Source organism: Rosa chinensis, chromosome 4 (assembly GCF_002994745.2).
Source record: "Rosa chinensis cultivar Old Blush chromosome 4, RchiOBHm-V2, whole genome shotgun sequence".
NCBI lineage: Eukaryota > Viridiplantae > Streptophyta > Magnoliopsida > Rosales > Rosaceae > Rosa > Rosa chinensis.
The window spans coordinates 17,110,008-17,182,096 of NC_037091.1; the positions used below are offsets into that span (position 1 = coordinate 17,110,008).

Below are 72,089 nucleotides of genomic sequence, written 5' to 3' on the forward strand. Positions count from 1 at the left end.
TTGATATTCTGCGCAGATGTCCAAGTATCTGTAGTTAAACACACTATGTGACCACTTAAATGCATCCTAAGCTCCTCTTTCTTCCTCTCATACATCTCCAAGAAGCATCTTACTATTTTTCTCCTGGAACGCACCTCAAATCGAGGAATAGCTACCTTGCAGAACCACCTAAACCCTTTATTCTCAATATGGCTAAATGGTAGTTCATCTATAACTATCATTTCACAAGCAGCTTAGACACAAGCTTCTTGTGACCAGCCTTTGCTAACATTTAAGGTAGGTTCAGTTTGTCCATCACTAATCAACACATGTTGAGTTTCTTCTAAATTTTCCCTACCAGGATACTTCTTACACACTTTTTCTACATGTCTACGCAACATATTGGTACCATTAAAAGAAGAATCAGCAGCAAGGTCAGTGCCACAATACCTGCACTTTGCCCGTTTCTCAAATCCTACTTGCTCTTTCTTCCCATCAACATTTTTGAGGAGTGGACTGTCATACTTGTCGTAATGCTCCCACACCCACGACCTCTGGACCTTCTTCGTTTGCCTCTCTCTTTTTCTCTTTTTCAGCTCACCTCGAGATGAATGAGTTGGTGTTGCATCACCTGCATGAGCGGGAGTTGGTTCCTTATTCTCACCTTGCTGGCAGACAACAACAATCTCGTTCCCATTTCCTTTCTCAACTTCAGCTTCTAGATTGACCGAACATTGAGAATTCGATGGAGCTTCAGAACTTACAGGTGAATGAGGTGATGATGGAGCCGAGTGGCTCGAATTCGATGATGTTGCCATCGAAGAGGAAGAGAGGTAGAGTCGGAGTCTCGGAGAGGTGGACTTGGGAGTCGGGGACTCAGGGTTGGAGGCTGATATTTGGTCGGAGATGAAGAGAGGTAGAGTCGGGGTCGAGGGGCTGCAAGCCTGCAATTGGGATGCTATTAGGGTAAAATCTGATTTGGGATTGACTTAGGACTAGCTGCGGTCATGCCTATTATAAGAGTATAGCTCTGAAAATTGACCAATAATGGAGAAACACGTGTATTGCTCGGTCTTTCCAGTCCAAGAAGTCTTCGCAATTCATGAACCGGGACCGACCCGACAGATATACATCCTAGGACCGAACCGGTCTGAAAGCAGTGATATAATGAGAAAAGCCCGGACCAAACCGGCCGGTCCGGACCGGATCGGTCCTGTTTTCCGAGTTTTCGGTCATGTGTGCCGAGGCCCTCTAAGAATCTAAGATGGTAGTCCACATCACTGCTATGAATAAGGTGAATGAGCACGGTAGAATCGGATTAAAAAAAAATTCTATATTTCATTCGCAAAAGCTGGGTTTTATTTGTAATTAGAACCAGAAGAACAACGTTCCCCAAATTCAAAAAATCCACAAACAATGCCTAAGCTTTCCTCTACACTCTTCTACACCAAACCCAGCCGAGCCTTGTCTTCATCTTCTTCTTCTCCTCGTAGCAGTCTTCCAAAACTCCCACCTCTTCAAACTTTACTCAAACGTGGCTTCACTCCCACTCTCAATTCCATCATCCAATTCCTTCTCTTTCTTTCACATACCCACAGATTCAACACAGTCATCCACTTCTTCTCTCAAATGGAGTCGAACCAAATCAAAGGCAACTCCCAAACTCGCTCAATTCTCACATGGGCTCTCCTTAAACTGCACAAATATGAAGATGCAGAGCATTTCATGAGGACCCAGATGGCCAAAGCTTCAAATTTTCCGAGGAATCGCATGTGGGACACTCTCATTCAAGGTCTCTGTATCAACCAGAAAGACCCAGATAAGGCTTTGCTGGTATTACGGGATTGCTTGAGAAAATATGGTACCTTTCCTTCTTCTTTCACTTTTTGCTCGTTAATTTATAGATTTAGCTCTATGGGGGATATGAGTAAGGCAATTGAGGTTGTGGAGTTGATGACAGATGAGAAAATCAACTACCCATTTAACAATTTTGTTTGTAGTTCAGTGATTTCTGGGTTTTGTAAAATTGGAAAGCCAGAAATTGCTGCTGAGTTTTTTGAGAATGCCCTAAAGTCTGGAGCTTTGCAGCCTAATGTTGTGGTATACACAGCACTTGTAGGTGCTCTTTGTAAATTAGGAAGAGTTAGTGAGGTTTGTGATTTAGTTTGTAAAATGGCGAAGGAAGGATTGGCATTCGATGTTGTTTTCTATAGTAGTTGGATTTGTGGTTATATTTCAGAAGGGAGTCTAATGGAGGTGTTTCGGAAGAAGAGACAGATGGTAGATAAAGGCATAAGACCAGATACAGTTAGCTATACTATACTTGTAGATGGGTTTTCGAAGCTTGGAGATGTGGAAAAGGCAATTGGCTTTTTGAAAAAGATGAGGAAAGGTGGGCTAGAACCCAGTTTGATTACTTATACCACCATCATGTTGGGATTCTGCGAGAAAGGAAAACTGGAGGAGGCATTTGCTATTTACAAGATGGTCAAAGATTTGGAAATTGAAGTTGATGAATTTATGTATGCTACTTTAATTCACGGGTTTTGTATGAGAGGGGATCTTGATGGTGTTTTTCGTCTGCTAGATGAAATGGAAAAGAAGGGGATTAATCCAAGCATTGTTACATATAATACGGTAATTAATGGATTATGCAAATTTGGGAGGACTGCGGAGGCTGAGAAGATCTCAAAGGGCATATCTGGAGATACCATTACATATAGTACATTGCTACATGGGTATATTGAGGAAGAAAATACCTCTGGGATTTTGGAAACCAAGAGGAGATTGGAGGAAGCTGGAGTCTTTATGGATGTTGTTATGTGTAATATACTTATTAAAGCACTATTCATGGTGGGGGCATTTGAGGATGCTTACATACTGTACAAGGGAATGCCAGAGAAGGGTTTGACTGCAAATTCCATTACATACTGTACAATGATTGATGGGTACTGTAAAGTTGGTAGAATTGATGAGGCACTTGAGATATTTGATGAGTTCAGAAGGACACCACTTTCCTCAGTTGCATGTTATAATTGTATAATAAATTGGCTCTGTAAGCAGGGCATGGTAGATATGGCCACAGAGGTGTTTATTGAACTTAATCAGAAAAGCTTAACTTTGGATGATGGTATCTGCAAAATGCTTTTGAAGGCAACTTTTAAACAAAAAAGTGCAACTGGAGTTTTAAATTTGGTTCACAGAGTGGAAAATTTGAGGCCAGGTATGTATGATGTTATGAGCAATGTTGCGATCAGTTTCTTGTGCAAGAGAGGGTTTCATGAGTCTGCATTTGAAGTGTATGCAGTGATGAGGAGGGAAGGGTCGGTTGCAACGAGAAAAACTTATTATTCAATTTTAGATGGTCTAATTAATGATGGAAAAGAGTGGCTAACTCTGCCTCTTTTAAACATCTTTCTAAAAGAATATGGACTAGTTGAACCAAAAGTAAGCCAGATTCTTGCTTACCACATGTGCCTGAAGGATGTCAATGATGCTTTCTGCTTTTTAGAAAAGATCAAGGACAGACCTACAGCCATTACCTTGCCTATTTCTCTTTTCAAGACACTTATGAAGAAGGGTAAAGTTTTGGTTGCGTATCAGCTTTTCATGGAGGCTGAAGATAGTGTACCCGTTCTGGATGCATTTGATTATTCGCACATGGTTGATGGCCTTTGCAAGGGTGGATATATCAGTGAGGCACTAGATCTCTGTGGTTTTGCTAAATCTAAGGGAATCACCCTGAATATTATTGCTTATAATTCAGTTATAAATGGATTGTGCCGCCAAGGTCATCTTGTTGATGCATTTCGGCTATTTGATTCATTAGAGAGAATTAATTTGGTACCCTCAGAAATCACTTATGCTACATTGATTGATTCCCTACGTAGAGAGGGGTTTCTACTTGATGCAAAGCAATTATTTGAAAGCATGGTCCTCAAGGGGTTTAAACCGAATACACATGTATATAACTCTATTATTGATGGTTTTTGCAAAATTGGACATATGGAGGATGCCTTGAAGCTTCTTTGTGAATTGGACATGAAATCTCTTAGGCCTGATGAATTCACTGTTACTATTGTTATCAATGGCTTTTGCCAAAAGGGTGATATGGAAGGGGCTCTAAATTTCTTCACTGAGTTCAAAAGAAATGGTACATCACCTGATTTTTTGGGTTTCTTAAATTTGATAAGAGGTTTATGTGCCAAGGGAAGGATGGAAGAAGCCAGAAGTATCTTGAGAGAAATGCTTCAGTCTCAGTCTGTCCTGGAGCTAATAAATAGAGTTGATGTTGAGCTGGAAACAGAGTCATTGGAAAGCTTGCTTGTTTCACTGTGCGAGCAAGGAAGTATCCAAGAAGCAGTGACTGTCCTTAATGAAATCGCGTCCATGTTTTTCCCTGTTCGGAGTTCATCTATTGATCGCCATCAATCTCATAAACTACAGAAGCCTTGTGACAGCGAGGATCCTAAAACAGTTGCTTCAAAATCTGTAACTTCCATCAATGCAGATTCGGGTATTCAGTTTTCTGGTCGGAAGAAAGTAGAGAAGGTGGCAAAAACTTGTGATGTTATAGGGAGTAGGTCTCAGTTTCATGACTTTGATTATTACTATAAGCAAATTGCTTCACTGTGTTCGATAGGGGAGCTACAAAAGGCTAGTGAATTAGTAAAGGAAATAGTTTCTAATTTGGGCAAGAGTTGAGTCTGGCTACCTGACCTACGTTGGTGCTTCCTCTACCTTCAGCGAGGCACCAGATATCGTGCATGCAACTGCAGGTATTTACTCTTTCATTTCTTTTGAAGATTTTCTTAACCTTTCAAGTTAGACTATTAGATATCACTTATCACTGTGTTGTAGGTGTGCACTGTTTATTTATCTATGTTGTATGCCATTTGATTTGCATGTTGGAAAGGCTGGTATTCCTGATCAGCAATCTTTATTTGAGTACATCCAAATATCTAATTGATAACAGGAATACTGACACGCACGCTCGCGCTTGCGCACACACACACACACACACCGTGTGTGACGTGCATAACATAGACGTATGACATCAATCTTCTTATATCTCTTCTCTACATATCCTTTGTAGACCTAGTTTATTATGTGATCTTGACATTTTCTGTAGCTGATAGAAGTGCCTTTCTCCATACTGTAATATTTTTTTTCTGTTTTAAATATGCGGAATTGCAACCTTAAAGGGCTAGTAGTTTTGCCACTTTCTGAATCCTGGGTTATTTACTTTTTTTTTATTTCATAAAAATAATTTGTTTGCTTGTACTTTTGTCTCTAACTCACCTGATTGTTGATATAAGAGCATCTCCAACAATGGAGTCAAAAGCCATAGTCATTTGTAAAATTTGACTCTCATAGTGTCATCCCTATTCATTCATATTTTGCATCTCCAATCATCTTTAGTCAAAAGCCAAAGTCATTTCATAAATTCATCACATGCTGCTGGGGCCCACCTCAATTCATGCCTCACCATATATGGCTTTCGTTCTACAATGTGTAGTCATTTTGACTCCCCTTTTGGCTCAAAAGCCAAAATGACTCTATCTTGGCTATTGTTGGAGATGGTAGATTTTGATTGGAGGAGTTATTTTGGCTTTTGACTCCATGGTTGGAGTTGCTCTAACATGTCAAAGGTTCTAGCAGTTCTTTAAGTTTAGTATAGCAATTGAAAACATGTTAAGGGTCTTAAAGAGAAATAACTAAATTTGGACAAATGATGCTTCATTCAGCTAGTCAGACTATATCAGAATATGTTTGGTGTGTCTATATTGTGTTTCCTTGAAATTATTCTTTCTTTTAGGCTATCGCACAAACTGTTGCCTCAGCTGCAAAGCTTTAGTCAGATAAGGAAATGCAAAACAGAATAAAGTTCTCAATGAGTCTTGTAGAAATAGAAAATAATGAAATGTAGAACTGTATATGTTTCTCACTTTATCTTAAAATTAGTTAGATTAGCAGTTGCTTGACTAGCAACTATTCATGATATTTTTTTTTCTTTGAAGCTGGAGTCTGGACAATCAAGTAATGGCTTGCAACAGAATACTGTCGAGCTAAAAGGGTTCAGCTAATTGAACTTCAAGCCTGACAACTGCAAACAGTGTTAATGATCGTTTTGGACCAGTTAGGCTCTTGAATTGCTGTAGCATTATGAAGATGAAACGGTAACCCTTTTTATGCTTTATTTTTTTTATGCAAGTATTTGAGTTTGTTGCTTAACTACAAAACTGCTGTGAAGTATGGTGTTGAACCATTATAATGCTTCTGGTGAAGGTCTGAAGGATATGTTGGCAACAGTGAAAGGATATCAGCGGCTCAGGTAATTCAGCATTTTATTATGCTTCTAAATTAATACTCAACTCTTCTCCAGTTTGGAACTTGTGACAGGAAATTGCATATTCTTTTGTATCTCTTTCACTGGATTATGATTTAACTAGTATAGGATTTCACTTGGTTGTTGATACTTGCTATTCAAGTTTTGTTTCGAATTCATATTTCCATTTTACTAGTCACTTCATTATTAAGATGTTAGTCCATATCTTCTGAGATTCTGGAAAATGCTTGTATGGTCCATATATTGTAGAACACCATTTTTGCACACGTGCGTAGACTCACCTTCACTGTCTTATAAGAATGTAGTATTATCAAAACGTCTGGAATTTTTTTTTTTTTGGTTGTGAAATGGCTCGGACCCAAACTGTTTAAATGTCATCATTATGATGGTTCTTTTCCAAAGCACTCTCAATGATGTCTCTGTTGTTTAAGATAGCAGGTCTACTACATTAGCATTTTTTTTGTCTGGACTTTTGGAAGTATCCATGTTGACAAATCATACTTAATCGTGCATATTGTTAATCGAATGCCTGATACTTAGGTATTCTCTTATCGCCAGAAACTACTTACATGGACTTAAAGGACAAAGGTCATAGATTCTTTTCGGTCTGAAAAAGGTCAAATAATGAGTTTGCTCCTGTGGTCTAACTGAGTAGTGAGATTGAGTAAGCCACTAAACATAGCTACTCTTGTTTTCTTTCTCAACATCATGACACGGTTTTACCTTGGTTTTACTTTTGCAGCAGAAAGCCATCGATGTGCTGCACACGTCATGATGTTAAATTGGATAGATTTTCTCCTTGCCAGTCTTTTTTACTTGGGTTGAGTTTGTTTCTTATAGGAGAAAATTTTGAAGAATTGCATGGGCATTATGTATGTTATTTTAGTAGTCTTTCTCCTGATCATTCAATATTTTTCTTTGACCTCTTACAGGAAAATGGATGTCGTTTTACTTCATTTCCTTTGCACCAAGTTTAAACTGATTTTGGATTTTCTCCATGCTTAGTGCTCTGCATCTTCATGGTTAGATTTTTTTATTCCATGACAATTTCATTCCTTGATCGCCCTTGGTTTTGCTAGAATGCAATGGACATGGATTTTGATATTTTAAAGTGTGCTTCCAACACAGGACCTTGGACATGCAACCAAATGCTGGTAGAATTTAATCCAGTCTGATGGTGGAACTTTACGTCCAATTTAATCCTGTCTGATGAGATTGGGTTCTACCATCTCTAATAGTGCAAGATGACAACAAGGCTGGATTGTGCATACACTGACAAAACTCCATATTTAGCAGGTAGGAGTGTAGGACAAGAGACACGGGATTGGACTAAAATCATCCAATTCAGTGTTTGGTATTATAATTACATTTATACTGGACTAAAATGTTAATCTGTCCCCTCATTATTTGTAGGATAAGCTGTCCTGCTAAAGGGAATATGGACCCGGGTCCGTGTGTTAGGGTCAGGTCCAGAGTTTGGATTCAAGGTTCAGTCTGAGGGGGAAGGTTAAGCAGTCTTATTAGAAAGGTGATTCTAAATTCTTCCATATGTTAGTCATTTTGCTGGGAGGCAGATGCTGCTTTGTTTTATTAACTTGAATTTTTTTTCACTGCTGATTTGATGATGATAATCTGGGCAGGAGTAATCTACCGAGGATTCCAGCAGTAATTATGGAGCTGAAGAAAAGAGTTTACCAGTTTTGGGAAAGGAGTGAGATGTAGAGCTGCATGATGGAATATACAAAATTCTTCGGTTGATATGAGCATCTGCACACAACAGAATATACCGTGTACATCTTGGTTACGTTGCTCGGTCTTGTGTATCAGATTGTAGACTGTCGAGGCTTTCCCCCTTTCATTTAGAGTTTCTCTATCAGTGTTTAATGACCTTTAATGAGGCTAGTTTGTCGTGCGGCTGGGCCTGCTTCTGTTTTGTGTTGTTGATTGTTATATAGGCAGACACCGGCATAGAACAATGTTTTCTGGTACTATCTAATCGAGTAACCTTTTACTGAAGACTGATGAGACCAAAAAAAAAAAACTTTTACTGAAGATAATGCTTATTTAACATACAACTCTTTTATTATCTTAACTATATACAATGACATAAACCTGATGATAGAGTATAATTCTTCCAATTTGGTGAGGTGTTTGATCCAACTTTGTTCGAACTGTCTTATAAGCTCCAAATGCACCTGTTACAGCAAATTCTTGAGCTCCAAGAGTCTAGACCACCTTTTATCAATAGAAGCCCTGCTCTCTCCACCAATATCTGCATACCAGAAATTTATTGGAAATAGAGTTACGAATTTTATATTTTTTGTAAATTTCTGATAGACTACTGAAAAAGAATACTTACACTGCACAGTTGGATAAGATTTTTCACATAGCTCTGAACAAGTATCCTGCAAAGTACAATATCTCTCAGTGGTTCATCATCCCTTTAGTGTATGAAAAGTATTGCATCATGTTAGCATGTAGGCATTGTAGGGCAATTTTGTATGTTTAGACAGTTCGACGTGTTATTAGTGTAGTTTGCAACTTTGCACAAACCTTTATGGAGGTGGCGAGCCGTATTGAGTCTTGTACCAGTGAATCAAGTTCCGCTTCATTTCCAGGCTTCACATAGATCACCTGTTGAAGCAGCTGTGTTAAGATACTATCTTGGTTGGCGTGGAAGATGAAGAGAAAAAGTTTAGAAACTTAATGATGGATCGTCGCCACCGATTTCTGGTAGTTGAATTGTGTTGTCATCTCTGCTTGATGACAGAACCCATACATTAAACTGTGTGTCAATCTGTTACAGCACAAAACATTAGTTCTGTAAAGTTTACAGTTCTTGAAACAAAGGTGATTAGGGTCAAATTCTAGTTTAAGTTAAGTTCGAGGACAATTTATGACTACAACTCGAATTGCAACGATTAGATAACTACAGACCATTTTGGAAACAGTTGCCCTGATGCTTTATCATGACAGTTCGAGGACAAATGTAATGCTCTATGCAATCATCAATTTCTAACATTACAACACCACCAAACTGGCAAACTAGTTATAGTCATGAATTGTCCTCGAACTGTCATGAAGAATGATTACAATGATTAGAGTACTCATGCAAATGTAAATACCTGATGGTCTATGCAAAAACAAATACCTTTCTGCAGTATGGAGAGGAGCAGTTGCTACATTTTCTGGTGAATGATGTTAAGATCCTTCCATCAACAGAGAAGCCAAAACTAGCATGCTGGTAAACACAAAGGAAAATTAGTTAGTATGTTCTGCTTCAAATGTTTCTTGACAGAATTGATTGAATTAGATAGAAAGATTGCCCAATTCAGTTGGGGATTTGCATCACATATTGACAGGAAAGAGGAAACGTTTATTTTCAAAGACTTCAGGATGAGTTTAATAAGTAACCTATCCTCTTAGTTACCATAGTACTAAAACAATAATTGGCTTATTATGCAAACTTGTATGATGCATTATTGCTCTCAAACATAAATGCTGATCGGTTTCATGCAGAGAGAGACTAATTTCATGCAATGCATGAAGTTGTTCTGCATTAATGCATTGATGAATTATTGATGCATTAATGTTCTGGAAGAGAACGATTAGTGTGTTTGCCCTCGCTACTTGCATACTTTGTTCTTAGCTAATGGATTTTTATCCATCTAGAATATGATACGTATAATGTATTTTTCAAACTTTATTCGTTGGTATATATCTGAACATTCTTGATATTAACTCCTTTTGTTTCTTTTACTGGTATATAGCAAGGTTGCATGTGATTCTTTAGATTGATTATGTTCTTTAAATTAGAAGAGTAATGAGTAATGTGTACTATATTTTTTTCTGGTCTGAATTATTTGTAGAAGTTGCAAGTAGATAACAAGTTTGGTCATGATAGTAAGATATTTAGATAATAAAATGGGAGTGACCTTGTGGACGGAGAGGTTGACTGAAACTTGTGCATCCTTTTTATTTCCATCATCTGCTTCGACCAAATCTCCCAAACGCAGGTCTTGAAGGGACAGAAGGTAATCACAACCCCAATTTCCATGCCATCTCCCATCTGCTGTTGATATTCTGATCACACTGCGCCTGCTGTTCTTTTTGTTAATCTATGTTTGTTGGCCCAAGTATAAGATATATATCAGTTCATAACTATTGGTAGAAAAAAAATGTGGGAATTGTTCTGTTGTCAGACAACAAACATTGGTTAGGTAGAATCATGTCTGGAAAGCATGTGGTGTTGATCAACAGACTAGGCAACCTATCAGCTATATTTTAAAGAGACAAGCCCGTTCTAAAGCGGACTTGCGAACTTTGCATTGTTCCAACGGCTCCTGCATTTCAGCAAATGTTCGCAGTTCCATTTTAGAAAGGGCCAGAACAGTTGTATATTGACCATCTTCTACTTGAACAAATATGCAACGTGGACGTGTTGGCTACACATGTACACACAATTTGTAGATATTGAGAATGAAAAACTGGTTAGCTCGGCACAGAAAGGAAAAGCATATATAAAAGAAATCACAAAATGTCAAAGAAAAGAGGATGGTGTTTCGGTTCAGGAATAGCTACATAAGGATGGTGTTGTTGAGGTACTTTACCAGAGAAAAATCGTTTCTTTTTGAAGAAGCTCTGATTCTGAAACTCTGAGAACAAACCGCTTTGGAGGATTTGGGGTTTGCTGGGTTTATACAAAGAAGCTTAATATTTCTTGCTGATACCAAATTAGCAACTTCTGCCATTTCTCTGAAAACCATACAAGCTAGCTAGTGTAGGACATCCCTAGCTTCTATGTAACCTTATCATCATGAATGTGCTGGCAGTTGGCAGTATGATTTGAAAGATGATGATAATATAACAATGATTGGGATAATAAGGTATATATTTTTGAGGCACTAAACAAGTTAACGTGGGTATAGCCCAGTTCATTATACACTAGTCCCTTAATATGTGCTCCGCATATATCAATTGACTTTTATCTTTATAAATTAAAAAATAGAGTACTATATTTAAGAAAATCCACTTTGTTAGGCGTGAAAATACTCAAATATTCTTACACCATAGATTTTGTTAAACTAGGGGAGTGAAATTCACACTTCATGTTTTCTTTTTTATTATCTTAAATTTTGTATTTTAATTTGTAAAGAAGAAATTTTAGGAGTGAATTTCATTTTGAAAGAGGAAATAATGAGTGTGAATTACAAATTTGGGAGTGTGAATTTCATTCTCCTTAAATTAATGTTTAATAAATATAATTAAAAAAATAATAGAAAAGCCAAAAAAAAAAAAAAAACTCTATGCAGATAACTACCCTACCCACTACTATCTTTTTTAAAAAAAGTTAATTTTTACTGTTTTATTTTATAATAGAAAAAATTTCTTACACATGTAGAGAATGTGGTTGCAGACTAGTTATTAATTTAGTCATTGTATATATTTATCCCTCATAAAGTCATAATGTGACTTATGTGAAAAAAGAAGTTATAGAAACAGAGAGAGGAGAATAGATTTGCACTAGTCCACAGTCAAAAGGTGGCTGGACAACGGGATATCAGACTCAGTCTAGTTTAGCTTGAAAACGGGTCAGTAACTTTTTGGTTCTCTAGTAATAGCTCTTTAATTCGTCGACAATAGTTTTAAGAAGATGCTAATAGTTTTTCAAAAGATTATTGTAAATCATAGAAGCTTTTTCGAAGAATGACGGTAAACTTTTTAGTTCGTCGACAATAGGTTTTAAGTTTGGGATAGTAACTTTTTGAAAAATGATAATGACTTTATTGATGAATAACACTAACTTTTCTGAAGAAGAATAACAGTAATTCTTTGTTCATCTATAATAACATTAATTTTTTTGTTAGTTACATAAATTTTGGGTGCTGCTATTCACACACCTCTTTTTTCTATTCACACCCCCCCCCCCCCCCCCCCCCCCCCCAAAATTTTCTGTTACTTTAATTCAATTTTTTTACAAATTACCCTAACTACCATTCTTTGTAATTTTGTTTCTTTTTCTTTTTTATATTTGGCAAGTCAATCATGAATCAAACATCGTTATACAATAAATCAAAATTTTTTTTACCTATAAATGAAGGAAAAATAATAAGTTCATTAAGTGGACTGAATTGTATTATTAGACAAGGAATATGCTTCCCAGGTAATTACGTTCATCCAAATGAATCCAAATTGCAAAGATCTTCCAAGTAAGACTAATATTCTGCAGTAAATATGGTTTTCCTCTCCACACTCTGATTGTTAGGTAGAAAGGCACGGGACCTAATTCAACATTGTTAAGAGAATGCCAATCCAATAGCTAGTTGGTTATTTTGAGTAGTAGTTACAATTACTGAACTGAAATGTATAGATGGTTGGTTAAATGGGGTAGCAGTTACAAAGCCATAATATATCAAATTGAATGGAATCTTGTGTAATATTTTATCCTTATCTTGTGAATGTCATTGCTGATTAAGAAGAAGAAGAAGAAGAAGAGGGAAAAAAAAAAAACCTGCAAGACAAAATGCTATATGTCAAAAGTCCAGCACTTAGTGTGGCAAAGTTTAGAGCTCAAATGAAAAATCATTATGTGATTGAATTTGGGAATTTAGGTATGTCATGACTGCAATATAGAATTGAAGAAAGGTATAAGCATATCACCTAAACTAAAGGAGATCCAAAACCTTTCACATCTGCTTCAGCAACGTTAATTCAAGGTACCATTCACAGTGTTTTAGTTGTTGTTCCGGTGGAATAAAGCATTCATAGAGTGGTGATATGGCTAATTTGTTCAACCCTGAATTTAATCTATGTTTGGTGTAGCGAAAATAGAAACCAATTATCAGACTGTATTATGCAAGACCAGAATAATCAAAATATGATTGAACATACAATTGTCAACAATAAGGGTTTAGGATTTGGGAATGATTGACTTGCCAAATAGAAAAAAAAAAAAAAAAAAGAATTCCAAGCAGGGTAGTTAGGGTAATTTGTAAAAAAAAATTGAATTAAAGTAATAAATAAATAGAAGGGGTGTGTAAATAGAGAAAATGAGTGTGTGAATAGCACCACCATAAATTTTTGATTCTTTTTTTGTATAAAAAATAGTGGCCGAGTGAGCTACCACTCCGGGACCGGGAGCAACTTGGGTATGACCCATTCTCAAGGGATGTTTTTCACAAGCTAAGGCTCGAACCAGGGACCTCCTATTACCAGGAGAAGTCCCGCAATATCAGCCCCACTTGCAGCCTAGCATGCTTCCATTTTTTTTTTTTTAGGGAAATGGAATCAAGTTCCAAATATATTACGACGTCACTGCGTCAAGCTAGAGGGTTTCATGAAACCATTCATAGTACAAGTACAAGCACAAGCACAATACAGACTGCGCAAGGTTGCCATAAAACTCCTAACCAATCTGCCCAAAGCAGCTAAATTATTACTAGCCAACAAATCGAAAACCTAAAGGAACTGCAGAAAAGAAAAGATAATAAATAAAACTCCCCTAGCCCTACCCTATCCAAAGATAGAACCACTATCTTGAGCATCTTGACGCCTAAGACCCAAATGGTGTACGTCGCAACACAACAACACAGAGCACGGTAACATCCAGAAGACAAAATAGGGCTAGAAGATAAACTATCTACCTCCCCAAAAGCCCAATCCAACCTAAACTAGTGAAAGGAAAAAGGAGACCTAAGCCAAAGGCCCAGATCACTAGGCTGTACCACAACCCAGTAGGGCAGAGCCCCGAGCCTACTACCAAGATCCAACTTCCTCACACCAATCGGACTAAACCGGCCTTCCCAGAAGGCAGCCCCGCCTTTCACCATTCCCGCCTCCTCCATCTCTCCTCCACCATCACTGGGTCCCCCTAAAGACCGGCCGGAACACCTACTTCAAAAGCCGATCAACGGAGCCCAGGAACCACCAGCACTCGCTCTCGAACTCGCACCCTCCGCTGTCACACAGCGATCGGAGCCTCAACAGACTGCGATCCCCTCAGAACCTCCAATCACAAATCTCTGCTGCCGTCCTTCAAAAGCTAGACAGCAGATCTCCGACTTGGATCACACCACACAAGCCACCTCCTCCTCACTGAGACAACCGCGATTGGAGCCTGGCACACCTGGATTGATCAACGTCGTGGACCACTACTAACTTTGCCGTTATCAACGCCTGCCACAGCAGGTCGAAACCCACCAACACAATCTGAGAAGCCTCCAAACCAGGAAGCCCCCGCCGCACCTACGATCGCAGCCGAGAGCCTTCCCTGTGTCGCCTCCGTCCACGATCGTTGCCTTGCCTGAAGGAAGAGCGCCGCCGCCGCCAGTCGAAACCTAGGTTTCGAAAAAACCAAGGTCACTCGCTCCGAGAAGCTCGGACCTCAGCTTGCGGTATATTAAACAGTTTTCAATTTGTTAAGCCAATTTGTTTTGCTCCATCACCTAGCATGCTTCCATTAAACCAACCCCATTGGGTTAAAATTTGATAATAGGTTTTTCTTTCCATAAATTTCGTTGACATAATTTCTTCTACACTGACTAAATATCTTTTTTTTATATCAACAAACTCAAATACAACAACCGGTTTTTCGTGAGTCGAACTTACAATCTTTTAGTTACATAGGGAAGACTAATGCAACTTAAATATCTTTATGTTTTGGTCAGTTTTTTTATTTTAACAAACTACATATAAGTTACTGATAAAAGATGACTTAACAGATTCATCATTTAAAGATTGAATTAAACATATAAGGACTAAATCTTACAAATAAGAACAATCTGCTCTCCACTTGCCACCTGTCATGAATTAATTTACTTTTTTTACCCTTAATTACTTCTTTAACTTCTAATCCCTTTATGTTACTTCTCAAAGAAGAAAAAAAAATCCATTTCTGTTACACATTGCTAAGAGAGAGAATCTTAGAGCTCTCTGTCAAACTTCTTCTTCTTCTTCTTCTATATCGCTAAATATGTCCTTGGTTCAGTAGCAGCTTCATTTGCAGTAGCAGGAGCAATAGTAACAGTAGTAGTAGGAGGAGCAGGAGCAATAGCAGTTAGATCTGTCAATCCAGTAGCAGTAGCATAAGCAGGAGCCAGGGCCGGTCCTGAGTCTTTCGAGGCCCTGGGCGAGAATTATCGTTAGGCCCCTTATCTCTAAATTGTTAAAGAGTATTCTAAAAAAAAAAAAAAAAAATCTCTATATTGTTAAAGAGTCTATATAAATCAATGTTTCAAAATCTATTGAGGATTAACACATTTATACATAAACAAAACGAAATTTCTCTCTTAATTGAAAAAAAAAAAAAAATTACGAACTGTCAAACTCTACTGCAAAATTCATGCAACCAATGAAAAAACCACCATTGCACAAGCAAAATTATAAACAAAAATTGCATCAATATTGAGGTTAACCAAACTCCTTAAAAGAAATAGCATAATCTTTTTCTCATTCTCGATTGGAGTCTAAAAAAGCAGAAAACATACCTCTTATTATTATTTCAAAAAAGGCAAAATACTGTTTAGTCCCTGAAGTATGCATTCGTCTTCGTTTCAGTCCCTGCTTTTCTAATTTAATTTGAAAAGTCCCTGAGGTCACAATTTCTTGTCTAATAGATCATTGTCGTTAAGATTCAGTCAAGTTGGATCGTTATGTTGCTGATGTGGCACTCCAAGCCAAGCCACCTCAGCATTTGTAGGCCATGCAACCTGTAAATTGTCCAAATTAACCCTTCTTCTTCACACCCAAACCACCATAACCACCACCAAGCTCTCTCTCCGAGTCCAACCCCTCACCGCCTTCCTCAACCCCTTGCCACCGCGTCTGAAACTGAATCAACAAACCTCTCTCCCTCCTCTCTTACTCAAAGAACTCAAACTCAAATTCCCTCTATGCTGCACCACCAAAACTTGAACAGGAACAAAGTCTCCGAGAGCAGTTTCATAGTCACCATCTCCAAAACCACCTTCTCACCACCACCACTTGCTGCTGCACCACCTCCTACTCCATTTGTCACTACACCTAATCCGACCACCCTTACCCTCCACCACAACCATTCCCAAACCCACTTCTCCAAGCCACTGCGTGCCTCTTATCTCCTCATTTCTAATCCCCCAGATCCCTACCTTCACCACCACCAAAACTACCACAACCGCCACCGAGCTCAACCAACAATTCCATTGCGATTATATGTCAACAAATTCCAAGAACTACACCTGCATAATTAATCAAACCAACATATCCAACATATGGGTATTTCCAAGTTCATCAAAAACCAAATTCCACCTCAAATTAACCCCAATTCTTTCTTTAAAACCCAAAATTACCAAAAAAAATCAATCCGAAGCACTGAGATTGGGTTACCTATCCCAATCCTCAGTCTGCTTCAGCAAAATCGTAACCACATGAAGCGTCGACCTCCATCACTGTAGGCCTCGTACCCGCCATCACCATCGGATTCCGTAGTCTGGTTCATCTTCCATTTGGATGGAACCGGACCGAACTCGTGGTCATTGAAGCTCTGCCTCTGTGGCCAAACTCTGATCACGAGATCTGAACCAAAGTTCGATTCTTTAAGAAGCCCAACAGTGTCGGTGAATCGGAGGCCGAGGCCTCACCCCTAACATGAGATCGAGTTCTCAACGACCGCTCCGATCTTCATCTCAGCAGTGACGCTAGGTTTTGCCGCCGGCAAGCCGCGCTCCAGATCTACACCTCACCTGCCCTCCAAGATCCGGGAAGGACAGATAGATTTCGATCTGCCCACGCCGAGGACGACCCACCATTCTCTAGCCATGAACTACGCTTCTGCCGAGAAACCGGACTACAACCCCAGACCAACATCCTCCCGCCGCTGCGTTTCGGCCCGGGAGAGATCAGACAAACTGAACTGTTTTCCTCTCTCTCTCTCTCTTTGCGCGCGTGGTGCGCGTTCTTCTCTGTATTTGTTATACTATGTGATAAAGATTAATGTTATAAGAGGAAGAAGAGATTGCAGCAAGAACAAAAAAGAAAAGAATTAAAAAAAAATTAAAAGGGGAGGCTAGGGTTATTTTCGACATTTTAATATCCACCATGCTTACGTGGCGCTGAGTTGGCGTCTACCGATCTGCCACGTCAGCCAGTTAACGAAGTATTTAGACGGCGAGGACCTATTAGACACGAAATTGTGACCTCAGGGATTTTTCAGATTAAATTAGAAAAGCAGGGACTGAAACGAGGACGAAGGCATACTTCAGGGACTAAACAGTATTTTGCCCTTTCAAAAACCCCAATTTTTAGAGATTGCAGCAAAAAAAAAGAAGAAGAAAAAAAGTCAGAAGAGAAAACAATAGGAAGAAATTATCAGTTGAGGCAATGACTCAAATGAGTTTGTGAGGGAAGAGGGATTGAGAGAGATATGGAGGGAAAAGTTGAGAAAAGAAAAAGTTTCTTCTTGATTTATGGAAGAAGAGAGAGTGCATGAGACGTTGCAAAGAAAGAGAAAAATGGTTGGAAGAGAGAGATCCTAACATTAATTCTAATCAGATACAACTATCTTGACTTTTCCGGTTTCTCTTGGTTAACATTTTAGGTCTTTATCATTATAAAAATGGACTTATAGCAAAATACATACCTGCACACCTAAAAGATTGTGAGGGACAAGTAAATCTGACGGCTGAAAATAAATGCACAGTTTTAAGTTATTATCATTTCTGCTTTTATATTTAATACATGTGGTTGAGATGCATTTGTCCTTTACAGTCCCTTAGGTGAGCAAATCTGCATATTACTAATATATAATGGGCTTTTATATTTGGTATCCCTTATGCTTTGAGGCCCTGGGCTGTTGCCAAGACTGCCTAGCAGTAAGGCCGGGCCTGGTAGGAGTAGGAGTAATTAGATCTGTCCATCCAGTAGCAGTAGCAACTAGATCTGTAAATCCATGAATGAAATTGAAAACATAGAAAATCGCATTATTCCGACAACAAGATTACTAAATCAGTAGCAATTACTAATAGTAATCAATATGCCAAAACAAAAAGGTTTTGTATAACAACAACCTCATTGACGACATTCATCAAACACCTAGTGTGCATGAGTTCCTAACCCACAAAAACTACCATAGCCAAGAAATTACTAAACAACAAGAAAGTGGAATTGTTTGAGGAGAAGTTGCAGAGATCTAGGTCGAGAGAAGAGCAGGCTATGCACGAGAATGAGAGCCTGCATGGAAGGATGGGGGAAGAGCACCGCTAGAGACTCAACTTTTTTGGCTGTATGCAACAAATCAAGCCATTTTGATGGCCCTGAAGTGGGAGAGTATGGATGCGGTGAAATCCTTTGAGAGCTTCAGCCAATTTCGGTTGGTTCGAATTCGGTGCCGGTAGGTTTGGTAGGAGGATTTCGCCATTGATGATGAGGCAAGGTTTTTGCCGGCTCCAAATTGGGGATTAATGGAAGGAACTGTATCTGCAAGTTGGGGAAGTGAGGATTTTTGAAAAGAGGAAATAAAAGAGATAATTAGACTATCTTTTGATAATGGCATAGCAGTAATTTTTAAAAAAAATTGTATTAATTCGTTATTACACATGAAATCTCATAGATTAGGTCTACTTAATGCTTCTTGGATATGGGCTTTGTGTCCTTATTTGTATAAATTTAATACAAAAACTCATCTTATTTTTTAATATTTTTTTAATTTTTAGTTGGTTGGTACTTGTATGTAATTTTCTATTTTTATTTTTTATTCTTATTGTTTTTAATCGAATATTTTTATTTTACAAATTAGTCACTCAATTACGAAATCGAGTTATATAATCCTCTCCTTCTATTTTTTTTTCTTCAGAAGTATAAATATCCTCTACTCTCCTACACGGTTGCGCTCTGAAACCCTAGACGACGATTGCACGTCGAATTGGATCCCTAAGGTACTCTCTCTCTCTCTCTCTCTCTCTCTCCTTAAAACCCTCATCTTCTGGTATTGCTCAAACTACAAGGATCTTGTTTGTTAACTACACACGATGCATAGGGCCGATTAGTTCCTGCCCCAATTTTTATTTACTACGCTTCTTCTCTGGTTCTGCAAATTCTAGTTTTCTTTCGGTTTCGAATTTCCTTTGGATTTGAGGCTCTCTCTGAATTGGTTCTAGATTAATGAAACTCAAACCCTAATTCTCTGTTCGATTTCGAAATATCAAAGGCTTGCGTCGTAGATTTTGATGTAGAGCCTGCGGTGAAACTTGAGTAGTTTTATTTTGAAGTATTGCGAAATTGAATTTAACAGAGTCGTGTGTTCGATCAATTTTGCTGAAGACTGTATGATTTCTCATCTAAATCTTGGAATAACTAATCTGGATGTGCCTTAAATTTGTTATTTTCAGGTTCAGATAAGTACCGAGTTTGTTTTGATGCCCCTTTAGTTTGCTATAAGCGTTCTGTTTGTTTGTCCGGAAGGAAAAATGATCGGTTCCATATTACCCTTGCCAGCTCCTCCTACTGATGGAAACCTGGGGCCTTTACCGCTAGCCCAGGTCACTGAAGTGAAGAATGAAGAGAATGAATTGAACGAGGAGCTGAACAGAGCCAACTCGGTGCCTGTCTCAGTTGCTACGCATACTAGGACGATTGGTATCATACATCCTCCTCCCGATATCAGAAACATTGTTGACAAAACCTCCCAGTTTGTTGCAAAGAATGGACCAGAATTTGAGAAGAGGATTATAGCTAGTAATAACGTAAATCCAAAGTTTAACTTTTTGAGTTCCTCGGATCCGTACCATGCCTATTATCAGCACCGGTTGTCTGAATTTCGTGCCCAGGCTCAGTCTTCTGGCCAGCAATCTTCTTTGGAGCCTGATGATTCTGCTGCACCTGAATCAGGCCTGCCAGCTCCAGCTGCTGATGGTGAAGCAGAAACAACTAAGCCTGATCCCTCTGCCCAGTTTAGACCGGTACGAAAAGTTCTTGAACCACCAGAAGCCGAGCAGTATACTGTTAGGCTTCCAGAAGGGATTACTGGAGAAGAATTGGATATTATTAAGCTCACAGCCCAGTTTGTTGCTCGAAATGGGAAATCATTTTTGACAGGATTAACAAGCAGAGAGATCAATAACCCCCAGTTCCATTTTCTGAAGCCTACCCATAGTATGTTCATGTTTTTCACTTCTCTGGCCGATGCATATTCGAAGGTCTTGATGCCTCCAAAAGGTTTGACAGAGAAGCTTAAGAAAAGTGTTGCAGACATGACAACTGTGCTTGAACGCTGTGTGCATCGGCTGGAGTGGGAGCGATCTCAAGAGCAGGCAAGGCAGAAGGCTGAAGATGAGATAGAGCAGGAAAGGATACAAATGGCTATGATTGATTGGCATGATTTTGTTGTGGTTGAAACGATAGACTTTGCTGATGATGAGGATGAGGATTTACCTCCTCCAATGACCCTTGAGGAGGTTATAAGAAGGAGCAAGGTTACAGATATGGAAGAAGATATTATTGAGCCTGGAAAGGAGATGGAAATGGAAATGGATGAAGAAGAAATGCAGCTTGTTGAAGAGGGCATGAGGCAAGCAAGACTTGAAGAGAATAATGAACAGAAGAATGAGAATAAGGTAACAGATGATCCTGAACCCCCAATGAGAATTGTGAAGAACTGGAAGAGACCTGAGGATAGGATTCCTGCTGAAAGAGATCCAACAAAGGTTGTCATTTCCCCGATTACTGGAGAGCTTATCCCTATCAATGAGATGTCTGAACACATGAGAATCTCTCTCATTGATCCAAAATACAAAGAGCAAAAAGAAAGGATGTTTGCGAAGATTAGGGAGACTACTCTTGCTCAGGATGATGAAATCTCAAGGAACATTGTGGGCCTTGCCCGAACCCGTCCGGATATTTTTGGTACTACAGAGGAAGAAGTTTCTAATGCTGTCAAGGCTGAGATCGAGAAAAAGAAAGATGAGCAACCAAAGCAGGTCATATGGGATGGTCACACTGGAAGCATCGGCCGTACAGCAAATCAGGCCATGTCACAGAATATCAATGGAGAGGATCAGAACGATGTTAACAATCTTCCTGGTCCAGCAGCGCCTCCTCCAAGACCTGGTGTGCCTTCAATTCCTCGTCCTCTTCCCCCACCACCTGGTCTTGCCTTGAATCTTCCTCGTGTTCCTCCAAACACAGTTCAGTATTCTGCTCCATCTAGTGGTAGCCTCCCAGTACCTCAACTGAGGCCGCCAGTCCAATATTCATCAGTTCGACCACCTGGACCTCCAATGCCCATGAGTTCTGGACAGCAGTCACTTTTGGTGAATCGACCACCACCTATGCATCCATCAATGTCTATGAATGCTCCTAGTAATCCTGTACCTCCACCACCTGGTTCTCAGTTTACACCTATGCAAGCTCCCCGGCCTTATATGCAAATGATGCCTCCACCACCTTCAATGCAAATGATGCCTCCACCACCTATGCCTCATGGAATGATGCCTCCGCCACCTCCACCTGAGGAAGCTCCTCCACCGCTCCCAGAGGAACCTGAGCCCAAGCGACAGAAGCTTGATGACTCCATGCTTATTGCAGAAGATAAGTTTCTGGCACAGCATCCGGTATGAATACCTTCCATATACTTGTCTCTTCACCACTGAAAATTCTTGATTACTTAACATCTTATTTGTTTCTTTGTTGGTAGCCTGACAGAATTCTTCCATTTTCAATTTTAACTTTTTGGATGCAGGGGCCTGTTCGGATCACCGTATCTGTTCCCAATGTTGATGAAGGCAATCTCAAAGGACAACTTTTGGAGATCACAGTTCAGTCTTTATCTGAAACTGTTGGAAGTCTGAAAGAGAAAATTTCTGGGGAGATCCAGCTTCCGGCAAACAAACAGAAATTGAGTGGAAAACCTGGCTTTCTCAAGGACAATTTGTCTCTTGCATATTACAATGTTGGAGCAGGAGAAACACTTGCTCTTTCATTGAGAGAACGTGGTGGTAGAAAACGATGAACAGATACTTTCATGAGGCTGATTAAGGTTGTTGCTGGAATTTTCTTGTTACAATGAGAATATGCAATATATCATGTCAGACTGTTAGTTTACCTTTTTTTGATGTTATATTGCAGAGTTTATGTTGGCCATGTATTAATAAGATAATTTTCTGAACTTATTATTGTTCTTTAAACTGATGGTAAGTGTCATATCTACTACAGATCTGGTGTTTCGGCGAATGTCTATTGGACAAAGGGAAGTGTCGGTTCCTTTTGCTTAGCCGGAGCAAGTGATTTGCTTATATATCTAATTATTGCTCCTTTTCATAATGCAGTTTTTTTCTATGGAAAGTATGTGCTCATAGTCGTATTATGATTTTGATATCCCTGGCAGCATTGTTGGTGTTAGAAGACCTTTATTTATTTTGAAATATTTTCAGTCTTCACTTCCAATTTTGTTGCTGAAAGATTCTCTCGGTGAATGTTGGTATTTTGGGTCTCTCTTTTTAGTTTCACTTTTTTAGTTTAGCTTTTACAGCACCTTAAGCCAAACACTAGTTCCACAGAAGCTTGTATTCTTATTCACCCAGTTATCACTGAACCAGCCAGTAGCAAGCAGTGGCTGGTAGAGTTGGTGTTTTCTGATTATGATTGTTAACTACAGGATTGGGCTATGGTCTGTGCAACAAGTTAGATGTGTGCTCTTCATGCATCTAAACCAGGTAAAATGCCTTTCTATACCATTTGTTTCGTGAAAATTCCTTGTCATGTTTCCAACTCAGAAGATGGCAGTCCTTATGCATGCCATTTCTTTTTGCAGCCTGGACTGGGACCACTGGGTTTGATTGCAACATCATGTTAGAGGAACAAGCAGGATTTTATATCTAATTTTCTTTAGGATTATTACAGCAGTGCGCTGCTCTAGTTACGCTCGAGATAGCATAGGAATCTGGCAGCACAATCTGTGTTAAGCTAGCTGTTGATTGGGAATTTCTTCATTGTTTCAGACCCACTCCTCTGTTTTCCCATGTCAGAGAAGATATAGAATATTTTGCCCTTAGAGTTTGTGGATGAGTTGGTCTATTTTTTGTTGATAATTCCCTTAAGTCTCTGGGTGGCAATATAATTTGTGTTTAGTTTCTTTAGTCTTGTATCTGTCACCCACCTTACAAGCAAGATGAAGTTAAGGTCGCATATCCTATTCTAGCATGTCATATGGGCAATGAACTGTTACTTGTTTTAGTACTTCTGGAGGCATTCCCTTTTCAAAAAAGAAACCACATCCTGCAATTAGCTGCCATCATTTGTCGAGGTCATTGTTGTCAAATGCCTGCCGGTTCTCAAGACAATCAGCGTTTATGTCTCTGCAGCGCCCAAGATCAATTTCTCGATTTGATTATTTTAGCTGGGACGATCTATTTAAGAAAAGAACCCACAGGATACATCTGAACATTGAATCCCATTTGGTTGATCATGAGGGTGCGCGCATTTTTCTTTTTGGAAACCGAGGATTTCGTTCTCGGAAGGCTTCCCTTGGATGATAGAATCTTCTTGTTTGTGAACTGCTGATTGGATTGAGATGTATTTGCAAAGATATAATTCTGTCTTTGCAAAGATACCATAGAATTCCGTATGTGGGTTGACGTTGTAGCCTGAGTTCTTTCTGTGTTGAAATAAGAATATTTCTCCCGTGCTTGTCAGAATTGTGTGCGCCAAATTGTGATTTCCCTTTCGGTTTATTTATTTTTATTTATGGCGGTTAATTATAACATGATCTGGTAATGCAACTTGAAATTTACACAAAATAAAGCGAGTTGAACCTACACTATTAAAAGACAGGTCATGTCAAGCTACTAACATGTATTTAATGATTGGATTATTTTACATGTCTTGGAAAAATGAAATGAACTCTTATCTCTAGAAAAATTGGATTGAGTTGTTTATAAAAAGAAGTTTTAAATACACACCTCTAATTACTTAATACACATGCTTTACTCAATACACATACCATTTAATTTCTCATTCTAATATTTTACTAAATACACGACCCAAAGTATCTAAAATACCCATATCGGGTCCGGTTCCTGGGACACTTTATTTTATACATATTTTTACACCTTTTATTAGCCATTAGATTTAAGTATTTTTAATGGCCTTGATGGATCTCATGTATGTTGTGGCAAATGACATGGAAACAATTTTATTTTCTAAAAAAAATAAAAATAAAACTTAAATGAAAATGATTTTATATAAAAAAATTAAATTAAAATTAGAAGATAAATGTCATCTTCTTCTTCTTCTTCACGCAAAAAAGAAAACTGCAGGGATAGCCTCTCTCTTCCTCCAACTGTATGATCTCCAAGTTGATTGCAATAACAATAATGATTGTAACTGTAAACATATTACAGCGGAACCCAGTAAGATTGCTCAGATTGAAGAAAAAAAACACCAAATCTTCTTCATCTAGACCTAGATCGAATCATAGGCTGTGAAAACCAATGCAGACTTGAGAAGACGAGAGATATAAGAACTTGTACAATTACTAATACTGACTTGATGGAATAAGAGAAGGGGACTACGAGAGGATGGATTTTAATTGTTCAACTCAAGAAAAAAGGAGAATATGGTGCTCAAAGGAGAGCCAAAGCTTCTCATATTTCCCAGAAGATGAAGACGTTCATCAGAAGATGAAGAAGATGAAGACATTCATCTTCTATTTTTAATTTTTGATTTTTCTTATAAAATTATTTTATTAAAGTTTATCTATTTTTTTGAATTTCCATGTCATTTGCCACATCATGCTTATAATGAATCAAGACCATTAAAAACGCTTAAATCTAATGGCTAATAAAAGGTGTAAAAATATGTGTAAAATAAAGTGTCTCTTGATCCACACCCATATCCTTAACCTAACAAACCATGAAATACACTATTACTTAACAACATTAAGGCTACTATTTAATTTGATTAGTATTACTGACGATATTAATTACTTGTCTTAGTTATTGGGATTTGGGAAATCCATAAGGATTCATTATTGTTCCCTTCAAATAGATGCTTAGAAATAAGTTTTGTATTATTCGAGTTCTCATCCACCAAACACCATATTGATCAAGTATAAAATTTTGAGTCGAACATTCAACCAAAACTGTATCAGTAGTTTCTCCACAATGGCGGAACTATGAAATTGTCATTGGATGGTCAAACAAATTAACAATTACAAAGTTTTATACATGTGATGTAAAAGTAAAAATGGATTGGAATTAGTCTACTCATTTCATTTCATAACCCCTTTATATAGGGAGAGAATTATAATGGAAAGAACAATTACAATGATGACATTAACTACTGATTGGTTCGTAATTCATGCTGATTGATGTTAATCGGTAATTGCTTGATTCCCTCTCCGTCAATCACTTTGACGAAGGCACACAATATGTTTTTCCTTTAACACTCCCCCTTGTGCCAAGTCAAAGATGAAATGGTGCATGAGTTGTTGCCTCACTAAAAACCTTTCCAAGTAACAATAAAAACCCTGTGGGACAAAAATACACCTTGGTCGAAGGAAAAGAGCACAACGCACCTTTTATATTTGAGTATGACATGTGTGTGTTAGACTCCCCCTGACGTCTACACCTCCCCTTGATACTTACATTAATCTAGGGAGCTTGGAAAGTCTTCGCATTCCTATGCTTTTCACATGTTTCTCAAATGTGTCCTTAGGCAATGATTTGGTGAACAAATCTGCCACATTCTCCTCAGACCTTACTTGATTCATTTGAATCTTGAGGAGAGTCTGTTGTTGCTGATTATAGGACAACTTTGGCGATATGTGTTTTGTGTTATCACCCTTAATATAACCTAGCTTCATCTGTTCGATGCAAGCTGCATTGTGTTCGTAAATGCAAGTAGGCTCTTCAGTGGTAGAACTCAAACCACTAGTCCCTCGAATATGTGCAATGATAGTTCTTAACCATACACACTCAAGAACCGCCTCATGTAGAACAATGATCTCTGAGTGGTTCGAGGAGGTAGCCACAAAGGTTTGCTTAGTTGATCTCCAAGATATCGCTGTGTTCCCATTGGTAAATACATAACCAGTTTGGGAACGATATGTGGGTCAGATACGTATCCAGCATCAGCAAAACCGACCAAAACGTCATTTGGATTTTTAGTGTAGTGAGTGGCGTTTTCGACATCAACATTTCCTTTAGGGATTGCAGTTCCATCTGCGGTCCCTCATGTCTCTCTGTAGGAAAAGAACAGTCCCAAGTCAATGGTTCTTTTTAGGTATCGAAAATGTTCTTGATACCATTCCAGTGACGCTGAGTTGGCGCTGAGCTAAATCTAGCTAACAAGTTCACTGAGAATGCAATGTCTGGTCGAGTAAATTGGACTAAGTACAATAATGAGCCTATTGCACTTAGATAGGGAATTTCAGCTCCCAATACTTGTTCGTCATCTTCCTTTGGACGAAATGGATCTTTCCTTACATCCAAACTTCGACCGATCATGGGAGTGCTAGCAGGATGTGCTTTGTCCATGTTATATCGCCTGACTTTTGGACATATGCAGACTGGTGGATTAATATTCCACAAACTCGGTGTTCTAGTTCAAGACCTAGATAGAATCGAGTTTTCCCAAGATCCTTCATCTCAAATTCGGATTTCAAGTAGCTCGCGGTTTCTCTTATTTCATCAAGAGTACCAGTTATGACATATACTACTACAATTTGCAAATCCGGAACTTGTTTTCTTTATGAATACGCAGGGGCATAATTCATCGTTCTTATATCCCTTCCCAATCAAGTAGTCACTTAGACGGGTATACCATATCCGTCTGGATTGTTTCAATCCGTAAAGTGAGCGTTTCAACTTAATTGCAAACAGACTCTGTGGTTTAGAGTCACTTGACTTGGGTAATGTAAGGCCATTAGGTACTTTTCATATATATCTCTGAATCTAGATCCCCATAAAGATATGCAGTAACCACATCCATGAGCTGCATTTCCAGTCCTTCGGAAATTACTAAGCTAACTAAGTAGCAGAACGTTATAACGTCCATTACGGGAGAGTATGTCTCCTCGTAGTCAATTCCAGGGCGTTGTGAGAAACCTTGCGCCACAAGGCGAGCCTTGTACCTCAAGACTTCATTCTTCTCATTACGCTTTCTGACAAAGACTCATTTATGTCCTACAGGCTTTACACTTGGTGGGGTTAGCACTACTTGACCAAATACCTGTCTGTTTGTCAGAGAATCTAATTCTACCTGGATTGATTCTTTCCATTTAGGCCAATCTGCTCTTTGTTGACATTTTTCAACAGAGTGTGGTTCGATATTATCGTGCTCTATGATTCCTTGAGCAACAGTATATATCATCAATGTGTATGGAAGATCTTTCTATCAAATCATACGTACTCTCGTAATCCTTTGAGATTTCTTTGTTCTCTGGAATCATTTCAAACATCGGAGTGTCCTCCAGTATTGATTCATGGATATAACTATAATCAGAGACAATCTCATGAGAGGGATTCTATACATTGATGATTGTTTTGTGCCTTACCCACCCTCTTCTTCCTTGGGTGAGTGTCAATCGAACCAAGTGACCTCCCCCTTTTCCTTGGGGAGCCATGGCTTCAACCACACCTCCATTAAGTGCGGTTGCAGTGCCTCTATCTGCGGCGCCGTGCCCCTTGTTGGGGACTTCTAACCTTGCAGGCACATTTGCAGCTGGTATATGTGATCTCGTCACTTTTGCGATATCAGTAAACGTATCAGGCATCGAATCTGCTACGTTCTGAAGATCGATTATTCTTTTCACTTCACTTTCACTTTGTGAAGTGCGGGGATCAAAATGAGACAGAGTGGGGACAAACCACGAAAATTCCTGTCGTTCCCTTGGAAAATCCTTTTTCCTATCTCCCCCTAACGACGGGAAGACTGTCTCATCAAAGTGACAATCCGCAAATCTAGCGGTAGAGAGATCGCCTGTCAAGGTTTCCAAATAGCGGACAATTGTTGGGGATTCGTATCCAACATAAATACTTAATCGTCTCTGAGGACCCATTTTGGTGAGCAGTGGGGGCGCAATAGGCACATATACTGCTCAACCAAATATGCGTAAGTGTGAAATGTCAGGCTCATATCCAGTTACCAACTGGTACGCAGATAATGGTTCGCTAGCTGTGGGTCTGAAACGAATAAGTAAAGCTGCGTGCAATAGTGCATAACCCCATGCAGATATAGGCAGGTTGGTGCGCATAACCAATGCCCTAGCCACCATCTGTAGCCTTTTGATGGTGGCTTCTGCGAGACCATTTTGTGCATGCACATGGGGTACAAGATGCTCTACATCGATCCAAATAGATATGCAATAATCATCAAATGCTTTTGATGTAAACTCTCCTGCATTATCAAGCCTTATAGACTTGATAGGGTGATCAGGGTGGTGAGCCCTTAAACGTATAGTCTGTGCTAGGAGTATTGCAGCATTTCTTGTGGACAATAAAACGACATGTGACCAGATTGTCGAAGCATCCACCAGAACCATAAAGCACTTGAATGGTCCGCATTTTGGATTGATAGATCCACAGACATCTCTTTGTATCCTTTGTAAGAATGGAATGTTTTGTTTTGTATCTTTAGCATAGGAGGGTCTCGATCATGTTTTTGCTAAAGAGCAGGCTTTGCAAAATGAGTGATGTGCTTTTGAAATAGTCAATGAGGCATAATGGGAGGGAGGTAGTGCTTCTGGTACTTTAGAAAGTAATGACTGCATTTGAGCAATCCTAGAACCGACACCTTGCAGTGTGGCGGATTTTTCTCCCATTTTTCACTCGAAAGAAGGGATGTCCTTGTGAGTTCTTGAAAAATACGGATCATGTCACGACCTCGGTGCCATAGGTGGTCATGCAAAAGCCTGTATGAGTCAGTGTCCCACATTTCATTGTTGGTGACAGTATAGGATTCAATGATCCGAATCGTAGTGAGGTACAGTCCACTAAATTGACTCATAAGTTTCTCTAAGATGTGTTTCCTTCCACAGTCATCAGATGTAATATCAAGGTATTCAGTTCCATTCTCACGGTGTGTTTTTACTAGATAATCGTTGGCACAAATAGCTTTGAAACATTAACAAGGTTCGATTAGCTCTTGGTGCATATAGAGCGTCTGTGACTTGAAATGTTGCGCCATTAGGCAGCAAAAATTTGGCAGTTCCTCGCCATTTTATTAGTTTTGATAATCCAATCATCGTAGTCACAGAGGAACTATAGGCTATTAGTTCAATGAATAATTGCCTATTTCTTAATATTGTGTGGGTAGTCCCACTACCATCTAAGCACTCAAGTTCTCCTCCATTCATTCCTACAAATAAATGGGAGGTATTTAGAAAATATAACTCATATTCTTTAGAGTATTTCTATTTGCGTAGAATGGTATTCTTTTCATTCTAATAATTTTTCTCTAGATGTATTGCTTTACATATTTATAGTGCTATGTCGAACCATGTAAATATGTGTAGTAAATAAATTTGAATAAATTCAGTGCTTCAGAATAAAATTCAAAATTTATTAATAAGCCAACGATAATCAAATCAAGGTCTTGTTCAGAAATCTTATTCATCAATCCATGATTGAAAATAAACTTTAAGACCAAACAATAGTCTAATTAAAAATGAGGCATTATGCCTTCAAAACTGTCTTTGGAAAATAAAAGGAATAAAGCAGATCAGTCAAGATTGAGAGCATCCATTGACTTAGCAAGTTCCTTTTTGCCATTGGAGTCTGCAACTGTAAGGTTGACGTCTAGGTCATGACCTCCTTCTTCCATATAGTGAGCCACTTGTTCTTTAGACTCTCTATACCTCTTGTAATGGGCTGCTACTCTGTTGTTTGCTTGGCAGTTCTTGTACCAATGCCCAATGAATCCACACCTATAGCATGGTTCATTGTCAACTTTTTCCTTTGGCATCTTGTTTCCATGATCCCCATGTCCCTTTCCACGTGGTGCATTGTTGCCACGTGGGTAGGGATCAGCACGTCTAAACCCCCTTGCATTGGAGTTATTTCCACCTTTCATTTTTCCATAATTAGCCTCGGGAATTTTCTTTGTCCCAGTGGGCCTGGCATTGTTATTCAAGAGAATGTTATTTTGTCTCTCAGCCACTCTCAGCCACTTGCAGTAGGCTTATCAACTTATTGAAGGTTGTGATTCTTTTGTTGTCATAATCCAACTGATACTGGTTCGCTAGTATAAAAGCTGAATTAGGAAAGGTAGTAAGAGTCTTGTAGATCATATCAACTTCTGTGATTTCCCTTCCACAGAAATTGAGACGTGCCTTTAAGCGCAACATGTCCTTGTTGAAGTCATTGACCTTTTTATAGTCAAGCAAGCGGATTCCATTCCACTGAACAGCCAGTCCTGGGAGCAAAGTATCGTGAATGTTCCCAAAACGTCCTTTAAGGGCATCCCATAGTGCTTTGGGTGTCTTCAACTGAAGGTACTCCCAGCGTAGGCTAGGATCAATATGTCGCCTCAGAAAAATTAAGGCATCTGCTTTCACTTTATTAGATAGTTCATCATCTTTGGGATTAGTAATGGTGGCAGTGTAGTCTTTTGCCACAAAGGCGGTTTCCATATCGGAAACCTAACGATGGCACTCAAGTCCTTCTGAGTCCAAGATGTCAAACTCAGGTCGAGTTGGATCAGCCATCTACATAAAACAAGAGAGAAGATATAAATTACGCAGTCATAAAGACATCCACGTAAATTATTTTCCAAACATATGAATTAGATTTCAAGACCAAGATTCGTAATGGTCACATTTTTTTTTCCGATGCTATGTGAAAATACTTTATCACAGTAAGTGAGTGTATAATGCGCATGAATTTTCATTATCATGGCCAAACGGTATTGATATGTTGCATTACAAATAATCATAGTACATTTAAATATATCATATAAAAATAAACTACATGGCATGCTCAAATTTCACAAATATACAACAAATTATATACTACACATAATAATAGCAATAATATATCATGTGTAAAATAAAATATAAATAATAGAATAGTATAAAGGCATGCTTAGGAATAATTATATAAGAGTAAATAAAATTCACAAAACATGCTCACAATTGTATAATAAAAACATAAGCAATAAAATATAAAGCATGCTTAAACATAATTATAAATCATGCTTAAATATAATGATATAAAACATAAATAATAAGGCATGCTTAAAACAATCAAAATTATCTAATTAAACATGCTTAATAACAAAATATAATAAAACATAAACAATAAAGTATAAAGCATGCTTTGTTAAAATCAGAAAATAAAATAAAGAAAACATACTTGATTTCGATAAAACAATTTTAGCACACGCGCATGTTGATGTAGGCGTGCGTAGTGATATTTTTGGACTTGAGAAAAACTGAGCCGCTTCCTCTTTTTTAGTAATGGGCCTTGTTTTTTTTTTTGCTTGGGCTGCAAGCCTACTTTTTCTTTTTTTTCTTGTCTGGGCCGCAGGGCCTCTCTTTTTTTTTCTTTTCTTTTTCTGTTTTTTTTTTCGTTTCTGGGCCTGCTGCTTTTTTGTTTTTTTTTTTTATTTGGGCCGGGTGTAAACTTGGGCCCTTCTTTTTTTTTTTTTTTTTCGACCGGACCTTTTCTTTGGGCCGGGTCAGACCTTTTTCTCTGTTTTTTTTTCCTTCTTTTTCCTCCGCGTTTTCTTCTGGTTCTTCTGGTTTGCTCTTGAAGTGCAGGGGGTTTGGCCAGATGTGGGATGCGCCTGGAGGCCGGTGGGCTGGAGGCAGCAACTGCAAGGTGGGGCAGCGAGCTGATGGGCTAACATCGATCTGGGATCGATGCGGGATCGAAGTGATGCAGCCGGGTTTGGGATCTGCAGCAGGCTGCTAGAGGCTGGGTGTCGATCTGGAATGCAGCTGGGCACTGGTGTCCGGGCGTGGCGGGGCTGCAGGGAGGTGAGGCCGGTCAGTGTGCGCAGGCGGGTGGTGGCCTGGGCTAGGCAGTGGGCTGCAAGGATGCTGGGGCTGGGTGTGGATCGCGCCGGCGGCGATGATGGGGAAGAAGATTGACGAAGCTGGTGACGGAATCGAGGCTGGAGGGTGAGCACAGGCATGGTGATGATCTGCAAGGGGTCTCCGGTGTCTATCTGATGGCCGGTGAAGTGAGGACGGGAAAGATTTTTTTTATTTTTTTTTTGAATTGGAAGTGCGGCAGAAAAGAAGAAATTTTTTCTTCTAGGTTTTTTTTTTTCTCTACGAAAAGAAATTAGAAAGCTAAGATTTTTTCTTGGCTATTGGCTCTGAGCGTGCTGATAACGTGTAAAAGTAAAAATGGATTGGAATTGGTCTACTCATTTCATTTCATAACCCCTTTATATAGGGAGAGAATTACAATGGAAAGAACAATTACAATGATGACATTAACTACTGATTGGTTCGTAATTCATGCTGTTTGATGTTAATCGGTAATTGCTTGATTCCCTCTCCGTCAATCACTTTGACGAAGGCACACAATATGTTTTTCCTTTAACATGTGATCTTTTATATTAGATAATAAATTGACTAATCATATCTTTTAGAAAAAAAAAAAAACTAAAAGTGGGAGTAAAGCGATTTGTTTTAAAAACATTTAATGCCATTGATTTTGAAATTTTAAATTATATGGTTTTCACCCCATTTAATTACAATTTATTTAAGAAAAATTTAAATTAGATGGTTTCTAAGTCTAACTTTATTCTTATTTTAAATGAGGATGCATGTATAGAAATTTATTGTGTTTATAATTATAGAATCATATAAGGAAGATATGATTATTATTATTTTTCTTTTAATATATAGATGTCTATTTTGGTCATTTAATTTATCTATAAAATCTGATTTGAAATATAACATAATAGGGATGTGTATTAAGTTGTTTGGGGGTGTGTATTTAAAATTTCCCATTTATAAATCACCTACACGATCAATTAAAAATAAGTATATAAATGTTTTTAGGACTTTAACATCTTAAATGGATGGGGTGGTGGGGTTATCGACTATTATTTCAAGATTTAATGCATCAGTGATTGTCAGTTTTTTTATTTTTTTTATCAAGATCACACGGTTTCTTCAATTGTTTTATAGGCCCAGAGATTATCCGTATCGGATGATCATGCCAGAACCCTTCCTCCCCTCTTGCTATTAAGAATAGATTGTGATTTAACTCTAATCAGCGTCGACAAGATTCAAACTTAAGTATGGGGCCGGGTACCACTTAGACTTACCAACTCGATCATCTATAGTGGTTATTGTTAGTTAGATAAATTAATATGTCAAATGGTGACACGTTTATAGGTTTAGATGAGTTACGGAGTTAAATCTGACACAACATGTTTATTAATGGGTTAGGCAAATAATCGCGGTCACCCGTATAATAAAAAGATTGTGTTTGAGTTTACAATTTGGACACAATTATATAATGAGTTGGATATGAGTTGATCTATTGTGACATGTTCAATACGATGACACGACATGACACGATACAATATGATATAGTGACAGTTCCAAAGTGGGTCTCGGATGAGTGTGGTGTTTAGTGAAATGTGATTGAAAGCAAAGATTGAGAACTCGATGATGACAAATAATTTCGTATGCTTCCTAAAGGGTGGTATTGGATTGCTTCCCAACATCTAAATTGCTCGACCATTATAGTTTGGGTCGACAGCCTCCTATGTCCTATGGATACATTGCGTTCCTTGGACTACACCTCCTCATGAGGGTGATGATGTTGTACAAGTACACGATACTAGGATTGTCTACGGGAGTCCAGCAAAGCTTCATGTACTATAGGCCATGAGGATGGAACTTCCTTGCAAGGGAACAATTTGTCATTGAGGCCTACTATGAAGGTATATATGAGACATGTTTGAGATTGTTTTTTGAAGACCCAGAAGTTCTTTTAAATTAATAAAAGGATTTAATGAAAAACACAAAAAAATGTATAGCTCGATAAGTTTTCACTATGCTAAAAAAGTTATCAGACGACATGCATCACACGACAGAATGCTGATTTTATGTCGTCTGAGTTTTTCGGACAACAAATAAATTATATGTGTGGTCTGAATATATAGAGAAATCATACTAAGACTAAAATTATTGAAAATATGGTCAGATTTAGACAATAGTTATATGTTGTTTTAAAAGATGGAGATTTTTTATATCGAACCCTAGCAAAAATTTTAGAATTCCCTCCAAGAAGTTTAAGTCTGTAGTTGACTAGTCAAAAGGGGTCATATTCAGACAACACAATTGTGTTGTTTGAATAAGGTGAGTTTGACTTTAATTGTTTCAAGTTTCTTTAGACATAACACAAAACCCCTAACATCACGGTCTAATCTTGAAAAAACTATCTAGAACTCTATCCATTCTCTCAACAACCAAAGACTCAACTGAATCGCACTCTCAATCTCTCAAACTTGATAATACTTACCCAAACCTAGTCTCTCCTTCAACCTTGAGAATCATTTGCATTGGATTCAATCGATTGAATTATGTCTTTGATTTTAGGGTTTCGATTGGCCTCACGTCTTGCTGTTCCCATAAGTAGATTTGGTACCTGTCAGGCGGTCACCGAGGGCCGTGAAGAAGAGCGGGCTGGCAGTGGAGGCGATGGTTGTCGAAGAGGGTGGTGAGAGTGCGAGTGGGGGCATCAAAGGGTGGCGGTAGGGGAGGGGGATGAGAGAGAGAGAGAGAGAGAGAGATGTTAACTTTCCCTTCTAACTATGATATTGTAAAACAGGGAAGACGTTGCTTACAAAAACACTAGCTCGATTTGTGAATCTGCCATTTGTCATTACTGATGCAACGAATTTAAAACAGGTGAGTTTGTTTTATAGTGATTTCTCGATAACTCTTATGAATTGAAATAGTTGCATGAAATCTTGAATACAAGCTCTACCATTTTGGTGAAGGTTGCTGTCTGCCTAATATTTTGTAGTTTGTAAAATCATTTTAATTTTATTGACACGCTTGGTATCTTTCTCTAATTGCAGTGAGTAGCAAAGTTGGCATGTCATAAAGATCCACAAAGAAAACACTCACTTCTCATAGTTAACCATGTTGCATGTTTATAGGCTGGAAATATCTTGTATCAATTACTAGTTAATTGAAAGAGGGAAACTCTACTATTTTGCAGGCTGGTTATGTTGGGGAAGATGTCGAATCAATATTACAAAAATTATTGGCGGTATATCTTCTTTTGCATTCTTCAGTTGTTTTTTCTTAGCGAACCACTTATAACTGTTTCCTTTTTTTTTCCTCATCTTTCTGGGGGAATGTATATGCACATATACATGTATTTTGTTTTTGATCCATATATTCTCAACAGTTAATAATCTTTGAATGTGTATGATATAGTCCTTTCACTGCATCATTTTTCTTACCATTTTTTATGTTGTTTGCATAATCTGAGAATGGTTATACGTGTATGTGTTATTGATGAGAAGGGAGTCTCTTTTAGTTGCAAAAGAGCTGGAGATTAAAAATTATGGCTTGGATCCTTCATTCATATCATGCATCATTTGTATTTGTTTTTAGTGGTCTAGTTACAGTCTTGTTCACCTATTCATTCCTTACCTCAACAGTCATTAGATCTAACTCCATTGTTGTAGAATAATAACGTGTGAGGGAGTTTTTGCGTTTTGGATCTTTTGCACCAGGGCCCTCTTGATTAAGCGAGACTAGGCCCAAGATTGATCAAAGGTTGGACCTGAGAGCAACCTCGTTGTGACCAGCTAGATGATAACGGCAGTGATTGCACTAGATAATAACAGCAGTGATTGGATTGGATGATAACAGCAGCGATTGGATTAGATTTCTCAAGAATAGAACTTACAGGTAGATGTGGTGTGGGAGCTAGATGCCTGGGAGTTTAGTAGAGAGAGAGAGAGAGAGTTCCAGCAATGGCATGATTTCTGGGTTTTGGGTTAAGGTTGATTGGGAGAAATTGATGGCTAGGGATTCAGAGATAGAGCTTGATCTCTTGCTTGATGTTTCTGGGTTGTTGTGGCTTCGTTTCCAACGGCAATGAACCCGCCTTTGATAGCGAAGAAGATCGGTGATAAGGACCAAAGGTTCTGAGGGAGTATTATCAATATTGGGAAGATGATTCCCAAGCTTTCAAGTTTTGTTTTCCCCATGGAACTAAATGGGTGAAAGCTTGTTCAGGCTATGAGGGTGAAGGTTGGTGGTGTAAGCATAGGGTGGTAAAGATCCCAAATTTTGTGCTGCTATGATCTTTGAGGGATCCTAATCCCTTATTTCCTGCTATTGTAAATTGAAATCACAAAGTTTGAGGGCTATTGGAAGTTGAAATTGCTAGGTATATGAATCAAAAAGCCTCTCCATGGATTCTGGGTTCTTGCCAAAAATGGTGAAGCATCAATCCCAGCAGCAATTTTGGATAGAACGACATTATGGTTTGGGAAGAAGATGGTTTCAACTTTCAAAGGACTTGAGCTAGAGGCTGCTGTAATGGGCTTTTGGTAAGGAGGTAATTCTAATGGGCTTTGAGTTTTGTTGGGCCTGTTTTCATCTCTCTACTATCCCATGTTAAGATTTTGGTCCATCAAGCGTGAATTTTGGTTCCCAAGTCCAAAATTATCGATGGGTCTTATCGTAACAATGGGCCTCACAGGATCCGTTACCTTCCACACCACATCCCGCCGTATAAGCCCCAAACATAGCTTGGGCCTACGTGTATTGCGTGGTAATAAAGTGTGTCGGCTGCTTTGAAGAGGCACGTTAGTTGTTTGAGAATTTGGGCTTGTTGTATCTCTTGCTAACTAGAAGGCTTCCTTTTGGCATGAAATGGGCTTGTTTGAAGGCCCAACTAGGTTATGAGGTTGATGACTCACCTTCTTCATTTGTCACTTATTAAATTTGAACTCGTGGAAATTTGGGTGTCAACATTAGCCCCCTTGATTATGTAGGTCGTGTGACAGTGTTACCGGCTACATAATCAAAGAATCCGGAGACTTACCGCGTGATTATACATAACCGCTCCGTTTTTTTTTTTTTTTTTGAAGTTGCATCGGCCTGGGCATCTTACTGACATGATTTATCAAGCCTCCCGCGTGACAACAGATTCTCGTCATCATTGGACTCCTAATTAGAAGAGAGGAGTCCTACTTTTCAATTACTTTCCTTCTTGGAAAACGGCATTGGCGTGTAAAGTCCTTTTCTGTTCTCTTTTTCTTCTTCCATATTTTGATTTGCTCGAGACATCTTCCTTCTCAAGTCTCAAACTCTCATTTTGAGGAGAGAAATCAAACTTCTTTGGCTTGAATGTCCCTTTTCTCGCGCTCTTACATCGGGCTAGTTGCAGGGCCGATTCGCGACTTCTTCCTTGCTTGGTAGGCTTGTCAAATTGCTTTCTCTTTTTCCTGAGGTAATCATCTCTGTCCTCTATTATTTCTGTCTCCCCCTTTTTTTTTTTTTTTGATTCTGTATCCGCTGTAATTGATTATTGCATTAGCTATATGATTCGTTGCATATCGCGTGCTAGGTTACCATTTCTACTTCTGTAATTGATTGTCGCTTCAGCTATTTGATTTGTTGTCGTGACTGATTCATTGCATATCGTGTGCTATGCTCCCTCGGGTTATCAGTTCTACTGCCATAACCGCTCATCGTTTCAGCTATACTGATCCCCTGTCGTGATTGGCCTGCTGCCGTAATCAATTTTGCTGAGGTGATTGATTTGCTATCATTTGTTTTGAAGGGTACATAGCCCATGAGTATTTTCTTCTCATTCCCTAGCCTCATAACACATCCCGATTTGCTTTTCTTCTTTTACTGTCGTGACAACAATGGGGTTGGTGCACCAAAGTATCGTTGGCTATATAAATTGTGTTTTTTCTTGGCTTGGCTTGGCTATATGCACTCAATAGTCTTGGTTTTTGATTAGTTCTTTGCCTGATGTGTAATAATAGATTAATTCAGCATGAATGGCTTGATCTTTTGCTTTATGCGTGGAGTTTTTTATTTTATTATTTATTATTATATATATTTTTTATTGCTGTGATTGCGATTAAACATGATGGAGCTTGTTGTTTCTTTGCTTGGTTCATCATGTAAGATGTGTTTATTAGTTTGGTTGGGCTATGTGGATTAGCTTAGCCCTTTGCTTGGCGTGTGATTATGAATTGGTTGAGCATGGAGTGCCCTGGATTCCCTCTTCTTCTTTTTTTTTTGCATTATGCGTGGAGTTTTACTGCTATGATTGTAATGGAACATGATGTAGCTTGGTATCATATAGTTTAGTTCATCATGTAAATTTCGCCTGTTAGCTGGGATTGACCATATTGATTTTAAGGTTTTAATTTTGCTCGGTTTCTTGCTTGGTATGTAATAGTTAACTGGTTCAACTTGATTGCTTGTGAATAGCGTGCTGTGATTCAATGGCTTGGCCTCCTTTAGCTTTTTTTTTTTTTTTTTTTTTTTTTTTTTTTTTGCGTTGGCATGATGATGTGCTTTTGAATTGGAGCCCTTAGCCTTTTATTTGCTTGCTGCCATGTGTTGAAAATACTTTCATGCATGTTCATCAGATTCTTAGCTTATGATAAAAGTATGAAAGAGTAGTTAAATGAGTAATGACATAGAGATCGGATAGTTGGACAGATTGCTGTGTTGATATTAAAAGACATATGTGCGTATATGTGTGTATTAGTTTAATGTATATAGGCATCAGGTGGTTGTGGTATGCACAATTATGTTTGCTAAATAACAAATGACTATTTGAAAGGAATGAGATGCTTGGTGATTTGAAATCAATGCTTGGTTACTATAGCTGAAGAGTCAAAGTGTGTTGTGCTTATTGCTAAGTCCTGGAACAAAGTAAGGGAATCATGTGATCGAATAATTAATAGAAGTAAAACTAAATGAATTGTAACATATAAGTGTGTGTCATATAGTGTAGCAAGCATGACTTTTGTGTTAAGAACGGTGATAAAATACCTGCAACATTGTGTGAAAAGTGAAATAAGAGTGATCAAAAGAATAGAAGGAAACGTATGACTTGATATTGAAAGATGAGAGAGATGACTTGCTACTGGGAACAGCAGCAGGAGTAATACTCGTGAGAAAGAAAAAGAAATAAAGTGTGTTTTTTTTTAAAACCATGAGTGCTAAATAGCATGAACGAATAGATTTGCGAGTAAGATGAGTTATACCAAAGCAAGTACTCAGATAAGATAATGCATGTGTGACAAAATAGAGGTCAAAGAAAGCAAGATTGTCCCTCTTGCCATGATTTTGGTTATTTGCTTGGAGTATATTTTTTTGTGTGTGTTTGCTTGATAAATTTGGTGGGTTCGTCAATGCTAGTCACATTTTGCTTGATGAGGCTCTCATGCATGTTGTAATCTACAAATTAAAATGCATGTAGCTTGGCAATGAAAGTTTCCTTTGCTTGGTTTTGATTTCTTTGTTTTGCTTGCTTAGAGTTGTTTAAGCATGTAGTAGCTTTGCTTGGGCATGTGCTTTGATAGCTTGAGCTTGTGGCTATCTTAAGTATTTTGAGTGATCAATTGAGAGTGATTCGATATTGAAAAGAATGGGCATAATTGCTTGGCATGGTTCTTATATGTTTTGTGGGAGATGCACGACCCTAGGGAGGAGCTTGGTATGGCTTTGCATGTATGTTTGATGCTTGTATGCATAGTATCATGCTTGCTTGGGTTTTCTTTGCCTAGCATGAACTTGTTTAAAGGCTTGGCGTATTCCTCTTGGTCATGGATCTGCTTGGCTTGAGCATGAGCTTGACATGAGCATGAGTTTGGCATGAGCATGAGCTTGGCATGAGCAGTGCTTGACATGAGCTTGGCATGAGCATTGTTGTGAGAATGTGCTTGGCATGAGCCTATGATGAGCACGAGCTTGGCATTGTGTAGATGGACTTTTAATAATTCGAACATTATAGGAACTTTGACTTTTTTTTTGTTTTTTGTATGTGATACCTTGAATGAGTAGAGAAGTGGTTTTTTGTAGCTTGATAGTACCTTGCAAGGATTACTTAGCATGTAGTGGTGATGATGAATCATACAGCAGTGATTGTTGAGGCTGGCTTAACATATAGTGATTAGAAATGATTCAGCAGCAGTGTGCTTGGAAGCCTTAAGTTACAATTCGTATTTTCCAATGAATCAATAGACTATGAGCCTGTGCTCATGAATCATCTTTCACCAAACCCCCAGTATACCTTAGGAAAGAGCGTGAATAAAAGCTTAAGAGCTAAACTAGCTCTTGGTACTTATTTTCAGGCTTGAATGGAGAACCTTGGTGCCGTGTATAGTACTGAATTACTAGCAAGCTAAGGGAATGTTAACAGCAGCTCAACTTTTGGCTATGATGTCTACAAGTTTGAAAGAATGGTGGTCCAATAAAATGGCTAAGAGATTGGGTGTTAGAGTAGGTTTACTAAGATTTGTGTGTTTGACTACATTTTTGGGTTTAAAGAAAGTTCACAGCAGCTCATATTTCTGTAAGCTAGCATGATATTTGACATATGCATGGCTTGAGACAGTATTTCTTAGGAAAGAGCATGAATAGATGACTCAGGTGTTTGATTAGCTCTTCGTAACTCTTTTTTTTTTGTCTATTGATGATCCCTTTCTTTGCTTGGTTTTGGCATGATTGAATATTCTTTGCATACCCTTATGATCTTTATGAAGGTTCATCCAATATTTAGCATGGGGTCTCAACTAACTTGGCTTGGCTTTACTTTGAAGAAGTACCTTCAATTTCACATCTCGATCACTTTGTTTCTATAGCAGTTGAGTTGTTGATTGAATGACCATGACACACTTTTTTTGATTTTCTTTTATAGGAGCATCAATAATTGAAAACTGGAAAACAAAGCTTCATTCCCAGCAGTAAATTTCAGCAGCTCAGCCCCCAGGTAAGAATGTATAGTGCAAATGCTAACTTTCTTTGGTTCGTATTAGTCCCTCCAAAAGAAGCTTGCTTGCTTTGTCATTATCAAGTCATTTGAATTGGCATGAGAATGATATGATTGTTTGCTTAGAGGATTTGAGAATCTTCGGCCTTGGATATGTGATTTGGTAATGACGGCTCTTTCAAACATTCTTAAGCATGACTACTGATTTAAATGGAACACAACCATCTTTAACAATGGCATGAGTCTTTGCTTGTTGGCTTGTTAGCTTGCTCGAAAAGGATACTTCTAATTGTGAGCTTTTAGTTGATTTAGGAAAATGGTGATAATAAAGATGAAACTTAGTTCTAACTCATTGGTGAAGTAATGCCTAGTTAAGGGTATGGCTTTAGAAAGTGAATTTATATGGAATGAGGACCTAGTTTAGGACGATATATTTTCCTTGCATGTTGGTTTGTTGCTGTGATTGTTTTGCTTTGTGCTCAATGTGTAGCCTTCTATTAACATATGCACAATAATAAAAGATTCTAATACTAAGGCTGGCAAGATCTCAGTAGTAGTTATCAAGATGTCTAGCATGTGGATCTTTGATGTTCATAGGAAGAAAAGATAAGCATGGATAGGTAAATATGGGGATGGCTACGTCAGCATGATTATTGAAGAGCTTTTATGTTAATGCTGACTACATAACAAGAGAGGGTAAATAGTTCCTAATGATGGAAATTTTGGAAGTTGGTTTAGTGCACTTTGGTTTTTGTACAGAGAATCTCTTTACCTAATGAAGCTAATGGTGTTGAGTGCTTGATTACAAAAAATGCATGCAACCTGCTTGTGTTGTAACAATGATGGCTTGAAGATTGATCTTAGGAGTGTGCCTGTTTGCTTGAGTAACTATAGCATCTGAAGGCTTGGGGCATACTTGAATAATTGTTTGTCAAATATATATATATATATATATATATATATATATTATAATTGCATCATGAATGCCTTTTCTAGCTTTTTAGAATCTCTTTTGTAACTAGTTCATGGTCTTGCCTTAGGTTGGATTGGTATTCCATTGAAGAAGAAATGTCAACTTCATTAGTTGACACAAGTTACAGCAGCAACTATCTGCCCCAGGCATATTGACATGAATAGGGGTTTATCATGGCATCTTAGCATGATTGGATGTTCTCTCCGTTTGACACCAAGGGGACTATGTTTGTCTTTTGTGTATAGTTTAAACAGAAGTTTTGCTTCTTAATCAAAGTCACAGCTTCTGAACATTGTGAATTTGATAGGGAGGTTGCAATTGGAAGATGGAGTTTGCACGAGTCATAGCCTAGTTCCATGAGAGGAACATGAAAAGATGTAATAAATTTTTTTAATACCCAATTCTTGGCTCTTGGAGAAAATAAACCACTCTTGTACTAATATATATATATATATATATATATATATATATATTTGGTGTATATCAAAAGTTCACAAGAGGTAAGAGAGTAGGAAACTGAATATGGATTTTTCAAAAGTGAAGAAAACAAAAATGTTTTCTGATTAAGCTTGACTATTTTGCCTTTATGCTTGACTGTGTATTGGCAATGTTGTGACAGCAAAAGCATGATTTGGATGGTTTGAAGCAAGTTATCATCCTGTTATTGAACAAGTGCATGATTTTTTTTCTTTTCAAAAAGCATAGAGCATTGATGTGAAATTGAGGGAGTTTTGTGGCGCTAATGGTTGTGATGTTTGAATGACGTTTATAAATTGCTCCTAGTAGTGATTGTCAAGATAAACATCAGCTTGATAGATGTTCAGCAAGGAAGAAATTAGCTGCTGGAAGTGATTTGAGATAAAAGGTTCAACCTTGTAAGGACGTGATTTGAGATAAAAAAAGGATGCATATTTTTAGGAAAGAGGTAGTACAGACTATGAGAAGAAGAGGAAAAAATGTAATTTCTTTTTCAATAGCTAGATTTTGGCTTTTGAGGAGAAAAACAAAACATTCTTTCCTGGTGTAAATCAGAGTTCATAGGAAGGTAAAAGAGCAGAAAACTAAATCCGAGTTTTCAAAAGTGAGAACAAAATAAAGTCTTTTCTGAGTAATAAGCTTGTTTGCATCACTTTTAACATGTTGCTTCTTTGCTTGACTATATCAGCTGCAAGTGTGTGTTTGCAAAATTATTTATGGTAATGGTTCCCAATCCCATGAACTGAGCCTAAGGGATAGATTGGGATCTACTGTTGTTAGAATATTGTAGCTTGAGATATGTCGCAGTGAGGAAGAAACCACCAGCTAGAGTCACAGCCTAGTCCCCAGTGAAGTCGCCAAAAATGTGAGGGAGTTTTTGCGTTTTGGATCTTTTGTAGCAGGGCCCTCTTGATTAAGCGAGACTAGGCCCAAGATTGATCAAAGGTTGGACCTGAGAACAACCTCGTTGTGACCAGCTAGATGATAACGGCAGTGATTGCACTAGATAATAACAGCAGTGATTGGATTGGATGATAACAGCAGCGATTGGATTAGATTTCACAAGAACAGAACTTACAGGTAGATGTGGTGTGGGAGCTAGATGCCTGGGAGTTTAGTAGAGAGAGAGAGAGTTCCAGCAATGGCATGATTTCTGGGTTTTGGGTTAAGGTTGATTAGGAGGAATTGATGGCTAAGGATTTAGAGATAGAGCTTGATCTCTTGCTTGATGTTTCTGGGTTGTTGTGGCTTCGTTTCCAACGGCAATGAACCCACCTTTTATAGCAAAGAAGATCGGTGATAAGGACCAAGGGTTCTGAGGGAGTATTATCAATATTGGGAAGATGATTCCCAAGCTTTCAAGTTTTGTTTTCCCCATGGAACTAAATGGGTGAAAGCTTGTTCAGGCTATGAGGGTGAAGGTTGGTGGTGTAAGCATAGGGTGGTGAAGATCCCAGATTTTGTGCTGCTGTGATCTTTGAGGGATCCTAATCCCTTATTTCCTGCTATTGTAATTTGAAATCACAAAGTTTGAGGGCTATTGGAAATTGAAATGGGATTGCTAGGTATATGAATCAAAAAGCCTCTCCATGGATTCTGGGTTCTTGCCAAAAATGGTGAAACATCAATCCCAGCAGCAATTTTGGATAGAACGACATTATGGTTTGGGAAGAAGATGGTTTCAACTTTCAACGGACTTGAGCTAGAGGCTGCTGTAATGGGCTTTTGGTAAGGAGGTAATTCTAATGGGCTTTGAGTTTTGTTGGGCCTGTTTTCATCTCTCTACTAGCCCATGTTAAGATTTTGGTCCATCAAGCGTGAATTTTGGTTCCCAAGTCCAAAATTATCGATGGGTGTCACGCTCCTGATTTTACACACAAGAAAATCGATATATATAACCCCATAATTATATATGCGTGAACGTCCAGTCATCAATACAAAATACCTGGAATCTTTTTCCCTTTTACTTACACAGATATTGATGCCCTGAACCCTCAAAGTTAATATAAACTCGCTCCATAGAGTTATATATTACAATGCTTACGAAATAAATTGTCAACAACAAAATAAAACGTAAATGCAGCACAGAGTAACTATACAACGTAAGTCCTTATCAACGGTAAAGTCACAAAGATAGCTTCCTACCATAAAGCTGCACAGGCGTCACCTCAGCTTCAGCCACGATCTCCTCGACCTGCAGGATTAACCCCTACACCATTCCATTGAATAGTGCACCGGGTTCCACACAACAAACCCGGTAAGCTTATGAAGCTCGTATGAGTAACTCAAAACCAATTACACAAATTTCACAAAAGCCTTCTGCTCATAACCTCAATCCTAGCATCCAATTACACAAATTTCAGTCAAACAAGACTTCCTCCAGAAATGTTTAACGCCATCCTAACGCACTAAGGCGAATTCCAACATCACACTCATTTCCCATTCCCCCCTAGGAGTTTTTGTCATCAACATGACATCAAAGGTGAAGAACAATGAATCACCTTCCTATCCTCACTACAGAGTACAGTTCATAACCGCTATGGCTCTTAATGTAAATCAAACCATCAATCAATACAATCAAGGAGAAATCAAGGCAATCACATATCAAAACAAGCAAAACAATTCATAGTAACCCCTGCATATAATTTAGTTCAGGAGGTCACACTAAGTCAAACAACTCAAGACAAAGTAGTCATCGAAGTCCCACACTCTGACGTCTGTAGGTAGCCCCAACCGTCACAGCAGTCCTCTCTATCTTTGTTAACTTAATAACAATTCAGCTCCGCTACCGAGCAGTCATCACACTGATCATCGCACAGATTTCCACCGGTCATCACTTAGATTTACATCATCCTACTGATCATCACACAAATATCACTGATCATCCAACAAATCTTCACACAGATATCGCCAGTCATCCTACTGATCATCACACAGATAGCGATTATCTAACTAATCATCACACAGATATCGCCAGTCATCACACAGATAGCGATCCTCCCACATATTCATCACACAGATATCGCCGGTCATCACATAGATAGCGATCATCACATAGATTCATTGCTAGTCATCACACAGATAGCAATCATCGCACATATTCATCACACAGATATCGTCGGTCATCACATAGATAGCGATCATCACATAGATTCATTGCTAGTCATCACACAGATAGCAATCATCACACAAACATCCCTACACAAGCTACACAGCTACACAAGCTTTACATGACAATCATCACAAAGATTCATCATACTAATGTCATCGATTCATCACATAGATATTCCTACACAAGCCACGTAGATATTTCTACACAAGCTTTACATGACAATCATCACAAAGATTCACCACGAAGTCACTAATACATGAATATATATGTATATATATATATCCCATAATATATATATAGACACACATAGTCATCCACTCAGAAATGCCACTAATACCAACTATAGTCGTAGTTAACCTAATAACTCCAAGACAATAAGGTAGTCATGCTCATAACAAATATCGATCATATTCATAACAAATATTGATCCTGCTCATAACAAATATCAATCCTGTTCGTAACAAATATCGATTATACTCATAAAAACATCGATCCTGCTCATAACACATATCGATCACACTCATAACAATTATCGTGAGATTTCCCCAACAAACGATAAATGTAATTCGTTCACAAATGAACCTTGTGAGATTACTCACCTCGAAACTCCCGCTGCGTCTTCAATTCAGGACAAGGCAGCCAATCCACAAAATAGCCGTCCAAGGAGTACTACGTCACGTACCTAAGGAATTACAGCTCTCATTCAGTCAATGAAACACAAGGAAAAATGTTCGAAACCCTAAATCGAACCAAGATTCCCAAGGTGACGCCAAATGAGGCGAAACCACATCCGAGACCATCCAATGTCTCCGGAACATTTATACGATCGATATGTCAAAATCACAAGTCGATCGGATGCTCAAATCCTTAAGGATCGAATAAATCGATCGGTATGAAACTGCAAAAATCATAACAATTCCATACGAACTCCAAAATTTGCATATTATATATCAAAACGCTCGTATCAACGAGTAGAACATATATAATACCAAAACCAGTTCCTTAAGTGGCCGGAACACCGCCGGAACGCCACCACAGACGGTGGTGCACCGCCGCCGGCCAAAAACTCATTATTTCACAAAACTCCCAACATCAAAAAGCTTCATCTAAGCATGCTTGTGAACTTTCATAACTGGATCGAAGTCAGAAAACAAGCTTAAGGGATCGAAAACTACCTCACAAGCCGTGAACAGTGATCCAATCCGAGTTGATCGAATTTTCACGTAAACCGGTCGAAACAAACACCAAGGATCGACCAGGGAGCTTGTTCTGAGTCCAACCAAGAAAAATCGAAGCCGTGCCGACGTCGGAACTGTGTTTTCCGGTCGGGTCCGATTTCTCCAGTCTGCACCGCCTTGAACTGCCACTGAGACGGAGAATCGCCGTAAGAGAACACCAGAGGGACGACCAGACGGAGGAGGCGATCCTGCTGACCAAGTTTCACGGCCGGAGACCGCCGCAGTTGGCCGGAAAAGTCGGGTCGGATCGGCCGGGTTCGGGTCGGGTCAGGCGGAAATTTTCGATACTGAGGGCGCGGACGAGAGAGAAGAGAGAGAGAGGGAGTGGCTTCCGGAAAAGGAAAATGGGGAAAATGAAATATTTTTTCTGATTTTTCCTTTATATACTAAAATGGAAACTTCTTCCGATAGCCATAACTTCCTCATACGGACTCCGATTTACGCGTTCCGCATGTCCACGAACTCGTATCGACGCGCTCTACAACTTTTGTGAAGGAAGTTTTCGGAGAATCCCAACGTATAAAAAGTCAACCTTTTCAAACCCCCCTAAAACCATACTTTTCGAATAAAAATTCGTCCGAAACACTTCCGCTCCGTCCACAAGCCACGAAATCGTCCAACTGTTATAAAATTAATTCCGGAAAATCCTCGGAAAATAATTACGAATTTCCGGGGCATCACATTCTACCCCCCTTAAAGAAATTTCGTCCCGAAATTTAAACGTACTACTCCCAAAAGTACGCATAAACCAAGCTCAAATCCAATTCTCGATCCCCAACAAGAATTGCTCTCTCCATACAGCCTCCACATAATAATGAGCTAGTCAACCATACAGAATGAAATTCAACCACCAACGATGGTTGCACTCGCACTTTGAGTGATCCATGTACATTTAGGAATAGTCCCCACATCTCAAGTACCACCTGCCTTGCTCGAACATGGATACGGGTAGCCCTCCTAGTATCGCCACCCTGGTGCATTCTACCATAAAAGTAATGGTGCATGCATCGCTACACACAGTGTCCTACCGCCTCAAAACACATTTAGAATAAGGTTTAGCCTAAATCAACTCACGCATGAATCATCACATGGTATTGCGCGCACACAGAGTTGCAAGGAATTTCAACTACCACAAAAGTGAAGTATGCAACACGCAATACAAAATGTTCAACGATCACCCCTTCCCAAAAGATACCATACAAAAAGGTCTAACTATAAACGTCAGGCAAACCTATCACTACACTAGCACAAAGAGATGCGGCACTCTACTATCACACTTCATCTACACAAGATTAAATTCAAGCAGATAAGCACTTCATCTACACAAGATTAAATTCAAGCAGATAAGGTACCTTGCACCCCCGCATTCTGCTGGCCAATAGCAACCACCCTCGCATGTCCCTGAGGATGTTGCCTCTGCTGATCCCTCTGTCTCATACCCCGAGGTCGGGTACACTCATTAGCCAAATGCCCTACTTGTCCGCAATTATAGCACGACCTAGGTTTCGGCTTCAAACACTGCCTCGCCATATGGCCCACTTCCTTGCAGTTATAACATGTTAAGGGTGCCACCTGCCCATTAGGTGCAACCCCAGCAGGTGCAGCTGCCACTCTACCTGGCGCCTGCTGATGAGTCCTCTGCCTCTTCCAGAACCCTCCCTGATTATCTGTCCCTTCATTGTTCACAAAAATTGCCTTTCCCTTCCTTCGAAGGTCCCTGTCAGCCGACTCCTGTTCCTGGAAAATCAAGTTCTCCTGCTCAATGGCCATAGCCTTTACGAAAATGAGCTCCACAGTCTTCAGTTCCAGAACAGCGACATCGCGTCGGATTGAAGCATTCAGTCCCCACTGAAACTTCATAGCTAAGCTCTCAGCATCCATTTGCCTCACAAAGCGATACAACCTTGAGAACTCAGCCTCATACTCCCTCACACTCTTAGTCCCTTGGACTAACGAAATGAATTCCCTTTCCATCTGCTCCCTCACTGAAGGCGGAAAGTACTTCTTCCTGAACATTTCCACAAACTCATTCCAAGTCAGGGTGGACACATCCATAACTCTCTGTGTACCATTCCACCACACCCGTGCATCTCCTTGGAGCATAAATGTGGCAATCTTTCTCTTCTCAATGTCGTCGCAGACGACCATCTCGAAGTAGGTCTTCATGTTTTCGATCCATTGATCTGCCAACATGTGATCCGTACCTCCCTGGAATGGGACTCCTCCCAACCTCGAAATCTCCTTTGCCAACTTCGACAAACGAGTGGGATCTTCAACATTCACAACCTCCACAACAGGGGGGATAGGCAGCCCAACATTCGATGCCTCGATATCATTCTCAAACATCTCCTCAACAGGAGGAGGAATCCTGCCCCTACCTCGGGCTCTACCCCTGCCTCTGGGTCTGCCTCGACCCCTAGCTCGTCCTCCTTGTGAATCCATAACCTAAGGAGCATAGCAACCTTGGTTAATACTTATCAAATCTTCAAACACAAGTATAAGTCATCGCTATGACTAAATCAACCACACACTACGTTAGAAGATACAATTCTATCCCCTACGTAAACAAGAGTTAAATCTAAAGGTCCTCATTCCTCAAAAGACTATAACTCCTAGAAGCTACCTTAAGCTCCTACAACTTATTCACTGAGCCAACACTACCTTGAAGACTCACATTCCAACACTCATTGCATACCCAATGACTATATCAATACCGAAGAGCACCAGATGGGGATCCGCTGCAGACGGGCCATCACTCGAGGAGTATTGATTGTCACCAAATATGCACCTTACGCTCTGATACCAAACTGTCACGCCCCTGATTTTACACACAAGAAAATCGATATATATAACCCCATAATTATATATGCGTGAACGTCCAGTCATCAATACAAAATACCTGGAATCTTTTTCCCTTTTACTTACACAGATATTGATGCCCTGAACCCTCAAAGTTAATATAAACTCGCTCCATAGAGTTATATATTACAATGCTTACGAAATAAATTGTCAACAACAAAATAAAACGTAAATGCAGCACAGAGTAACTATACAACGGAAGTCCTTATCAACGGTAAAGTCACAAAGATAGCTTCCTACCATAAAGCTGCACAGGCGTCACCTCAGCTTCAGCCACGATCTCCTCGACCTGCAGGATTAACCCCTACACCATTCCATTGAATAGTGCACCGGGTTCCACACAACAAACCCGGTAAGCTTATGAAGCTCGTATGAGTAACTCAAAACCAATTACACAAATTTCACAAAAGCCTTCTGCTCATAACCTCAATCCTAGCATCCAATTACACAAATTTCAGTCAAACAAGACTTCCTCCAGAAATGTTTAACGCCATCCTAACGCACTAAGGCGAATTCCAACATCACACTCATTTCCCATTCCCCCCTAGGAGTTTTTGTCATCAACATGACATCAAAGGTGAAGAACAATGAATCACCTTCCTATCCTCACTACAGAGTACAGTTCATAACCGCTATGGCTCTTAATGTAAATCAAACCATCAATCAATACAATCAAGGAGAAATCAAGGCAATCACATATCAAAACAAGCAAAACAATTCATAGTAACCCCTGCATATAATTTAGTTCAGGAGGTCACACTAAGTCAAACAACTCAAGACAAAGTAGTCATCGAAGTCCCACACTCTGACGTCTGTAGGTAGCCCCAACCGTCACAGCAGTCCTCTCTATCTTTGTTAACTTAATAACAATTCAGCTCCGCTACCGAGCAGTCATCACACTGATCATCGCACAGATTTCCACCGGTCATCACTTAGATTTACATCATCCTACTGATCATCACACAAATATCACTGATCATCCAACAAATCTTCACACAGATATCGCCAGTCATCCTACTGATCATCACACAGATAGCGATTATCTAACTAATCATCACACAGATATCGCCAGTCATCACACAGATAGCGATCCTCCCACATATTCATCACACAGATATCGCCGGTCATCACATAGATAGCGATCATCACATAGATTCATTGCTAGTCATCACACAGATAGCAATCATCGCACATATTCATCACACAGATATCGTCGGTCATCACATAGATAGCGATCATCACATAGATTCATTGCTAGTCATCACACAGATAGCAATCATCACACAAACATCCCTACACAAGCTACACAGCTACACAAGCTTTACATGACAATCATCACAAAGATTCATCATACTAATGTCATCGATTCATCACATAGATATTCCTACACAAGCCACGTAGATATTTCTACACAAGCTTTACATGACAATCATCACAAAGATTCACCACGAAGTCACTAATACATGAATATATATGTATATATATATATCCCATAATATATATATAGACACACATAGTCATCCACTCAGAAATGCCACTAATACCAACTATAGTCGTAGTTAACCTAATAACTCCAAGACAATAAGGTAGTCATGCTCATAACAAATATCGATCATATTCATAACAAATATTGATCCTGCTCATAACAAATATCAATCCTGTTCGTAACAAATATCGATTATACTCATAAAAAACATCGATCCTGCTCATAACACATATCGATCACACTCATAACAATTATCGTGAGATTTCCCCAACAAACGATAAATGTAATTCGTTCACAAATGAACCTTGTGAGATTACTCACCTCGAAACTCCCGCTGCGTCTTCAATTCAGGACAAGGCAGCCAATCCACAAAATAGCCGTCCAAGGAGTACTACGTCACGTACCTAAGGAATTACAGCTCTCATTCAGTCAATGAAACACAAGGAAAAATGTTCGAAACCCTAAATCGAACCAAGATTCCCAAGGTGACGCCAAATGAGGCGAAACCACATCCGAGACCATCCAATGTCTCCGGAACATTTATACGATCGATATGTCAAAATCACAAGTCGATCGGATGCTCAAATCCTTAAGGATCGAATAAATCGATCGGTATGAAACTGCAAAAATCATAACAATTCCATACGAACTCCAAAATTTGCATATTATATATCAAAACGCTCGTATCAACGAGTAGAACATATATAATACCAAAACCAGTTCCTTAAGTGGCCGGAACACCGCCGGAACGCCACCACAGACGGTGGTGCACCGCCGCCGGCCAAAAACTCATTATTTCACAAAACTCCCAACATCAAAAAGCTTCATCTAAGCATGCTTGTGAACTTTCATAACTGGATCGAAGTCAGAAAACAAGCTTAAGGGATCGAAAACTACCTCACAAGCCGTGAACAGTGATCCAATCCGAGTTGATCGAATTTTCACGTAAACCGGTCGAAACAAACACCAAGGATCGACCAGGGAGCTTGTTCTGAGTCCAACCAAGAAAAATCGAAGCCGTGCCGACGTCGGAACTGTGTTTTCCGGTCGGGTCCGATTTCTCCAGTCTGCACCGCCTTGAACTGCCACTGAGACGGAGAATCGCCGTAAGAGAACACCAGAGGGACGACCAGACGGAGGAGGCGATCCTGCTGACCAAGTTTCACGGCCGGAGACCGCCGCAGTTGGCCGGAAAAGTCGGGTCGGATCGGCCGGGTTCGGGTCGGGTCAGGCGGAAATTTTCGATACTGAGGGCGCGGACGAGAGAGAAGAGAGAGAGAGGGAGTGGCTTCCGGAAAAGGAAAATGGGGAAAATGAAATATTTTTTCTGATTTTTCCTTTATATACTAAAATGGAAACTTCTTCCGATAGCCATAACTTCCTCATACGGACTCCGATTTACGCGTTCCGCATGTCCACGAACTCGTATCGACGCGCTCTACAACTTTTGTGAAGGAAGTTTTCGGAGAATCCCAACGTATAAAAAGTCAACCTTTTCAAACCCCCCTAAAACCATACTTTTCGAATAAAAATTCGTCCGAAACACTTCCGCTCCGTCCACAAGCCACGAAATCGTCCAACTGTTATAAAATTAATTCCGGAAAATCCTCGGAAAATAATTACGAATTTCCGGGGCATCACAATGGGTCTTATCGTAACAATGGGCCTCATAGGATCCGTTACCTTCCACACCACATCCCACCGTATAAGCCCCAAACGTAGCTTGGGCCTACGTGTATTGCGTGGTAATAAAGTGTGTCGGCTGCTTTGAAGAGGCACGTTAGTTGTTTGAGAATTTGGGCTTGTTGTATCTCTTGCTAACTAGAAGGCTTCCTTTTGGCATGAAATGGGCTTGTTTGAAGGCCCAACTAGGTTATGAGGTTGATGACTCACCTTCTTCATGTGTCACTTATTAAATTTGAACTCGTGGAAATTTGTGTGTCAACATAACGCAACAAAACTGATTCCAACTGCCACAATAAATTCCACCAATGGATTTAATTGTTTATAATTAGAACGTTCGAGCACGTTTAGTTAGATTATAGGATTAAATTATGTTTAGTTCCTGTACTTTGTCTCTCTCATCGTTTCAGTCTCTGACATTCTAATTTAATTTAAAAACTCCATGACCTCATAATTTTCCTCCAATAGGTCCCTCCCGCGTCAAATTAACAGTTGACCTTAAGTGAAATGTCCAATATACCCCTTTGTTATTTCTTTTTCTTTTTTCCTTTTTAATTTCTTTTTTTCTTTTTTTTCCTTTTTCCTTTTTAATTTCTTTTTTTCCTTTTTCTTTTTTCTTCTTAATTTCTTTTTTCCTTTTTTATTTTTAATTTTTCCTTTTTAATTTCTTTTTTTCCTTTTTTCTTTTTTCTTTTTCCTTTTTAATGACCATCGTATCCTCCTGCATCAGTAGCGCCGCGTCGGCGAATCAATCTAGATCGACCTGAAACCCCAATTCTTGTTCTCCACGCCGGCAGCCCTTTTTTTTTTTTTTTTTCTCTTTCTTTTTCCTTTTTAATTTCTTTTTTCCCTTTCCTTTTTTTATTTTTATTTTTTCCTTTTTCTTTTCTTTTTTCTTTTTCCTTTTTACTGACCATCGTATCCTGCTACATCGGTAGCGCTACGTCGGCGAACCAATCCAGATCGACCCGAAACCCCAATTATTGTTCTCCACGCTAGCGGCCATTTTTCTTTTCCATCACTATTCTTCTTCTTCACTTCTGGTTTTGGTCAACTTGGCCATCAAAAACAATCATTTCAACCAGACCCAAAATCCAAATCACCATTTTGAGCAAGACCCAAAAACCTCAGAGTTTGAAAAAATGGTAGTTTTCAGTGAAAAGTTTCCAAATTGAGTCTTGATATGGAGAGAGAAGGTGAGATTTGAGTGGGAGAGAGAAGTAGGCTGTGAAAACAAGAGGGGAGTGGTTTAGCGGCGAATTTCCCAGCTAGTTGGGATCTGCTTGTGTTTGGGAGATGGCGTCGGCGACGATGGAGGAGAGGGAGGATCCCAACAGAGGGAGATGGCTTCAGAGAAGGTGAAGAAGTGATCGATCAACTCCTAGCCTCTTGCTTTTGCTCGATGTCCATCTCTACACCGCCAAGCTAGGTCTTTGTTGGGTTTAGTTTCAATTTGGGGAGAGAAACAGATGGGTTGTGGAGTTTGATCGGAATGGGATTGGTGGGTTGGGGAAGGAGAAAGTAGGCAAAACGAAAAGAAAATTAAAAAGGAACAAGAAAAAAAGAAGAGAAAGCAAAAAAAAATATTAAAAAGGAAAAAAAGGAAAAAAAATTAAAAAGGAAATAGAAAAAAGAAGAAAAAGAAAAAAAGAAATTAAAAAGAAAAAAGAAAAAAAGGAAAAAAAAGAAATTCTGAGAAGCAAAAGATTCGAGAGGCTAGGCTGAAAATACATGCATAGATAGTGGAGTTCAAGTTTTCGCTCTATTCACAAAGCAATATTTTGGTTGCTTTAAAAGGAAAAAGACAAAAAAAGGTGAAACAAAAATTAAAAAGGAAAAAGAAATAACAGAGGGGTATATTGGACATTTCACCTAAGGCCAACTCCTAATTTGACGCGGGAAGGACAATCAGACGGAAATTTTGACGTTTGGGACTTTTCAGATTAATTGAGAATGTCAGGGATACAGGGACTAAACATAATTCAATCCTAGATTATATTAATCATTTTAAGTATGTCTTATTATTTATATTTTATATGATTATCTTTAAGCATGATTTATATATTTTTCACTATATATATATATATATTTTTTTTTTTTTGGTGAAATTTCAAGCATGTTCTGTGAATTTCATTTACGCTTTATAATTATGCCTATGCATGCTCTTTCATTATGTTATTATTTATATTTTATTTTTTGAGCATGGCATATATATTTTGTTATTTATGAAATTTTGAGCATGTTTTATTTCATTTTCGCTTTTATAATTTTCCTATGCATGCCTCTATATGCTGTGTTTTATTTATTCTTAATTGTGCTATGGTTATTTTTAGAAGGGAAAAAATTATGAATAGTACCCAAAGTAAGGCCCACCACGAATTTCAGTACATAAATTTCCAAAACATAAACTTTAGTACATCAAATATAAAGCCCAACCCAATATACGTACACAACGTCAATGACTCCGTCAGACGTCGTGCCATTACGCACATAATGAAGGGCAGAATTGGTTTTTTAGTTTGAAAACCCTTATCCCTTCGACTTGGTCATCTATCATATATAAGGACATGTAGTCCACCACGGTCAACTCGTTTCTCTCTCTCTTTTATCCCTTTGACAGCCACAGCTCAAAGAAAGGGAAAGCACAACAACAGCTAATACTATGAGTGAATAAGGACAATTAAGGACAGAGGGAATCAGAATCTTATCAGAAAGAATAGGAAAAAGTGGAGTGGAGTGAATGGCACAATACTGGAGGTATTTCCGGTTGGATGGAGATCTAGCAAGATATGGAGGTATGGATAAATTATTCCCTTTAATAGATCTGTTTGCTTTTGATGCTTTTGTCGCAATTTAAGGGTGTTTGATTGAGTGTGGTAAAAAATATTCCTTATTTGTTTATCAGAGTCAAATATTGACAGGACCCGCCCCGGATTTCACCCTGAAATCCGAAAAGGCCCTGCGGGGCCCACCTTAGAAGAAATTCTACCAAAAATTTGACAGAACTTCCCCTAAAAATGGACAACCCAAAACCTGTAAACAAACAATTACACTTCTAAATCATCCATCCTTATTCTCTTGGAGCCACCCTGCTCCCTATATCACAACATCTCTCATATCACAAAACAATTCTGAAACTTAAGAATATTAATCTCAAGAGATATCAGAGCAATCTATTTCTCAGGCGTACAAGAAGGTAGAATACAAGATAAACGACCAATACTTTTATAATGCGGAAGCTATGACAGCTATGCCTCAACCCCAAGTACGCTCGACCTCAAGCTAAACTGGCCTGCAAACTGGGCATTTAAAACTGAAGGGCCCAGGGGAAAACATTTAAAATCCGTTAGAGTGAGTGGACGAAAAATAAGTAATTTCAAATGAATAAGTAAAACTTAATGCTTTCCCAAGTTATTCTCTAAAACCTCGCATGCAGTAACAATCTTGAACACACTCTTAATCATCCTCTTTACTGAAATCTCAATCACGTAACAAGAACATCTTGAAGTCTCTTAAAATCTCATCCTCAATCCTTATAAAAACATCATTTTCATGAGGCTCGTTTGATGACTAGAAAGGACTGATGTCTAGTCATCTCATGCCATCTAGGAGGGACTGCCACCCAGATGACGCATCGAAAGGGACTGCCAACCGGAATAGGAGGCGGTGGATAGATGGGACTGCCAACTAGCCACATGTGGTTGACGGGACTGCCGACTAACCACAGGTAGTAGACGGGACTGCCAACCAACTACCTCATGTCATCTGGAAGGGACTGCCAACCAGGTGACGCATCGGATGGGACTGCCAACCGAGCTGTAGTCTGGAAGGGACTGCCAACCAAACCATTACCTAGAAGGGACTGCCAACTAGGTAAGATACGCATGCGCCAAAACTGGCCTCCTTAATAAACTGAATAGCCTCCTCAAGAACTGAAAATAACCTCTTTCAATCACTTGCTTTCGGAAAGAAACTCGATATTACCTCAATAAATCAATAATAATTCACCGAAAGCATAACTCCGTAATAACTTGCTAACTCAATCCTCGATATCTCAATAAATCCTCGAAAGCATAATCACATACTCTATAATTCAATAATTGCTTTCGGAAAGAAAGCTCCATCTAACCCAAGTCTGATAAGTGCGGAATTCAAAACCCAATAAATCTCGATAAATCAATCACACTCAAATATTTGCTAAATCCATCGCACTCGTATATCTTCATAAAAACTGATATTCGAAAACAATAATTCTCATAATATTTTTCCGAATCAGTCACTTCCCGAAAATCATTTCCCAACTCAATAACTCATGAATGACTATCTCAAAATCTACTAAAAGCCCTCGGGAAGGAATTTCAATACTAATCGCGTAATCCATAAATAAATCTCGATAAACTAAATCTCAAATATTCAAAACATAATTAAATCTCAATTGGAAGAAAATAATAATAATACTGCATGCGGAATTAATTTAAAAACAAATGTCCACTCACAGTACTATTTAGGCGACCATGCATACGAGTTCCTTCGTCGAGCAATAGCTCGGTACATCGCCCTGTACACAATTATATTCCGTGAATAACTATTCAACAATTAAATACGATTCTCAAAATCAAATCCTCATAATTACATCTCCACTTCTCCTCGGATGCAACCCAAATTATACCACTAATACCATTTCGTTAATTTAAAGGTTCCAAGGCAGAACCGAGAGATATCCGACGGCCAGATTCTCGTAATTCGATAATCGAAACCCTAAACTTCAAAAATTCATAATTAATTCCAAGCTTCTCCAAAATTCACCAAATTTCATATATAAGCTCTACAATATTTATAGGATTTAATGGGCTAAAAACTGGAATTAAAACACAGCCCAACACGCCTCCACGCGCCACCCACAGTGGCGGCGCGTGGGACCCACGCGCAGGCGGCAACCACCTCCGATGGCCACCATATTTTGACAGCAGCACCTACACAACACACTGATCAATTTTCTCAACTACAACACATCCCAATTTTACCTTTAAACAGTAGAAATCAACCGGTGAAGAAAACCCAGAAAATCAAGAACCCTAGATTTTTAATTCTGCCTCTACACTTCAAATCTTGATTCGAGGCTAGGGGCGAAATGATCTCCGTGGAAAACCAAACCTTCGACAGCAAAATGATGACCAGAGGTAGCCGGAATCGCTTGAAATCGGCAAAAATGGCTAACTGCCACCGTAGCTTCCTCAGCTCCAAATCGAGCTTCTCCGGCCAAATCACCGTAATATACCTCCACAGACGTGATAAGGGGAAGAAATCGAGCTTGGGGGTGGCCGGATTACGTTCTGGGTCGGCCGGAGGAGGAAGAAATCGGAGGGGGAAGAGATCGGGCCGAAAGGGAGGAAGGGTCGGGGAGAGAGAAGAGAAAGTTACCGGGGGCTAGGTAGATTTTCCAAAAATGGAAATCTACCAACAGTAATTTCCATATATATATACAACTTACCATGAACAGTAAATTCTACATTTTTGGCCATAACTCTCACATACTAAGTCCAATTTTTACGCACCACATATGCACGCGCTCGGTTTAACGTCCTCTACAACTTTCATGAAGGAAATTTTCTCAAATTTTGACACGAACAAAAAGTCAACTTTTAGGGCCCCCTAAAAGCATTGAAACGACAGTAAAAGTGAAAGTAAAAGTTGTTTACCGTCCAAATGACTAGTAACCCGGTGAATTCGGGTTCGGGACGTCACAAATATTGACTTGCTAGGGTTTGTGGGCACTGTTTGTTTATCCCATATTTTTTTGTCTTGTTTTGCCTTTTCTATTAAACCCCTTTTTGTCGGTGAAAATGGTTGAAATTGGTTGGGAATTGAATACAGTTGTGATTAGGGTTTCTGGTTGGTGGGTGTGAACTGGTGTTGAAGTAAATGAATCTGTTGACCCAATTTGGCATGTGAATGTATTTGTTAGCATTAATGGAAGTCCCTTACTAATATTAGAAAAAGGAAACAGTATAAGTATAATGGGTTTGTTTGATCTGATTAGATTACTGTTATGACACGTTTACTTACTTGGAATAGAAAATAATCATGAATCGGAGACAAGTGGAATGAGAGAAGAAAGGAATCGGTATTGATTCCGGAGGAATGATTCCTAAACCCATCTCCCCCCTTCGTAATCAAATTCCTGAGTATTCAGGAATCGATTCCTGATAAGGAGGTGGGACCTACATCCATTCCGATTCCTTCATGTGTTAGTAAACGCAGGAATTCTTTTACCCGGAATTATTCCGATTGCTTTGTGTGTTAGTAAACGCAGGAATGTTTTTACCCCGTAATCATTCCATTTCCTTCCAAGTAAGTAAAAGTGCCCTTAGTGTGATTTTAGTGTGAAGGATATAATCTAATATGAAATTCTTTTGAATTTCCCAGATCCTAGTTTGTTTACTGTGAAGATTCATCACTGCGGCAGGTTTTGTAGTAATGGAGGTATCAATAGCTAGTACAAGGGGAGTGAAGATCCTGTGTTTGTGGATGGAGTCGATCCGGATAAAATATCTGTTACAAGATTCAACTACTGGGCGAATGATCTTGGTTATATTGGAGGTCCGATCATGTATTGGTATAGGATTCCTGGGAGTGAAGATGGAAGTGGGTACCTACCAAGAGTGACTGATTTAGATGCAATGGATATGGTGCAGTTTGTTCCCAGTAATACTAGGATACTGGATGTATATATTGTTTGTTTGGGTGGACGGAGGCATTTCCAAGATTGGGAGTTGGATGGTTGTGCTAGTGATGTAGACCACCTTCTTTATTTCAGGAATTTCATTGAGGATCTGCCTTTATCAGCAATTGAAGATGGAGACTTGGACCCAGTTGCAGAGGGAAATGAGGAAGCAGATATGGTCATCAACAATGAGGAAGGGCCAATTATGGGCCAAGAGGAATATATGAGGGGCCAACAAGATGGGATAGTGCTGGGCCAAGATGTTGGCAGGATGGGCCAACAAGATGGGTTAACAACAGCTGGGATGCATAGTTCGGTGATTAGAGATTGGCCGAGTACTGATCAGGGGAGGACTGGTGGGCCAAGTACTGGTGGCCCAAGAAATGTGTCAAGAAATGGTGGGCCAAGAAATGCTGGCCCAAGTACAGTGTCAAGAGCTTCTGGGCCAAGAACAGCTGGGCCAAGAAATGTGTCAAGTACCCGTATAAGAAGGGATGCAGGTTTTGGGAGGCCAGCTGCTGGGATATCAATTAGGGAGGAAGCCAATCAGAGCTCTCAAGCTCAATATGTTCAAACATCCTCCAGGGTGACTTCCAACTCTACAAGGGATAAAGGGAAGCAAAAAGTGGTTGGGCACCGAAGAAGAAACGAGTGAGACCTAAAAAGGCAGAGGCAAGGAGGTATTCAACAAGGCGGAATGAAGGTTGCTCTTATGCAGTTCCGGAAGGAGACTTTAGCTCTGAGTCGTCTGATTCTGATGACCCTAATTGTGATGGGATTGTTGATAGTGACTATGAGCTGTTGGATAAGGAAGATGAAGTTGACTTTGAGAGAAATGTGGATGGTGATCCAAGTTTGGTAGGGGAGTTTAAAGATATGGGGTTTGAAGGGAATATAAGTGATGTGGAGGATGATGGATAAGATGGTTTTCCAAGTATTCATGGGTCTGATAGTAAGGGTGAAGATGTTGGCCCTTACAAAGTGGGATGCAAGAAGAGATTTTCTGATTGGCTGGAGTTCAACCCAAAAACTGACATGAGGAACCCAAGATTTCAGTTGGGAATGGTGTTCCTAAACTCTATAGTTTTTAAGAATGCAGTCAGAAAGCATGTTGTTTTAACAAGGAAGGAGATGAGGTTTGAGAGGAATACCAAAGACAGTCCTTGTAAGGTGCAGGACCTTACCAGGGTGCCCATTTTGGCTATATGCAAGTTCACCGAAGGAAAAGACAACTCAAGTAATGTGATAGGAGCATTTTAATGCGATGTTTTAATTATTATTTCCTCATATTTACTTAGTTATTTCCTTAAATAAATCATTATTGTTTAGAAAAGTTTCTATATTTAGAAATTTTCTATTTTTAGTAATTTTAATAAAAGTTTCTATTTTCTAGGTACCTTGGAATAAATGGAGCTGAAATGAAGAAATGGAGTTTTCCTAGTCCGACTAGGAATCCCAGTCAACGCAGGAGTCCTGATGAGGCTAGGAAACCTGAAGGCATTAGGAGACCACATGATGACGTGGGAGATATTTTGGGAGATTAAATCTGATTTTGGCATGGGAAATCAAGGAGATTACGTGGAGAATATCACGGGAGAATTTTAAGGAAGAAAAGATTCAAAACAAGTCCAGATTCGTTCCTCAATTCCCTAAAGATATGTTGGCTGAAATTAAAGAATAAAATCTGCAATTTTAATGTGAAAATCAAGAGAAAATCATGGGGAGGACATTAAGGATAAAGCCATGGAGAGATTTAAGGGAGAAAAGGTCCAAAATGAGTCCGGATACATTGTCTAGGTTCATGCCTAGATATTTGGCCGAAAATGGTGAATAAAATCAGATTAAATCTTGGGAAAATCAGCAATAATATATTTGGAAAGATTATGGATTTATTTTGGAGCTTTTTGATTGGTTGAGTGACATGGCAGAGCTGACGTGGCATTAATTCATTGGTTGGAGCTGTGTGATGCAACCAGAAAATTCCTTAGAAATTAAATTCATGAAGCCTTGCCTTCCCCTATATAAACCCCTCTATGCTACACCACAAGACACACCTCTCCCCCTCAGAAAATAAACATTAGAAAAATTCTCTCCATCCTCTAGTTTCAAGTCTGTGCGTCTTCAAGCAAAGAGAAGAAGAGAAGAAGAAGCCATGAAGCCTCCTAGCCGCTATCATCCACCTTGTGTCGTGAAGCTTTGGAGCCTCGCTTTCAAGATCTAAGACCAACGTCTCAAGCTTTCCACCATTCATCATTCATGGTGCAATTCTATCTTATTCCTTGTAAACTTTTTGGTTTTCTTTGTTTTGATTTCGTATGAACTTGATTTCTAGTTGACATAAACGTTAAGGGCAAAGTTTAAGGCCTATTTTTATGTTTTGAAATAAAGTTGTGATTTTTATATGTTGATTTAAATGTTGCTTATGTGAGATTGCTTGATTGATTTTGTTTTATAGAAAACTTTTATATGTATGTGTTCTTTGGTGGCCAACTTAGGATATATGCATGTAATTGGAGCTAGATTTAAGTAGTAAAGGCTTTGGACAAAAGTCGAAATCAATTAAGGAGGATTGCAAATAGGTGAACTTATTCATAACTAGGTTGTGCACTTTGGTTGACATCCTTTCTTTGTTCTTCATGCGTTGAATGTGTTCTTGATTAGCTAGCTTTCTAGACTATGATTGCATGTTCAATAGGATTGATTTAGGTGCTTTCACTTAGATCAATTATTCAAGGAAAGTAAAATATGGGAAATCGTTTGCTTTCTAATGTTTCACATGGTCAACTTCTTTCTCATGACATAGAAAAATCAACTATAGGAATTGTGATTGGATTTCTTGCATATGATTGTGGTTTTGATCTTTATTCCTTGCGTTCCACCCGTGTATATATGTTTTTACATTTTCTTTATTTAATTTATTTAATTTTTGATTTAATAATCCTAAAACCCCCTTTTGTTTGTTTTATTTTTGTAAACAATACTTTATATATATTTTTTTAATTCTTTAGTTGTTTTTACAATTACAGGTGTACCCTCAATCCCCGGTTAGAACGATCCCTACTTATTCTATACTAACGATGACATTTTAAGGGTTAAATTATGCGCTTAGTTTGAGCGTATCATAATGATCAAGGTTTACAGGCCAGTACATGAGTGTTCATCACTAGAGGGTAGAGTTTATCATTGCCTCGTACCATTCATTACAAATGAATACATGGACCAGTTCATGGCAGATGGGAACTGGTCAAGAGAGGGAATCCAGAATGCAGTTAATAGGGATTTTGGAATGGATATTGGCTACCAGATGGCATACAGAGCTAAACGAATGGCAACGCGGAAGGCACAGGGGACATATGAAGAGCAGTATAATCTTTTGGAGAGTTATGAGAATGAGCTGAAGAAAAGAAATCCAGGAACTTCTGTTTGGATCCAGACTGAGCTACAAGGTGAAGTTACGAGGTTTAGAAGGATTTATATTAGTTTTGAAGCTTTGAAGAAGGGATGGAGAGCAGGTTGCAGACCTATCATAGATCTTGATGGATGTCATTTAAAGGGTGTACACAAGGGCCAGTTGTTGTCTGCAGTAGGGATCGATGGCAACAATGGCATGTACCCGATTGCGTATGCAATTGTAGAGCAAGAAACAAGGGATTCTTGGACCTGGTTTCTAACCTTCTTGAGAGAGGATCTCCAGATATACTCTTTAGTGCATTATGCATTCATTTCAGATAAGCAAAAGGGACTGGAGTAGGCAATCAAGGACCTCTTTCCCAACTTTGAGCATAGGCATTGCGTACGACACTTGCACAACAACTTCAAGGGAGATGGTCACACTGGTTTGGCTTTAAAGCAACTTCTTTGGGCAGTGGCACGAGCTAATACTATGTCTTAGTATGACAAGGCAATGGAGGAATTGCAGAAGACATCTTTCTTCGCTTGGAAGTGGTGTGTTGACAGGCCAGCTTGCCATTGGTCTAGGTCACACTTTAATGATCAGATTAAGTGTGACTTCCTTCTAAACAGCCACAGTGAGTCATTCAATAAGAGTGTCTTAGATGCAAGAAAAAAACCAATTCTTCCATGTTTGGAGGACATTAGGAAAGCACTGATGGTGAGGTTAAACCATAGGAGGAATTCTGCTGCTAAGTGGAGGTGCAAGGTAGGGCCTAGAATTGAGAAGCTGTTAAAGAAAAATGCAGTCTGGAGCCATGAATACAGAGCACTTGAGTCTAGTGACATGAGGTTTGAAATACAGGGAAGGGGTATTGCTTGCCAGAGTGGAGTTGTGAGTCAGCATTCTGTGCAGCTGGACACCATGTCATGCACCTGCAGAAGATGGGATTTAAGTGGACTGCCCTGTGGCCATGTAATTGCTGCAATTTATAGCAAAGGAAGGAGCCTGGATGATTATGTTTTAGAATGGTATACTCAAAAGAGATATATGGAAGCATATGAGGTGGTCATTAATCCCATTGCAGGTGTTGCTGAATTGGAGTTGATTCAAAGAGCAATAGCACCTCCACTATATAAGAGGCAACCAGGGAGGCCCAAAACAAAAAGAACAAAGGAACTAGGTGGCTAATGTGATTTTGGAACTTGTGTTTTTATTACTTGCAAGTACATTTTCAGTTAGTTTGTTGGGTTACTTACTGGAAATTGCCTTCATTTTCAGTGAGGAACCTCCTCCAGCTGGAAGTGAAAGGCTGTCGAAGAGCTACTATTCTCAGATAACATGTGGGAGATGTCACATGAAAGGTCACAACAGGAGGACTTGTGAAAGAAGAAACGAGGTATGGTTTGCAATATTGATGAAAGTTAATGTCTTGAACTGTGCTAAGTTAATGTTTGTATACTCAACATTAAGGGTGTCAATGAAGAAGGCCACCAAGATCATGCTGAGCCTCAAACTATGGATGAAGCTGCAGAACCTGGAGTTCAACCTCCATTGCAAGAACAACCTCATGATGATGATCAAATTAGAGATGTACCACCTTTGCCAACTGAAGAATCAATTCAGGACAATGCATATTCTCAGGCATCATCTGTGCAGCCAAATTTCGTTAATGACAATGTCAACCAAAATATTAATTTTAGGGTCACTGTCAATCTCAATCTCAATCTCAATATTGATTCCAAAGGGCCTGATAGGGATGGAAACCTTTCTCAAAACATGACCGCAGTTGGGCAGAGTGCTTCTTAAGTAAATTTTGTTGGATGGTTATTGTTGGCCATTGTGATTGTGTGAAATACTAGGTTAGCTGGTTTGGTTGCATCATTTTATACAAACCATTGCTATTCAACTATCTATTTCATCATTTCCTAGGCTGAACTAGTGAATGAGACATCATCAGCAAGTGCTGGAGGGTCAAGGAAGAGGTACAAGTTGCCTGCAAGGAGAATTAAGCCAAGAAAGTCACCCAGACTTGCTGTTGCATCTGTTCAACCTCAAAAACCGAAACTGCAGAGGGCTTTGTGGAAACCTTGAATTCTGTGTTTTAGGAACCAAGCTTGGTAGTTATGGCAAGAAACACCACTTGTTAATGTGGCATTTGTTTTCTTTTGTTATAGGATAAATGCCATAAGCTTTTGTGTAACAGGTGGTTTTTGGAGAATCTGTAGTAGGGGGCAGTATTGCTTTCCATTATTTGGAATTTCTATATCATGCACAATTGAACCATTAACTAAGTAATTTCATTCCTATCATTGCTATTTTTCTTTTTCATTTTCCCCACGACTAATAGTCCATTTTTAAACAAGAGTATGGTTAGTTGTAGACTTTATCAGAATTATGGCGGGAAAAATATGTGTAATTAGTGTAGGTTGTAGGTGGAGGGAAAAGGCCGTACAGACCATTTTACCCCTTCAAATACGGCCATCTGGCACCAAACTAACGGCTTCATTGACGTCGTGTATGCTAACTGGTTAGTTTTTAAACCTCATGTACCGAAGTTTATGTTTTGGAAATTTATGTACTGAAATTCGTAGTGGTCCATAGTTCAGGTCCACTTACCAAATTTTTCCCTTTTTAGAATGCAACATATAAATTCTATTTTTCCATGATAATGAAAATTCATGCGCATTATATACACACTAAACGTGATAAAGTATTTTCACATAACATCCAAAAATGTGACCATTACGAATCTTGGTCTTGAAATCTAATGCATATTTTTTAGAAGATAATTCACGTGGATATCTTTATGACTGCGTAATTTATATCTTCTGTCTTATTTATATAGATGGCTGATCCAACTCGACTTGAATTTGACATCTTGGACTCAGAAGGACTTGAGCCATCGTTGGGTTTCCTATGTGGAAACTACCTTTGTAGCAAAAGACTGCACTACCACCATTACCAACCCCAAAGACAATGGACCATCTAATAAGGTAAAAGCAAATGACTTAATGTTTCTAAGGCGACATATTGATCCTAGCCTATGCCGGGAGTACCTTTAGTTGAAGACACCCAAAGAACTGTGGGATGCCCTTAAGGGATGTTTTGGGAACATCAATAACACTTTGCTCCTAGAACTGACCGTTTAGTGGAATGAAATTCGCTTGCTTGACTACAAAAGGGTCAATGACTTCAATAAGGACATGTTGCGCCTAAAGGCACGTCTCAATTTTTGTGGAAAGGAACTCACAGAAGATGATATGATCCAAAAGACTCTTTCCACTTTTCCTACTTCATCACTTATACGAGCGAACCAGTATAGGCTGGAGTATGACAACAAAAGAATCACAACCTTTAATAAGCTGATCAACCTACTGTAAGTGGCTGAGAGGCATAATGAGGTTCTCTTGAACAATAATGTCAGGCCCGTTGGGACAAAGAAAATTTCCGAAGCTAATTATGGTAAAGTGAGAGGTGGAAAGAACCCCAATGTAAAGGGGGTCAGACGTGCTAATCCCTACCCACGTGGCAACAATGCACTACATGGCAAGGGACATGGGGGTTGTGGTATGGGCCGTGGATGCCCTCCCAATGTATGGTGCAGAGATGGTGGTGCTGGCCCTAGTGGTCATGGAAACAAAATGCAAAGGGCACCTAAAAACCCTCTAGTCAAACAGGAAAGAGTTTGCAATGAACCATGCTACAAGTGTGGAGTCATTGGGCATTGGTAAAGAATTGCCAAGCAAGCAATAGAGTAGCAGCCAATTACAATAGGTATAGGGAGTCTAAAGAACAAGAGGCTCACTATATGGAAGAAGGAGGCTATGACCCAGACGTCAACCTCACAATGGCAGACTTTAATAGTAACGAGGAACTTGCTCAGTCAATGGATGCACTAGATTTTGATTGATCTGCTTTATTTATTTTATTTTCCAAAGTCAGTTGTGAAGGCATAATGCCTCATTTTTAATTAGACTATTGCTTGATCTTAAAGTTGATTTTCAATAATGGTTTGATGAATTGGATTTCTGAACAAGACCTTGATTTGATTATTGTTGGCTTATTCAAGGACTGAAAAATCGAAAAAATCGGCGAAATTTCGTTTTTTTGGAGGCCTGATATATCCATAGCATACCATGACAATTTCGGTCGAAATTTTCGATATTTCCCGATATTTCCCGAAATTTTCGATATTTCCCCATACATTCCATCTCCACCAACAATTCTCACATGCAAAGTCAATCTCCGTGGGCCCAACACGTGTGGTGGATGAGTAGTTGACATAAAATTCAATTAAAAAAACCAACAACAACACCAAGGATCGAACCTTGGTCATCCCACTACCCTTTGAGAGGGTTTGCTAACTCTGTTGCACAAACCTTTATATATTAATCACAACATTCTAATATATATTCATTTGCCAACGAATCTGAAAATTTAGATACACGTCCAATCAATAACTAACTTGAAACACTTAATTACTATATTGAATTTTTTTTTTTACTAAATGTTCTAATATTTTACAACAACATTTCAAATTATAACTTCTATAAATAGTTTAAAATAATCTTCATACCTTGCACCAAATAATCTTCATACCTTGTACCTCATAGGTCTTCTATGTGGTTCTAAGTTACTCATGTAATTCAAGGTGTAATGTATGATATGTACAAGAAATGTATATAAGGTGTGATGGCTTATCCTCCCATTGGGTTTCCAGCCATAAAAAAAAAATTAGATGTTTATTTAAAAAAATTTCAGAGTTATCGGCGATTCAGCATTTACTGTTTCATCTTAAATTATTACAAATGACTATATAACAAGGTTTATTCAAGGTTTTCTTTCTATATATAGTGGACAATTGATAAAATAAACATATCTAAAAGTTTCACTTAAAATTTCCATGTTTTTCTTCAAATTTCCATCATTTTTCTTGATTATTTACCGAAATCGATATATCATCGATATTTCCATCTAAATTTCCATTTTCGGGATCATCGATATTTTCTCGAAACTCGATATTTTTGGTCCTTGGGCTTATTAATAAATTTTGGATTTTATTCTGAAGCATTGAATATATTCGACTTTATTTAATACACATATGTACATGGTTCGAAAAAGCACTATAAAGATGTAAAGCAATACATCTAGAAAAAGGAAAAATTATTAGAATGAAAAGAATACCATTCTATGCAAATATAAATACTCTAAAGAATATGAGATATATTTTCAAATTAATTAACAATACCTCATATCTATTTGTATGAATGAATCGAGGAGAACTTGAGTGCTTAGTTGATAGTGGGACTACCCACACCATATTAAGGAATATGCAATTATTCATTGAATTAATAGCATATAATTCCTCCATGACTACGATGATTGGATCATCACAAGTAATAAAAGGGCGATGAACTGCCAAATTTTTGCTGCATAACGGCACAACATTTAAAGTCACAGACACTCTATATGAACCAAGAGCTAATCGAGCCTTGTTAAGTTTCAAAGATATTTGTGCCAACGGTTATCACGTAGAAACACATTGTGAGAGTGGAACTGAATACCTTTATATTACCTCTAATGAATGTGGAAGGAAACATATTTTAGAGAAACTTATGAGTCAATTTAGTGGACTGTACCTCACTACTATTCGGATAATTGAATCCTATGTTGTCACTGAGAATGAAATGTGGGGCACTGACTCATACAAGCTTTGGCATGACCACCTAGGGCACCCTGGTAGTGACATGATGATCCGTATTTTAAAGAACTCACATGGACATCCCTTCTTTCGAGTGAGAAATAAAATAGGACAAAAATACTCCACACTGCAAGGTGTTGGTCCTAGTACTGCTCAAATGCAGCCATTGCGTTTCGAAGTACCAGAAGCACTACCTCCCTCCCATTATGCCTCATTGACTATTTCAAAGGCATATCACTCGTTTTGCAAAGCCTTCTCTTTAGCAAAAACAGGATCAAGACCTTCCTATGCTAAAGACACAAAACAAAACATTCCATTCTTACAAAGGATACAAGGAGATATTTGTGGACCTATCCATCCAGAATGCGGACTATTCAAGTACTTTATGGTTCTGGTGGATGCTTCGACACGTTGGTCATATGTCATTTTATTGTCCACAAGAAATGCTGCATTTTCAAAACTCCTAGCACAGATTATACGCTTAAGGGCTCACCACCCTGATCACCCTATCAAAGTCTATAAGGCTTGATAACGCTGAAGAGTTTACATCAAAAGCATTTGATGATTATTGCATGTCTATTGGGATCGATGTAGAGTATCCTGTACCCCATGTGCATAAATAAAATGGTCTCGCAGAATCCACCATCAAAAGGCTACAAATGGTGGCTAGGGCACTGGTTATGCGCATCAACCTGCCTATATTTGCCTGGGGTTATGCAATATTACATGCAGTTTTACTTATTCGTTTCAGACCCACTGCTAGCCAACCATTTTCTGCGTACTAGTTGGTAATTGGATATGATCCTGACATTTCACACTTACGAATATTTGGTCGCGCAGTATATGTGCCTATTGCGCCCCCACAGCTCACCAAAATGGATCCTCAGAGATGATTAAGTATTTATGTTTGATATGAATTTCAACAATTATCCGCTATTTGGAACCCTTGACGGGCGATCTTTTTACCACTACATTTGCGGATTGTCACTTTGATGAGACAGTCTTCCCGTCGTTAGGGGGAGACAGGAAAAATGATTTTCCAAGGGAACGACAGGAATTTTCGTGGTTTGTCCCCACTTTGTCTCATTTTGATCCCCGCACTTCATAATGTGAAAGCGAAGTGAAAAGAATAATCGATCTTCAGAATGTAGTAGATTCGATGCTTGATGCTTTTACTAATATCGCAAAAGTGACGAGATCACATATACCAGTTGTAAATGTGCCTGCAAGGTTAGAAGTCCGCAACAAGGGGCACAACGCTATAGATAGAGGCACTGCAACCATACTTAGTGGAGGTGTGGTTGAGGCCTTGGCTGACAGGACCCGCCCCTGATTTCACCTTGAAATCCGAAGAGACCCTGCGGGACCCACCTTAGAAGAAATTCTACCAAAAATTTGACAGAACTTCCCCTAAAAATGGACAACCCAAAACCTGTAGAAAAACATATACACATCTAAATCATCTATCCTTATTCTCTTGGAGCCACCCTGCTCCCTATATCACAACATCTCCTATATCACAAAACAATTCTGAAACTTAAGAATATTAATCTCATAGGATATCAGAGCAATCTAATGTACAGGCATACAAGAGAATAGAAAACAAGATAAATGACTGATACTTTTATAATGCGGAAGCTTTGACAGCTATGCCTCAACCCCATATACGCTCGACCTCAAGCTAAACTGGCCTGCAAACTGGGCATTTAAAACGGAAGGGCCCAGGGGAAAACATTTAAAAACCGTTAGAGTGAGTGGACGAAAAATAAGTAATTTCGAATGTATATGTAAAACTTAATGCTTCCCAAGTTATTCTCTAAAACCTCGCATGCAGTAACAATCTTGAAAATACTTTTAAACATCATCTTTACTGCAATCTCAATCACGTAACAAGAACATCTTGAAACCTCTAAAAATCTCATCCTCAATCCTTATAAAAACATCCTTTTCATGAGGCTCGTTTGATGACTAGAAAGGACTGCTGTCTAGTCATCTCATGCCATCTAGGAGGGACTGCCACCCAGATGACGCATCGGAAGGGACTGCCAACCGGAATAGGAGGCGGTGGATAGAAGGGACTGCCAACTAGCCACAGGTAGTAGACGGAACTGCCGACTAACCACAGGTAGTAGACGGGACTGCCGACTAACTACCTCATGTCATCTAGAAGGGACTACCAACCAGGTGACGCATCGGATGGGACTGCCAACCGGGCTGTAGTCTGGAAGGGACTGCCAACCAGATTATTACCTAGAAGGGACTGCCAACTAGGTAAGATACGCATGCGCCAAAACTGGCCTCCTTAATAAACTGAATAGCCTCCTCAAGAAACTGAAAATAACCTCAAAATCTCGAAAGCATCCTCGAAAGCATAAAATCAAATACTTTGTAAATCAATAAATGCTTTCGGAAAGAAACTCAATCTAACTTCAAGGCTGATAAGTACGGAGCTCAAAGCTCAATAAATCTTGATAATTCAATCATGCTAAAAATTCGATGAAACATTCGTACTCGTGAATCCTCATAAAAACCGATATTCGAAATCCATAATTCTCATAATATTTTCTTAATCAGTCAATTCCCGAAAATCATTCCTCAACTCAATAACTCATGAATGACTATCTCAAAAATCTACTAAAAGCCCTCAGGAAGGAATTTCAATACTAATCTCATAATTCATAAATAAATCTCAATAAACTAAATCTCATAAAACTATAAAACTCAATAATTCAAATTATAAATTAAGTCTCAATCGGAAAATGATAATATACTGCATGCACAATTAATTTAAAATAAATGTCCACTCACAGTACTATTTAGGCGACCACGCTACCGGTTTCCTACGTCGAGCAGTAGCTCGGCACGTCGCCCTGTACACAATTATAATTCGCGAATAACAATCCGGAAATTAAATACAATTCCCACATCAAATCCTCAAAAATCAACATTTTCATTTCTTCTCAAATTTAACCCAAACTTCACCATTAGTACCAATTCATTAATTGAAGGTTTCTAGGGCAAAACTGAGAGAAATCCGATAGTGGAATTTCTCATAAACCAATAACCAAACTATTGAACTTCGGAAATTCTGATTAATATCCAAACCTCCTCCAATTTCCACCAAACACATAACCATAAATTCATAACAATATATACTAGTCAATAGACCAAAAAAACTCACCAAGATCG

At 38.9% G+C, this 72,089-nt stretch overlaps 4 protein-coding genes across 13 annotated transcripts; 3 read left to right on the plus strand and 1 right to left on the minus strand.

Moving 5' to 3' along the window:
- Positions 1–1,286: 1,286 nt before the first annotated feature.
- On the plus strand, positions 1,287–8,344 carry LOC112198360 (pentatricopeptide repeat-containing protein At5g57250, mitochondrial). 7 transcript variants are annotated; one of them, XM_040518304.1, is made up of 8 exons: positions 1,288–4,757; positions 6,000–6,158; positions 6,268–6,313; positions 6,887–6,992; positions 7,261–7,350; positions 7,457–7,624; positions 7,742–7,856; positions 7,969–8,344. In XM_040518304.1, the coding sequence occupies exon 1, from the start codon at positions 1,396–1,398 to the stop codon at positions 4,681–4,683; it is 3,288 nt and encodes a 1,095-aa protein (XP_040374238.1). In that variant the 5' UTR covers positions 1,288–1,395; the 3' UTR covers positions 4,684–4,757; positions 6,000–6,158; positions 6,268–6,313; positions 6,887–6,992; positions 7,261–7,350; positions 7,457–7,624; positions 7,742–7,856; positions 7,969–8,344. The 7 variants fall into 7 exon arrangements, with proteins under 7 accessions (XP_024195237.1, XP_040374238.1, XP_040374239.1 ...); XM_040518305.1 differs by lacking the exon at positions 6,887–6,992 and having other exon boundaries at positions 6,233–6,313; XM_024339464.2 differs by lacking the exon at positions 6,887–6,992.
- Positions 8,345–8,352: 8 nt separating this feature from the next.
- LOC112198361 (large ribosomal RNA subunit accumulation protein YCED homolog 2, chloroplastic) lies at positions 8,353–11,177 on the minus strand. Of its 2 annotated transcripts, XM_024339470.2 has the most exons (7): positions 10,939–11,177; positions 10,264–10,446; positions 9,480–9,569; positions 9,036–9,125; positions 8,882–8,962; positions 8,688–8,733; positions 8,353–8,600 (listed from the first exon to the last, which is right to left on the minus strand). In XM_024339470.2, exons 1-7 carry the CDS (start codon positions 11,092–11,094, stop codon positions 8,527–8,529), a joined length of 720 nt encoding a protein of 239 aa, XP_024195238.1. In that variant the 5' UTR covers positions 11,095–11,177; the 3' UTR covers positions 8,353–8,526. The 2 variants fall into 2 exon arrangements, with proteins under 2 accessions (XP_024195238.1, XP_040374243.1); XM_040518309.1 differs by lacking the exon at positions 8,353–8,600 and having other exon boundaries at positions 8,688–8,769.
- A 7,964-nt stretch (positions 11,178–19,141) lies between these two features.
- Positions 19,142–23,914, plus strand: LOC112195790 (probable splicing factor 3A subunit 1). Of its 3 annotated transcripts, XR_002934762.2 has the most exons (5): positions 19,142–19,236; positions 19,690–21,909; positions 22,038–22,334; positions 22,953–23,010; positions 23,109–23,914. XR_002934762.2 is itself a non-coding variant. In XM_024335989.2 (4 exons), the coding sequence occupies exons 2-3, from the start codon at positions 19,768–19,770 to the stop codon at positions 22,305–22,307; spliced, it is 2,412 nt and encodes an 803-aa protein (XP_024191757.1). In that variant the 5' UTR covers positions 19,142–19,236; positions 19,690–19,767; the 3' UTR covers positions 22,308–22,334; positions 22,511–22,943. The 3 variants fall into 3 exon arrangements, 2 of the variants coding, with proteins under 2 accessions (XP_024191757.1, XP_024191756.1); XM_024335989.2 differs by lacking the exons at positions 22,953–23,010; positions 23,109–23,914 and adding an exon at positions 22,511–22,943; XM_024335988.2 differs by lacking the exons at positions 22,953–23,010; positions 23,109–23,914 and having other exon boundaries at positions 22,038–22,492.
- Positions 23,915–63,709: 39,795 nt separating this feature from the next.
- On the plus strand, positions 63,710–64,387 carry LOC121052790. The gene has a single exon (XM_040518664.1). The coding sequence runs from the start codon at positions 63,710–63,712 to the stop codon at positions 64,385–64,387; it is 678 nt and encodes a 225-aa protein (XP_040374598.1).
- The last annotated feature ends 7,702 nt before the right edge of the window (positions 64,388–72,089 follow it).

What these genes read in the sequence shown, in the direction of transcription:
- LOC112198361 (XM_024339470.2), bottom strand. Translation starts at nt 11,094, where the DNA reads ATGGTTTTCAGAGAAATGGCAGAAGTTGCTAATTTGGTATCAGCAAGA. An exon ending in CCTCTCCATACTGCAGAAAG is followed by an intron (nt 9,126 to 9,479) that starts GTATTTGTTTTT and finishes GTGCTGTAACAG; the next exon opens with ATTGACACACAGTTTAATGT. An exon ending in GGCTCGCCACCTCCATAAAG is followed by an intron (nt 8,734 to 8,881) that starts GTTTGTGCAAAG and finishes TGTACTTTGCAG; the next exon opens with GATACTTGTTCAGAGCTATG.
- LOC112198360 (XM_024339469.2), top strand. Translation starts at nt 1,396, where the DNA reads ATGCCTAAGCTTTCCTCTACACTCTTCTACACCAAACCCAGCCGAGCC.
- LOC121052790 (XM_040518664.1), top strand. Translation starts at nt 63,710, where the DNA reads ATGGAGGAATTGCAGAAGACATCTTTCTTCGCTTGGAAGTGGTGTGTT.
- LOC112195790 (XM_024335989.2), top strand. Translation starts at nt 19,768, where the DNA reads ATGATCGGTTCCATATTACCCTTGCCAGCTCCTCCTACTGATGGAAAC. An exon ending in AGTTTCTGGCACAGCATCCG is followed by an intron (nt 21,910 to 22,037) that starts GTATGAATACCT and finishes TTTTGGATGCAG; the next exon opens with GGGCCTGTTCGGATCACCGT.